The sequence below is a fragment of the Lemur catta genome, chromosome 5 (assembly GCF_020740605.2).
Source record: "Lemur catta isolate mLemCat1 chromosome 5, mLemCat1.pri, whole genome shotgun sequence".
NCBI lineage: Eukaryota > Metazoa > Chordata > Mammalia > Primates > Lemuridae > Lemur > Lemur catta.
The window spans coordinates 82,705,657-82,777,145 of record NC_059132.1 but is presented as its reverse complement, the minus strand read 5'-3'; positions in this window follow the sequence as shown (position 1 = coordinate 82,777,145).

The window sequence follows — 71,489 nt, the reverse complement described above, 5'->3', positions numbered from 1 at the left end:
CCTGACACTTTGAAATGACCAGTGTGTTGGTAATTATTTGCCATTTCCATGGCGTTTGGCCCCGTAATAGTCATGAGGTCGCTCTCTGAATCCTGAAGCCTATGATGCTTTTTGCAGAGAAACCTCTGCTGAGGCCCAGGTAACTTGCTGTTTCCCATAGCTGGCACAGGAGCCTTGGAAGATAGGATTGTTTTCAGTATTATTTCACCATTTTTTCACCACTGTTTCAAGAACGGGAGCCCTTTTCAACCGTTAGCGGAAGAATCCTTCTTTGGAGATGAGATATTTTTCTGGGGTGGCAAGTGCAGGGCCTCTGTCAGTCCTGGGTGTGTTGGACTAGCGCCAGACATGAGAAGTGCGCCTTTGTGGGACAGGTGAATAGTGCGGATCCTGTTTCAGTCTAAAGACTGAAACAGGATCCGCACTTTTCACCGTTCCTTTCAGAATCATTTGATTCATCAGCTAGGAATGGCGATTGCTTCTCCAGACCAATCGAAGGCTAGGCCTAAGTAACTCAATCGTTCCAAGAGGTGTGTGGCCCAACTTTTGAAAGAACCGCTAAGTGGAGAACTATTTGGTATTTTTCCTAAGCACTTTTCACCGTAATTGTCCTAAGGTTGGTCTCTGCATCCTTAAGCATACCAGAGTTTTCACAGACGAAACAGGCTGAGCCCCATTAATCTTGGCATTTCCAATAGTTGGTCCTAGAGACTACCAAGAAAGTGTTCTTTTAAGTATTATTTTGTTGTGGTTTCAGCATTATTTTCAGAACCCGAGCAGGGTTCTCGCATTAGCATAAGAATCCTGCCTGGTAGTTGAGATTTCATGGTGGGGTGTAAGTGCGGGGCTTCTGTCAGCCCTGCCTTTGATTTGTTTACCTCCAGAGTTGGAAAGTGCATATTTGCGTGAGATGGGAAAAGTGTGGATCGTGCTTCAGATTTCATCCTGACACTTTGAAATGACCAGTGTGTTGGTAATTATTTGCCATTTGCATGGCGTTTGGCCCCGTAATAGTCATGAGGTCGGTCTCTGCATCCTGAAGCCTATGATGCTTTTTGCAGAGAAACCTCTGCTGAGGCCCAGGTAACTTGCTGTTTCCCATAGCTGGCACAGGAGCCTTGGAAGATAGGATTGTTTTCAGTATTATTTCACCATTTTTTCACCACTGTTTCAAGAACGGGAGCCTTTTTCAACCGTTAGCGGAAGAATCCTTCTTTGGAGATGAGATATTTTTCTGGGGTGGCAAGTGCAGGGCCTCTGTCAGTCCTGGGTTTGTTGGACTAGCGCCAGACATGAGAAGTGCGCCTTTGTGGGACAGGTGAATAGTGCGGATCCTGTTTCAGTCTAAAGACTGAAACAGGATCCGCACTTTTCACCGTTCCTTTCAGAATCATTTGATTCATCAGCTAGGAATGGCGATTGCTTCTCCAGACCAATCGAAGGCTAGGCCAAAGTAACTCGATCTTTCCAAGAGGTGTGTGGCCCAACTTTTCAAAGAACCGCTAAGTGGAGAACTATTTGGTATTTTTCCGAAGCACTTTTCACCGTAATTGTCCTAAGGTTGGTCTCTGCATCCTTAAGCATACCAGAGTTTTCACAGACGAAACAGGCTGAGCCCCATTAATCTTGGCATTTCCAATAGTTGGTCCTAGAGACTACCAAGAAAGTGTTCTTTTAAGTATTATTTTGTTGTGGTTTCAGCATTATTTTCAGAACCCGAGCAGGGTTCTCGCATTAGCATAAGAATCCTGCCTGGTAGTTGAGATTTCATGGTGGGGTGTAAGTGCGGGGCTTCTGTCAGCCCTGCCTTTGATTTGTTTTCCTCCAGAGTTGGAAAGTGCATATTTGCGTGAGGTGGGAAAAGTGTGGATCGTGCTTCAGATTTCATCCTGACACTTTGAAATGACCAGTGTGTTGGTAATTATTTGCCATTTCCATGGCGTTTGGCCCCGTAATAGTCATGAGGTCGCTCTCTGAATCCTGAAGCCTATGATGCTTTTTGCAGAGAAACCTCTGCTGAGGCCCAGGTAACTTGCTGTTTCCCATAGCTGGCACAGGAGCCTTGGAAGATAGGATTGTTTTCAGTATTATTTCACCATTTTTTCACCACTGTTTCAAGAACGGGAGCCCTTTTCAACCGTTAGCGGAAGAATCCTTCTTTGGAGATGAGATATTTTTCTGTGGTGGCAAGTGCAGGGCCTCTGTCAGTCCTGGGTTTGTTGGACTAGCGCCAGACATGAGAAGTGCGCCTTTGTGGGACAGGTGAATAGTGCGGATCCTGTTTCAGTCTAAAGACTGAAACAGGATCCGCACTTTTCACCGTTCCTTTCAGAATCATTTGATTCATCAGCTAGGAATGGCGATTGCTTCTCCAGACCAATCGAAGGCTAGGCCTAAGTAACTCAATCGTTCCAAGAGGTGTGTGGCCCAACTTTTGAAAGAACCGCTAAGTGGAGAACTATTTGGTATTTTTCCTAAGCACTTTTCACCGTAATTGTCCTAAGGTTGGTCTCTGCATCCTTAAGCATACCAGAGTTTTCACAGACGAAACAGGCTGAGCCCCATTAATCTTGGCATTTCCAATAGTTGGTCCTAGAGACTACCAAGAAAGTGTTCTTTTAAGTATTATTTTGTTGTGGTTTCAGCATTATTTTCAGAACCCGAGCAGGGTTCTCGCATTAGCATAAGAATCCTGCCTGGTAGTTGAGATTTCATGGTGGGGTGTAAGTGCGGGGCTTCTGTCAGCCCTGCCTTTGATTTGTTTTACTCCAGAGTTGGAAAGTGCATATTTGCGTGAGATGGGAAAAGTGTGGATCGTGCTTCAGATTTCATCCTGACACTTTGAAATGACCAGTGTGTTGGTAATTATTTGCCATTTCCATGGCGTTTGGCCCCGTAATAGTCATGAGGTCGCTCTCTGCATCCTGAAGCCTATGATGCTTTTTGCAGAGAAACCTCTGCTGAGGCCCAGGTAACTTGCTGTTTCCCATAGCTGGCACAGGAGCCTTGGAAGATAGGATTGTTTTCAGTATTATTTCACCATTTTTTCACCACTGTTTCAAGAACGGGAGCCCTTTTCAACCGTTAGCGGAAGAATCCTTCTTTGGAGATGAGATATTTTTCTGGGGTGGCAAGTGCAGGGCCTCTGTCAGTCCTGGGTTTGTTGGACTAGCGCCAGACATGAGAAGTGCGCCTTTGTGGGACAGGTGAATAGTGCGGATCCTGTTTCAGTCTAAAGACTGAAACAGGATCCGCACTTTTCACCGTTCCTTTCAGAATCATTTGATTCATCAGCTAGGAATGGCGATTGCTTCTCCAGACCAATCGAAGGCTAGGCCAAAGTAACTCGATCTTTCCAAGAGGTGTGTGGCCCAACTTTTGAAAGAACCGCTAAGTGGAGAACTATTTGGTATTTTTCCGAAGCACTTTTCACCGTAATTGTCCTAAGGTTGGTCTCTGCATCCTTAAGCATACCAGAGTTTTCACAGACGAAACAGGCTGAGCCCCATTAATCTTGGCATTTCCAATAGTTGGTCCTAGAGACTACCAAGAAAGTGTTCTTTTAAGTATTATTTTGTTGTGGTTTCAGCATTATTTTCAGAACCCGAGCAGGGTTCTCGCATTAGCATAAGAATCCTGCCTGGTAGTTGAGATTTCATGGTGGGGTGTAAGTGCGGGGCTTCTGTCAGCCCTGCCTTTGATTTGTTTACCTCCAGAGTTGGAAAGTGCATATTTGCGTGAGATGGGAAAAGTGTGGATCGTGCTTCAGATTTCATCCTGACACTTTGAAATCACCAGTGTGTTGGTAATTATTTGCCATTTCCATGGCGTTTGGCCCCTTAATAGTCATGAGGTCGCTCTCTGCATCCTGAAGCCTATGATGCTTTTTGCAGAGAAACCTCTGCTGAGGCCCAGGTAACTTGCTGTTTCCCATAGCTGGCACAGGAGCCTTGGAAGATAGGATTGTTTTCAGTATTATTTCACCATTTTTTCACCACTGTTTCAAGAACGGGAGCCCTTTTCAACCGTTAGCGGAAGAATCCTTCTTTGGAGATGAGATATTTTTCTGGGGTGGCAAGTGCAGGGCCTCTGTCAGTCCTGGGTTTGTTGGACTAGCGCCAGACATGAGAAGTGCGCCTTTGTGGGACAGGTGAATAGTGCGGATCCTGTTTCAGTCTAAAGACTGAAACAGGATCCGCACTTTTCACCGTTCCTTTCAGAATCATTTGATTCATCAGCTAGGAATGGCGATTGCTTCTCCAGACCAATCGAAGGCTAGGCCAAAGTAACTCGATCTTTCCAAGAGGTGTGTGGCCCAACTTTTGAAAGAACCGCTAAGTGGAGAACTATTTGGTATTTTTCCGAAGCACTTTTCACCGTAATTGTCCTAAGGTTGGTCTCTGCATCCTTAAGCATACCAGAGTTTTCACAGACGAAACAGGCTGAGCCCCATTAATCTTGGCATTTCCAATAGTTGGTCCTAGAGACTACCAAGAAAGTGTTCTTTTAAGTATTATTTTGTTGTGGTTTCAGCATTATTTTCAGAACCCGAGCAGGGTTCTCGCATTAGCATAAGAATCCTGCCTGGTAGTTGAGATTTCATGGTGGGGTGTAAGTGCGGGGCTTCTGTCAGCCCTGCCTTTGATTTGTTTTCCTCCAGAGTTGGAAAGTGCATATTTGCGTGAGATGGGAAAAGTGTGGATCGTGCTTCAGATTTCATCCTGACACTTTGAAATGACCAGTGTGTTGGTAATTATTTGCCATTTGCATGGCGTTTGGCCCCGTAATAGTCATGAGGTCGCTCTCTGAATCCTGAAGCCTATGATGCTTTTTGCAGAGAAACCTCTGCTGAGGCCCAGGTAACTTGCTGTTTCCCATAGCTGGCACAGGAGCCTTGGAAGATAGGATTGTTTTCAGTATTATTTCACCATTTTTTCACCACTGTTTCAAGAACGGGAGCCCTTTTCAACCGTTAGCGGAAGAATCCTTCTTTGGAGATGAGATATTTTTCTGGGGTGGCAAGTGCAGGGCCTCTGTCAGTCCTGGGTTTGTTGGACTAGCGCCAGACATGAGAAGTGCGCCTTTGTGGGACAGGTGAATAGTGCGGATCCTGTTTCAGTCTAAAGACTGAAACAGGATCCGCACTTTTCACCGTTCCTTTCAGAATCATTTGATTCATCAGCTAGGAATGGCGATTGCTTCTCCAGACCAATCGAAGGCTAGGCCTAAGTAACTCAATCGTTCCAAGAGGTGTGTGGCCCAACTTTTGAAAGAACCGCTAAGTGGAGAACTATTTGGTATTTTTCCTAAGCACTTTTCACCGTAATTGTCCTAAGGTTGGTCTCTGCATCCTTAAGCATACCAGAGTTTTCACAGACGAAACAGGCTGAGCCCCATTAATCTTGGCATTTCCAATAGTTGGTCCTAGAGACTACCAAGAAAGTGTTCTTTTAAGTATTATTTTGTTGTGGTTTCAGCATTATTTTCAGAACCCGAGCAGGGTTCTCACATTAGCATAAGAATCCTGCCTGGTAGTTGAGATTTCATGGTGGGGTGTAAGTGCGGGGCTTCTGTCAGCCCTGCCTTTGATTTGTTTACCTCCAGAGTTGGAAAGTGCATATTTGCCTGAGATGGGAAAAGTGTGGATCGTGCTTCAGATTTCATCCTGACACTTTGAAATGACCAGTGTGTTGGTAATTATTTGCCATTTCCATGGCGTTTGGCCCCGTAATAGTCATGAGGTCGCTCTCTGCATCCTGAAGACTATGATGCTTTTTGCAGAGAAACCTCTGCTGAGGCCCAGGTAACTTGCTGTTTCCCATAGCTGGCACAGGAGCCTTGGAAGATAGGATTGTTTTCAGTATTATTTCACCATTTTTTCACCACTGTTTCAAGAACGGGAGCCCTTTTCAACCGTTAGCGGAAGAATCCTTCTTTGGAGATGAGATATTTTTCTGGGGTGGCAAGTGCAGGGCCTCTGTCAGTCCTGGGTTTGTTGGACTAGCGCCAGACATGAGAAGTGCGCCTTTGTGGGACAGGTGAATAGTGCGGATCCTGTTTCAGTCTAAAGACTGAAACAGGATCCGCACTTTTCACCGTTCCTTTCAGAATCATTTGATTCATCAGCTAGGAATGGCGATTGCTTCTCCAGACCAATCGAAGGCTAGGCCAAAGTAACTCGATCTTTCCAAGAGGTGTGTGGCCCAACTTTTGAAAGAACCGCTAAGTGGAGAAGTATTTGGTATTTTTCCGAAGCACTTTTCACCGTAATTGTCCTAAGGTTGGTCTCTGCATCCTTAAGCATACCAGAGTTTTCACAGACGAAACAGGCTGAGCCCCATTAATCTTGGCATTTCCAATAGTTGGTCCTAGAGACTACCAAGAAAGTGTTCTTTTAAGTATTATTTTGTTGTGGTTTCAGCATTATTTTCAGAACCCGAGCAGGGTTCTCGCATTAGCATAAGAATCCTGCCTGGTAGTTGAGATTTCATGGTGGGGTGTAAGTGCGGGGCTTCTGTCAGCCCTGCCTTTGATTTGTTTACCTCCAGAGTTGGAAAGTGCATATTTCCGTGAGATGGGGAAAGTGTGGATCGTGCTTCAGATTTCATCCTGACACTTTGAAATGACCATTGTGTTGGTAATTATTTGCCATTTCCATGGCGTTTGGCACCGTAATAGTCATGAGGTCCGTCTCTGCATCCTGAAGCCTATGATGCTTTTTGCAGAGAAACCTCTGCTGAGGCCCAGGTAACTTGCTATTTCCCATAGCTGGCACAGGAACCTTGAAAGATAGGATTGTTTTCAGTATTATTTCACCATTTTTTCACCACTGTTTCAAGAACGGGAGCCCTTTTCAACCGCTAGCGTAAGAATCCTTCTTTGGAGATGAGATATTTTTCTGGGGTGGCAAGTGCAGGGCCTCTGTCAGTCCTGGGTTTGTTGGACTAGCGCCAGACATGAGAAGTGCGCCTTTGTGGGACAGGTGAATAGTGCGGATCCTGTTTCAGTCTAAAGACTGAAACAGGATCCGCACTTTTCACCATTCCTTTCAGAATCATTTGATTCATCAGCTAGGAATGGCGATTGCTTCTCCAGACCAATCGAAGGCTAGGCCAAAGTAACTCGATCTTTCCAAGTGGTGTGTGGCCCAACTTTTGAAAGAACCGCTAAGTGGAGAACTATTTGGTATTTTTCCGAAGCACTTTTCACCGTAATTGTCCTAAGGTTGGTCTCTGCATCCTTAAGGATACCAGAGTTTTCACAGACGAAACAGGCTGAGCCCCATTAATCTTGGCATTTCCAATAGTTGGTCCTAGAGACTACCAAGAAAGTGTTCTTTTAAGTATTATTTAGTTGTGGTTTCAGCATTATTTTCAGAACCCGAGCAGGGTTCTCGCATTAGCATAAGAATCCTGCCTGGTAGTTGAGATTTCATGGTGGGGTGTAAGTGCGGGGCTTCTGTCAGCCCTGCCTTTGATTTGTTTACCTCCAGAGTTGGAAAGTGCATATTTGCGTGAGATGGGAAAAGTGTGGATCGTGCTTCAGATTTCATCCTGACACTTTGAAATCACCAGTGTGTTGGTAATTATTTGCCATTTCCATGGCGTTTGGCCCCTTAATAGTCATGAGGTCGCTCTCTGCATCCTGAAGCCTATGATGCTTTTTGCAGAGAAACCTCTGCTGAGGCCCAGGTAACTTGCTGTTTCCCATAGCTGGCACAGGAGCCTTGGAAGATAGGATTGTTTTCAGTATTATTTCACCATTTTTTCACCACTGTTTCAAGAACGGGAGCCCTTTTCAACCGTTAGCGGAAGAATCCTTCTTTGGAGATGAGATATTTTTCTGGGGTGGCAAGTGCAGGGCCTCTGTCAGTCCTGGGTTTGTTGGACTAGCGCCAGACATGAGAAGTGCGCCTTTGTGGGACAGGTGAATAGTGCGGATCCTGTTTCAGTCTAAAGACTGAAACAGGATCCGCACTTTTCACCGTTCCTTTCAGAATCATTTGATTCATCAGCTAGGAATGGCGATTGCTTCTCCAGACCAATCGAAGGCTAGGCCAAAGTAACTCGATCTTTCCAAGAGGTGTGTGGCCCAACTTTTGAAAGAACCGCTAAGTGGAGAACTATTTGGTATTTTTCCGAAGCACTTTTCACCGTAATTGTCCTAAGGTTGGTCTCTGCATCCTTAAGCATACCAGAGTTTTCACAGACGAAACAGGCTGAGCCCCATTAATCTTGGCATTTCCAATAGTTGGTCCTAGAGACTACCAAGAAAGTGTTCTTTTAAGTATTATTTTGTTGTGGTTTCAGCATTATTTTCAGAACCCGAGCAGGGTTCTCGCATTAGCATAAGAATCCTGCCTGGTAGTTGAGATTTCATGGTGGGGTGTAAGTGCGGGGCTTCTGTCAGCCCTGCCTTTGATTTGTTTACCTCCAGAGTTGGAAAGTGCATATTTGCGTGAGATGGGAAAAGTGTGGATCGTGCTTCAGATTTCATCCTGACACTTTGAAATGACCAGTGTGTTGGTAATTATTTGCCATTTCCATGGCGTTTGGCCCCGTAATAGTCATGAGGTCGGTCTCTGCATCCTGAAGCCTATGATGCTTTTTGCAGAGAAACCTCTGCTGAGGCCCAGGTAACTTGCTGTTTCCCATAGCTGGCACAGGAGCCTTGGAAGATAGGATTGTTTTCAGTATTATTTCACCATTTTTTCACCACTTTTTCAAGAACGGGAGCCCTTTTCAACCGTTAGCGGAAGAATCCTTCTTTGGAGATGAGATATTTTTCTGGGGTGGCAAGTGCAGGGCCTCTGTCAGTCCTGGGTTTGTTGGACTAGCGCCAGACATGAGAAGTGCGCCTTTGTGGGACAGGTGAATAGTGCGGATCCTGTTTCAGTCTAAAGACTGAAACAGGATCCGCACTTTTCACCGTTCCTTTCAGAATCATTTGATTCATCAGCTAGGAATGGCGATTGCTTCTCCAGACCAATCGAAGGCTAGGCCAAAGTAACTCAATCGTTCCAAGAGGTGTGTGGCCCAACTTTTGAAAGAACCGCTAAGTGGAGAACTATTTGGTATTTTTCCTAAGCACTTTTCACCGTAATTGTCCTAAGGTTGGTCTCTGCATCCTTAAGCATACCAGAGTTTTCACAGACGAAACAGGCTGAGCCCCATTAATCTTGGCATTTCCAATAGTTGGTCCTAGAGACTACCAAGAAAGTGTTCTTTTAAGTATTATTTAGTTGTGGTTTCAGCATTATTTTCAGAACCCGAGCAGGGTTCTCACATTAGCATAAGAATCCTGCCTGGTAGTTGAGGTTTCATGGTGGGGTGTAAGTGCGGGGCTTCTGTCAGCCCTGCCTTTGATTTGTTTACCTCCAGAGTTGGAAAGTGCATATTTGCGTGAGATGGGAAAAGTGTGGATCGTGCTTCAGATTTCATCCTGACACTTTGAAATGACCAGTGTGTTGGTAATTATTTGCCATTTCCATGGCGTTTGGCCCCGTAATAGTCATGAGGTCGGTCTCTGCATCCTGAAGCCTATGATGCTTTTTGCAGAGAAACCTCTGCTGAGGCCCAGGTAACTTGCTGTTTCCCATAGCTGGCACAGGAGCCTTGGAAGATAGGATTGTTTTCAGTATTATTTCACCATTTTTTCACCACTGTTTCAAGAACGGGAGCCCTTTTCAACCGTTAGCGGAAGAATCCTTCTTTGGAGATGAGATATTTTTCTGGGGTGGCAAGTGCAGGGCCTCTGTCAGTCCTGGGTTTGTTGGACTAGCGCCAGACATGAGAAGTGCGCCTTTGTGGGACAGGTGAATAGTGCGGATCCTGTTTCAGTCTAAAGACTGAAACAGGATCCGCACTTTTCACCGTTCCTTTCAGAATCATTTGATTCATCAGCTAGGAATGGCGATTGCTTCTCCAGACCAATCGAAGGCTAGGCCAAAGTAACTCGATCTTTCCAAGAGGTCTGTGGCCCAACTTTTGAAAGAACCGCTAAGTGGAGAAGTATTTGGTATTTTTCCGAGGCACTTTTCACCGTAATTGTCCTAAGGTTGGTCTCTGCATCCTTAAGCATACCAGAGTTTTCACAGACGAAACAGGCTGAGGCCCATTAATCTTGGCATTTCCAATAGTTGGTCCTAGAGACTACCAAGAAAGTATTCTTTTAAGTATTATTTTGTTGTGGTTTCAGCATTATTTTCAGAACCCGAGCAGGGTTCTCGCATTAGCATAAGAATCCTGCCTGGTAGTTGAGATTTCATGGTGGGGTGTAAGTGCGGGGCTTCTGTCAGCCCTGCCTTTGATTTGTTTACCTCCAGAGTTGGAAAGTGCATATTTGCGTGAGATGGGAAAAGTGTGGATCGTGCTTCAGATTTCATCCTGACACTTTGAAATGACCAGTGTGTTGGTAATTATTTGCCATTTCCATGGCGTTTGGCACCGTAATAGTCATGAGGTCCGTCTCTGCATCCTGAAGCCTATGATGCTTTTTGCAGAGAAACCTCTGCTGAGGCCCAGGTAACTTGCTATTTCCCATAGCTGGCACAGGAACCTTGAAAGATAGGATTGTTTTCAGTATTATTTCACCATTTTTTCACCACTGTTTCAAGAACGGGAGCCCTTTTCAACCGCTAGCGTAAGAATCCTTCTTTGGAGATGAGATATTTTTCTGGGGTGGCAAGTGCAGGGCCTCTGTCAGTCCTGGGTTTGTTGGACTAGCGCCAGACATGAGAAGTGCGCCTTTGTGGGACAGGTGATAGTGCGGATCCTGTTTCAGTCTAAAGACTGAATCAGGATCCGCACTTTTCACCATTCCTTTCAGAATCATTTGATTCATCAGCTAGGAATGGCGATTGCTTCTCCAGACCAATCGAAGGCTAGGCCAAAGTAACTCGATCTTTCCAAGAGGTGTGTGGCCCAACTTTTGAAAGAACCGCTTAGTGGAGAACTATTTGGTATTTTTCCGAAGCACTTTTCACCGTAATTGTCCTAAGGTTGGTCTCTGCATCCTTAAGGATACCAGAGTTTTCACAGACGAAACAGGCTGAGCCCCGTTAATCTTGGCATTTCCAATAGTTGGTCCTAGAGACTACCAAGAAAGTGTTCTTTTAAGTATTATTTAGTTGTGGTTTCAGCATTATTTTCAGAACCCGAGCAGGGTTCTCGCATTAGCATAAGAATCCTGCCTGGTAGTTGAGATTTCATGGTGGGGTGTAAGTGCGGGGCTTCTGTCAGCCCTGCCTTTGATTTGTTTACCTCCAGAGTTGGAAAGTGCATATTTGCGTGAGATGGGAAAAGTGTGGATCGTGCTTCAGATTTCATCCTGACACTTTGAAATGACCAGTGTGTTGGTAATTATTTGCCATTTCCATGGCGTTTGACCCCGTAATAGTCATGAGGTCGCTCTCTGCATCCTGAAGCCTATGATGCTTTTTGCAGAGAAACCTCTGCTGAGGCCCAGGTAACTTGCTGTTTCCCATAGCTGGCACAGGAGCCTTGGAAGATAGGATTGTTTTCAGTATTATTTCACCATTTTTTGACCACTGTTTCAAGAACGGGAGCCCTTTTCAACCGTTAGCGGAAGAATCCTTCTTTGGAGATGAGATATTTTTCTGGGGTGGCAAGTGCAGGGCCTCTGTCAGTCCTGGGTTTGTTGGACTAGCGCCAGACATGAGAAGTGCGCCTTTGTGGGACAGGTGAATAGTGCGGATCCTGTTTCAGTCTAAAGACTGAAACAGGATCCGCACTTTTCACCGTTCTTTTCAGAATCATTTGATTCATCAGCTAGGAATGGCGATTGCTTCTCCAGACCAATCGAAGGCTAGGCCAAAGTAACTCGATCTTTCCAAGAGGTGTGTGGCCCAACTTTTGAAAGAACCGCTAAGTGGAGAACTATTTGGTATTTTTCCGAAGCACTTTTCACCGTAATTGTCCTAAGGTTGGTCTCTGCATCCTTAAGCATACCAGAGTTTTCACAGACGAAACAGGCTGAGCCCCATTAATCTTGGCATTTCCAATAGTTGTTCCTAGAGACTACCAAGAAAGTGTTCTTTTAAGTATTATTTTGTTGTGGTTTCAGCATTATTTTCAGAACCCGAGCAGGGTTCTCGCATTAGCATAAGAATCCTGCCTGGTAGTTGAGATTTCATGGTGGGGTGTAAGTGCGGGGCTTCTGTCAGCCCTGCCTTTGATTTGTTTACCTCCAGAGTTGGAAAGTGCATATTTGCGTGAGATGGGAAAAGTGTGGATCGTGCTTCAGATTTCATCCTGACACTTTGAAATGACCAGTGTGTTGGTAATTATTTGCCATTTCCATGGCGTTTGGCCCCGTAATAGTCATGAGGTCGGTCTCTGCATCCTGAAGCCTATGATGCTTTTTGCAGAGAAACCTCTGCTGAGGCCCAGGTAACTTGCTGTTTCCCATAGCTCGCACAGGAGCCTTGGAAGATAGGATTGTTTTCAGTATTATTTCACCATTTTTTCACCACTGTTTCAAGAACGGGAGCCCTTTTCAACCGTTAGCGGAAGAATCCTTCTTTGGAGATGAGATATTTTTCTGGGGTGGCAAGTGCAGGGCCTCTGTCAGTCCTGGGTTTGTTGGACTAGCGCCAGACATGAGAAGTGCGCCTTTGTGGGACAGGTGAATAGTGGGGATCCTGTTTCAGTCTAAAGACTGAAACAGGATCCGCACTTTTCACCGTTCCTTTCAGAATCATTTGATTCATCAGCTAGGAATGGCGATTGCTTCTCCAGACCAATCGAAGGCTAGGCCAAAGTAACTCAATCGTTCCAAGAGGTGTGTGGCCCAACTTTTGAAAGAACCGCTAAGTGGAGAACTATTTGGTATTTTTCCTAAGCTCTTTTCACCGTAATTGTCCTAAGGTTGGTCTCTGCATCCTTAAGCATACCAGAGTTTTCACAGACGAAACAGGCTGAGCCCCATTAATCTTGGCATTTCCAATAGTTGGTCCTAGAGACTACCAAGAAAGTGTTCTTTTAAGTATTATTTTGTTGTGGTTTCAGCATTATTTTCAGAACCCGAGCAGGGTTCTCGCATTAGCATAAGAATCCTGCCTGGTAGTTGAGATTTCATGGTGGGGTGTAAGTGCGGGGCTTCTGTCAGCCCTGCCTTTGATTTGTTTACCTCCAGAGTTGGAAAGTGCATATTTGCGTGAGATGGAAAAAGTGTGGATCGTGCTTCAGATTTCATCCTGACACTTTGAAATGACCAGTGTGTTGGTAATTATTTGCCATTTGCATGGCGTTTGGCCCCGTAATAGTCATGAGGTCGGTCTCTGCATCCTGAAGCCTATGATGCTTTTTGCAGAGAAACCTCTGCTGAGGCCCAGGTAACTTGCTGTTTCCCATAGCTGGCACAGGAGCCTTGGAAGATAGGATTGTTTTCAGTATTATTTCACCATTTTTTCACCACTGTTTCAAGAACGGGAGCCCTTTTCAACCGGTAGCGGAAGAATCCTTCTTTGGAGATGAGATATTTTTCTGGGGTGGCAAGTGCAGGGCCTCTGTCAGTCCTGGGTTTGTTGGACTAGCGCCAGACATGAGAAGTGCGCCTTTGTGGGACAGGTGAATAGTGCGGATCCTGTTTCAGTCTAAAGACTGAAACAGGATCCGCACTTTTCACCGTTCCTTTCAGAATCATTTGATTCATCAGCTAGGAATGGCGATTGCTTCTCCAGACCAATCGAAGGCTAGGCCAAAGTAACTCGATCTTTCCAAGAGGTGTGTGGCCCAACTTTTGAAAGAACCGCTAAGTGGAGAACTATTTGGTATTTTTCCGAAGCACTTTTCACCGTAATTGTCCTAAGGTTGGTCTCTGCATCCTTAAGCATACCAGAGTTTTCACAGACGAAACAGGCTGAGCCCCATTAATCTTGGCATTTCCAATAGTTGGTCCTAGAGACTACCAAGAAAGTGTTCTTTTAAGTATTATTTTGTTGTGGTTTCAGCATTATTTTCAGAACCCGAGCAGGGTTCTCGCATTAGCATAAGAATCCTGCCTGGTAGTTGAGATTTCATGGTGGGGTGTAAGTGCGGGGCTTCTGTCAGCCCTGCCTTTGATTTGTTTTCCTCCAGAGTTGGAAAGTGCATATTTGCGTGAGATGGGAAAAGTGTGGATCGTGCTTCAGATTTCATCCTGACACTTTGAAATGACCAGTGTGTTGGTAATTATTTGCCATTTCCATGGCGTTTGGCCCCGTAATAGTCATGAGGTCGGTCTCTGCATCCTGAAGCCTATGATGCTTTTTGCAGAGAAACCTCTGCTGAGGCCCAGGTAACTTGCTGTTTCCCATAGCTGGCACAGGAGCCTTGGAAGATAGGATTGTTTTCAATATTATTTCACCATTTTTTCACCACTGTTTCAAGAACGGGAGCCCTTTTCAACCGTTAGCGGAAGAATCCTTCTTTGGAGATGAGATATTTTTCTGGGGTGGCAAGTGCAGGGCCTCTGTCAGTCCTGGGTTTGTTGGACTAGCGTCAGACATGAGAAGTGCGCCTTTGTGGGACAGGTGAATAGTGCGGATCCTGTTTCAGTCTAAAGACTGAAACAGGATCCGCACTTTTCACCGTTCCTTTCAGAATCATTTGATTCATCAGCTAGGAATGGCGATTGCTTCTCCAGACCAATCGAAGGCTAGGCCAAAGTAACTCGATCTTTCCAAGAGGTGTGTGGCCCAACTTTTGAAAGAACCGCTAAGTGGAGAACTATTTGGTATTTTTCCGAAGCACTTTTCACCGTAATTGTCCTAAGGTTGGTCTCTGCATCCTTAAGCATACCAGAGTTTTCACAGACGAAACAGGCTGCGCCCCATTAATCTTGGCATTTCCAATAGTTGGTCCTAGAGACTACCAAGAAAGTGTTCTTTTAAGTATTATTTTGTTGTGGTTTCAGCATTATTTTCAGAACCCGAGCAGGGTTCTCGCATTAGCATAAGAATCCTGCCTGGTAGTTGAGATTTCATGGTGGGGTGTAAGTGCGGGGCTTCTGTCAGCCCTGCCTTTGATTTGTTTACCTCCAGAGTTGGAAAGTGCATATTTGCGTGAGATGGGAAAAGTGTGGATCGTGCTTCAGATTTCATCCTGACACTTTGAAATGACCAGTGTGTTGGTAATTATTTGCCATTTCCATGGCGTTTGGCCCCGTAATAGTCATGAGGTCGGTCTCTGCATCCTGAAGCCTATGATGCTTTTTGCAGAGAAACCTCTGCTGAGGTCCAGGTAACTTGCTGTTTCCCATAGCTGGCACAGGAGCCTTGGAAGATAGGATTGTTTTCAGTATTATTTCACCATTTTTTGACCACTGTTTCAAGAACGGGAGCCTTTTTCAACCGTTAGCGGAAGAATCCTTCTTTGGAGATGAGATATTTTTCTGGGGTGGCAAGTGCAGGGCCTCTGTCAGTCCTGGGTTTGTTGGACTAGCGCCAGACATGAGAAGTGCGCCTTTGTGGGACAGGTGAATAGTGCGGATCCTGTTTCAGTCTAAAGACTGAAACAGGATCCGCACTTTTCACCGTTCCTTTCAGAATCATTTGATTCATCAGCTAGGAATGGCGATTGCTTCTCCAGACCAATCGAAGGCTAGGCCAAAGTACCTGGATCTTTCCAAGAGGTGTGTGGCCCAACTTTTGAAAGAACCGCTAAGTGGAGAACTATTTGGTATTTTTCCGAAGCACTTTTCACCGTAATTGTCCTAAGGTTGGTCTCTGCATCCTTAAGCATACCAGAGTTTTCACAGACGAAACAGGCTGAGCCCCATTAATCTTGGCATTTCCAATAGTTGGTCCTAGAGACTACCAAGAAAGTGTTCTTTTAAGTATTATTTTGTTGTGGTTTCAGCATTATTTTCAGAACCCGAGCAGGGTTCTCGCATTAGCATAAGAATCCTGCCTGGTAGTTGAGATTTCATGGTGGGGTGTAAGTGCGGGGCTTCTGTCAGCCCTGCCTTTGATTTGTTTACATCCAGAGTTGGAAAGTGCATATTTGCGTGAGATGGGAAAAGTGTGGATCGTGCTTCAGATTTCATCCTGACACTTTGAAATGACCAGTGTGTTGGTAATTATTTGCCATTTCCATGGCGTTTGGCCCCGTAATAGTCATGAGGTCGGTCTCTGCATCCTGAAGCCTATGATGCTTTTTGCAGAGAAACCTCTGCTGAGGCCCAGGTAACTTGCTGTTTCCCATAGCTGGCACAGGAGCCTTGGAAGATAGGATTGTTTTCAGTATTATTTCACCATTTTTTCACCACTGTGTCAAGAACGGGAGCCCTTTTCAACCGTTAGCGGAAGAATCCTTCTTTGGAGATGAGATATTTTTCTGGGGTGGCAAGTGCAGGGCCTCTGTCAGTCCTGGGTTTGTTGGACTAGCGCCAGACATGAGAAGTGCGCCTTTGTGGGACAGGTGAATAGTGCGGATCCTGTTTCAGTCTAAAGACTGAAACAGGATCCGCACTTTTCACCGTTCCTTTCAGAATCATTTGATTCATCAGCTAGGAATGGCGATTGCTTCTCCAGACCAATCGAAGTCTAGGCCAAAGTAACTCGATCTTTCCAAGAGGTGTGTGGCCCAACTTTTGAAAGAACCGCTAAGTGGAGAACTATTTGGTATTTTTCCGAAGCACTTTTCACCGTAATTGTCATAAGGTTGGTCTCTGCATCCTTAAGCATACCAGAGTTTTCACAGACGAAACAGGCTGAGGCCCAGTAATCTTGGCATTTCCAATAGTTGGTCCTAGAGACTACCAAGAAAGTGTTCTTTTAAGTATTATTTTGTTGTGGTTTCAGCATTATTTTCAGAACCCGAGCAGGGTTCTCGCATTAGCATAAGAATCCTGCCTGGTAGTTGAGATTTCATGGTGGGGTGTAAGTGCGGGGCTTCTGTCAGCCCTGCCTTTGATTTGTTTACCTCCAGAGTTGGAAAGTGCATATTTGCGTGAGATGGGAAAAGTGTGGATCGTGCTTCAGATTTCATCCAGACACTTTGAAATGACCAGTGTGTTGGTAATTATTTGCCATTTCTATGGCGTTTGGCACCGTAATAGCCATGAGGTCGGTCTCTGCATCCTGAAGCCTATGATGCTTTTTGCAGAGAAACCTCTGCTGAGGCCCAGGTAACTTGCTATTTCCCATAGCTGGCACAGGAGCCTTGGAAGATAGGATTGTTTTCAGTATTATTTCACCATTTCTTCACCACTGTTTCAAGAACGGGACCCTTTTCAACCGTTAGCAGAAGAATCCTTCTTTGGAGATGAGATATTTTTCTGGGGTGGCAAGTGCAGGGCCTCTGTCAGTCCTGGGTTTATTGGACTAGCGCCAGACATGAGAAGTGCGCCTTTGTTGGACAGGTGAATAGTGCGGATCCTGTTTCAGTCTAAAGACTGAAACAGGATCCGCACTTTTCACCGTTCCTTTCAGAATCATTTGATTCATCAGCGAGGAATGGCGATTGCTTCTCCAGACCAATCGAAGGCTAGGCCAAAGTAACTCGATCTTTCCAAGAGGTGTGTGGCCCAACTTTTGAAAGAACCGCTAAGTGGAGAACTATTTGGTATTTTTCCGAAGCACTTTTCACCGTAATTGTCCTAAGGTTGGTCTCTGCATCCTTAAGTATACCAGAGTTTTCACAGACGAAACAGGCTGAGCCCCATTAATCTTGGCATTTCCAATAGTTGGTCCTAGAGACTACCAAGAAAGTGTTCTTTTAAGTATTATTTAGTTGTGGTTTCAGCATTATTTTCAGAACCCGAGAAGGGTTCTCGCATTAGCATAAGAATCCTGCCTGGTAGTTGAGATTTCATGGTGGGGTGTAAGTGCGGGGCTTCTGTCAGCCCTGCCTTTGATTTGTTTACCTCCAGAGTTGGAAAGTGCATATTTGCGTGAGATGGGAAAAGTGTGGATCGTGCTTCAGATTTCATCCTGACACTTTGAAATGACCAGTGTGTTGGTAATTATTTGCCATTTGCATGGCGTTTGGCCCCGTAATAGTCATGAGGTCGGTCTCTGCATCCTGAAGCCTATGATGCTTTTTGCAGAGAAACCTCTGCTGAGGCCCAGGTAACTTGCTGTTTCCCATAGCTGGCACAGGAGCCTTGGAAGATAGGATTGTTTTCAGTATTATTTCACCATTTTTTCACCACTGTTTCAAGAACGGGAGCCCTTTTCAACCGTTAGCGGAAGAATCCTTCTTTGGAGATGAGATATTTTTCTGGGGTGGCAAGTGCAGGGCCTCTGTCAGTCCTGGGTTTGTTGGACTAGCGCCAGACATGAGAAGTGCGCCTTTGTGGGACAGGTGAATAGTGGGGATCCTGTTTCAGTCTAAAGACTGAAACAGGATCCACACTTTTCACCGTTCCTTTCAGAATCATTTGATTCATCAGCTAGGAATGGCGATTGCTTCTCCAGACCAATCGAAGGCTAGGCCAAAGTAACTCGATCTTTCCAAGAGGTGTGTGGCCCAACTTTTGAAAGAACCGCTAAGTGGAGAACTATTTGGTATTTTTCCGAAGCACTTTTCACTGTAATTGTCCTAAGGTTGGTCTCTGCATCCTTAAGCATACCAGAGTTTTCATAGACGAAACAGGCTGAGCCCCATTAATCTTGGCATTTCCAATAGTTGGTCCTAGAGACTACCAAGAAAGTGTTCTTTTAAGTATTATTTTGTTGTGGTTTCAGCATTATTTTCAGAACCCGAGCAGGGTTCTCGCATTAGCATAAGAATCCTGCCTGGTAGTTGAGATTTCATGGTGGGGTGTAAGTGCGGGGCTTCTGTCAGCCCTGCCTTTGATTTGTTTACCTCCAGAGTTGGAAAGTGCATATTTGCGTGAGATGGGAAAAGTGTGGATCGTGCTTCAGATTTCATCCTGACACTTTGAAATGACCAGTGTGTTGGTAATTATTTGCCATTTCCATGGCGTTTGGCCCCGTAATAGTCCTGAGGTCGGTCTCTGCATCCTGAAGCCTATGATGCTTTTTGCAGAGAAACCTCTGCTGAGGCCCAGGTAACTTGCTGTTTCCCATAGCTGGCACAGGAGCCTTGGAAGATAGGATTGTTTTCAGTATTATTTCACCATTTTTTCACCACTGTTTCAAGATCGGGAGCCCTTTTCAACCATTAGCGGAAGAATCCTTCTTTGGAGATGAGATATTTTTCTGGGGTGGCAAGTGCAGGGCCTCTGTCAGTCCTGGGGTTGTTGGACTAGCGCCAGACATGAGAAGTGTGCCTTTGTGGGACAGGTGAATAGTGCGGATCCTGTTTCAGTCTAAAGACTGAAACAGGATCCGCACTTTTCACCGTTCCTTTCAGAATCATTTGATTCATCAGCTAGGAATGGCGATTGCTTCTCCAGACCAATCGAAGGCTAGGCCAAAGTAACTCGATCTTTCCAAGAGGTGTGTGGCCCAACTTTTGAAAGAACCGCTAAGTGGAGAACTATTTGGTATTTTTCCGAAGCACTTTTCACCGTAATTGTCCTAAGGTTGGTCTCTGCATCCTTAAGCATACCAGAGTTTTCACAGACGAAACAGGCTGAGCCCCATTAATCTTGGCATTTCCAATAGTTGGTCCTAGAGACTACCAAGAAAGTGTTCTTTTAAGTATTATTTTGTTGTGGTTTCAGCATTATTTTCAGAACCCGAGCAGGGTTCTCGCATTAGCATAAGAATCCTGCCTGGTAGTTGAGATTTCATGGTGGGGTGTAAGTGCGGGGCTTCTGTCAGCCCTGCCTTTGATTTGTTTACCTCCAGAGTTGGAAAGTGCATATTTGCCTGAGATGGGAAAAGTGTGGATCGTGCTTCAGATTTCATCCTGACACTTTGAAATGACCAGTGTGTTGGTAATTATTTGCCATTTCCATGGCGTTTGGCCCCGTAATAGTCATGAGGTCGGTCTCTGCATCCTGAAGCCTATGATGCTTTTTGCAGAGAAACCTCTGCTGATGTCCAGGTAACTTGCTGTTTCCCATAGCTGGCACAGGAGCCTTGGAAGATAGGATTGTTTTCAGTATTATTTCACCATTTTTTCACCACTGTTTCAAGAACGGGAGCCCTTTTCAACCGTTAGCGGAAGAATCCTTCTTTGGAGATGAGATATTTTTCTGGGGTGGCAAGTGCAGGGCCTCTGTCAGTCCTGGGTTTGTTGGACTAGCGCCAGACATGAGAAGTGCGCCTTTGTGGGACAGGTGAATAGTGCGGATCCTGTTTCAGTCTAAAGACTGAAACAGGATCCGCACTTTTCACCGTTCCTTTCAGAATCATTTGATTCATCAGCTAGGAATGGCGATTGCTTCTCCAGACCAATCGAAGGCTAGGCCAAAGTAACTCGATCTTTCCAAGAGGTGTGTGGCCCAACTTTTGAAAGAACCGCTAAGTGGAGAACTATTTGGTATTTTTCCGAAGCACTTTTCACCGTAATTGTCCTAAGGTTGGTCTCTGCATCCTTAAGCATACGAGAGTTTTCACAGACGAAACAGGCTGAGCCCCATTAATCTTGGCATTTCCAATAGTTGGTCCTAGAGACTACCAAGAAAGTGTTCTTTTAAGTATTATTTTGTTGTGGTTTCAGCATTATTTTCAGAACGCGAGCAGGGTTCTCGCATTAGCATAAGAATCCTGCCTGGTAGTTGAGATTTCATGGTGGGGTGTAAGTGCGGGGCTTCTGTCAGCCCTGCCTTTGATTTGTTTACCTCCAGAGTTGGAAAGTGCATATTTGCGTGAGATGGGAAAAGTGTGGATCGTGCTTCAGATTTCATCCTGACACTTTGAAATGACCAGTGTGTTGGTAATTATTTGCCATTTCCATGGCGTTTGGCCCCGTAATAGTCCTGAGGTCGGTCTCTGCATCCTGAAGCCTATGATGCTTTTTGCAGAGAAACCTCTGCTGAGGCCCAGGTAACTTGCTGTTTCCCATAGCTGGCACAGGAGCCTTGGAAGATAGGATTGTTTTCAGTATTATTTCACAATTTTTTCACCACTGTTTCAAGAACGGGAGCCCTTTTCAACCGTTAGCGGAAGAATCCTTCTTTGGAGATGAGATATTTTTCTGGGGTGGCAAGTGCAGGGCCTCTGTCAGTCCTGGGTTTGTTGGACTAGTGCCAGACATGAGAAGTGCGCCTTTGTGGGACAGGTGAATAGTGCGGATCCTGTTTCAGTCTAAAGACTGAAACAGGATCCGCACTTTTCACCGTTCCTTTCAGAATCATTTGATTCATCAGCTAGGAATGGCGATTGCTTCTCCAGACCAATCGAAGGCTACGCCAAAGTAACTCGATCGTTCCAAGAGGTGTGTGGCCCAACTTTTGAAAGAACCGCTAAGTGGAGAACTATTTGGTATTTTTCCGAAGCACTTTTCACCGTAATTGTCCTAAGGTTGGTCTCTGCATCCTTAAGCATACCAGTGTCTTCACAGACGAAACAGGCTGAGGCCCAGTAATCTTGGCATTTCCAATAGTTGGTCTTAGAGACTACCAAGAAAGTGGTCCTATAAGTATTATTCCTTTGTGGTTTCAGCATTATTTTCAGTACCGGAGCAGGGTTCTCGCATTAGCATAAGAATCCTGCCTGGTAGTTGAGATTTCATGGTGGGGTGTAAGTGCGGGGCTTCTGTCAGCCCTGCCTTTGATTTGTTTACCTCCAGAGTTGGAAAGTGCATAGTTGCGTGAGATGGGAAAATTGTGGATCGTGCTTCAGATTTCATCCTGACACTTTGAAATGACCAGTGTGTTGGTAATTATTTGCCATTTCCATGGCGTTTGGCACCGTAATAGTCATGAGGTCGGTCTCTGCATCTTGAAGCCTATGATGCTTTTTGCAGAGAAACCTCTGCTGAGGCGCAGGTAACTTGGTATTTCCCATAGCTGGAACAGGAGCCTTGGAAGATAGGATTGTTTTCAGTATTATTTCACCATTTTTTCACCACTGTTTCAAGAACGGGAGCCCTTTTCAACCGTTAGCGGAAGAATCCTTCTTTGGAGATGAGATATTTTTCTGGGGTGGCAAGTGCAGGGCCTCTGTAATTCCTGGGTTTGTTGGACGAGCGCCAGACATGAGAAGTGCGCCTTTGTGGGACAGGTGAATAGTGCGGATCCTGTTTCAGTCTAAAGACTGAAACAGGATCCACACTTTTCACCGTTCCTTTCAGAATCATTTGATTCATCAGTTAGGAATGCCGATTGCTTCTCCAGACCAATCGAAGGCTAGTCCAAAGTACCTCTATCTTTCCAAGAGGTGTGTGGCCCAACTTTTGAAAGAACCGCTAAGTGGAGAAGTATTTGGTATTGTTCCGAAGCACTTTTCACCGTAATTGTCCTAAGGTTGGTCTCTGCATCCTTAAGCATACCAGAGTTTTCACAGACGAAACAGGCTGAGCCCCATTAATCTTGGCATTTCCAATAGTTGGTCCTAGAGACTACCAAGAAAGTGTTCTTTTAAGTATTATTTTGTTGTGGTTTCAGCATTATTTTCAGAACCCGAGCAGGGTTCTCGCATTAGCATAAGAATCCTGCCTGGTAGTTGAGATTTCATGGTGGGGTGTAAGTGCGGGGCTTCTGTCAGCCCTGCCTTTGATTTGTTTACCTCCAGAGTTGGAAAGTGCATATTTGCGTGAGATGGGAAAAGTGTGGATCGTGCTTCAGATTTCATCCTGACACTTTGAAATGACCAGTGTGTTGGTAATTATTTGCCATTTCCATGGCGTTTGGCCCCGTAATAGTCATGAGGTCGGTCTCTGCATCCTGAAGCCTATGATGCTTTTTGCAGAGAAACCTCTGCTGAGGCCCAGGTAACTTGCTGTTTCCCATAGCTGGCACAGGAGCCTTGGAAGATAGGATTGTTTTCAGTATTATTTCACCATTTTTTCACCACTGTTTCAAGAACGGGAGCCCTTTTCAACCGTTAGCGGAAGAATCCTTCTTTGGAGATGAGATATTTTTCTGGGGTGGCAAGTGCAGGGCCTCTGTGAGTCCTGGGTTTGTTGGACTAGCGCCAGACATGAGAAGTGCGCCTTTGTGGGACAGGTGAATAGTGCGGATCCTGTTTCAGTCTAAAGACTGAAACAGGATCCGCACTTTTCACCGTTCCTTTCAGAATCATTTGATTCATCAGCTAGGAATGGCGATTGCTTCTCCAGACCAATCGAAGGCTACGCCAAAGTAACTCGATCGTTCCAAGAGGTGTGTGGCCCAACTTTTGAAAGAACCGCTAAGTGGAGAACTATTTGGTATTTTTCCGAAGCACTTTTCACCGTAATTGTCCTAAGGTTGGTCTCTGCATCCTTAAGCATACCAGAGTTTTCACAGACGAAACAGGCTGAGCCCCATTAATCTTGGCATTTCCAATAGTTGGTCCTAGAGACTACCAAGAAAGTGTTCTTTTAAGTATTATTTTGTTGTGGTTTCAGCATTATTTTCAGAACCCGAGCAGGGTTCTCGCATTAGCATAAGAATCCTGCCTGGTAGTTGAGATTTCATGGTGGGGTGTAAGTGCGGGGCTTCTGTCAGCCCTGCCTTTGATTTGTTTACCTCCAGAGTTGGAAAGTGCATATTTGCGTGAGATGGGAAAAGTGTGGATTGTGCTTCAGATTTCATCCTGACACTTTGAAATGACCAGTGTGTTGGTAATTATTTGCCATTTCCATGGCGTTTGGCCCCGTAATAGTCATGAGGTCGGTCTCTGCATCCTGAAGCCTATGATGCTTTTTGCAGAGAAACCTCTGCTGAGGCCCAGGTAACTTGCTATTTCCTATAGCTGGCACAGGAGCCTTGGAAGATACTATTGTTTTCAGTATTATTTCACCATTTTTTCACCACTGTTTCAAGAACGGGAGCCCTTTTCAACCGTTAGCGGAAGAATCCTTCTTTGGAGATGAGATATTTTTCTGGGGTGGCAAGTGCAGGGCCTCTGTCAGTCCTGGGTTTGTTGGACTAGCGCCAGACATGAGAAGTGCGCCTTTGTGGGACAGGTGAATAGTGCGGATCCTGTTTCAGTCTAAAGACTGAAACAGGATCCGCACTTTTCACCGTTCCTTTCAGAGTCATTTGATTCATCAGCTAGGAATGGCGATTGCTTCTGCAGACCAATCGAAGGCTAGGCCAAAGTAACTCGATCTTTCCAAGAGGTGTGTGGCCCAACTTTTGAAAGAACCGCTAAGTGGAGAACTATTTGGTATTTTTCCTAAGCACTTTTCACCGTAATTGTCCTAAGGTTGGTCTCTGCATCCTTAAGCATACCAGAGTCTTCACAGACAAAACAGGCTGAGGCCCATTAATCTTGGCATTTCCAAAAGTTGGTCCTAGAGACTACCAAGAAAGTGTTCTTTTAAGTATTATTCTGTTGTGGTTTCAGCATTATTTTCAGAACCCGAGCAGGGTTCTCGCATTAGCATAAGAATCCTGCCTGGTAGTTGAGATTTCATGGTGGGGTGTAAGTGCGGGGCTTCTGTCAGCCCTGCCTTTGATTTGTTTACCTCCAGAGTAGGAAAGTGCATATTTGCGTTAGTTGGGAAAAGTGTGGATCGTGCTTCAGATTTCATCCTGACACTTTGAAATGACCAGTGTGTTGGTAGTTATTTGCCATTTCCATGGCGTTTGGCACCGTAATAGTCATGAGGTCGGTCTCTGCATCCTGAAGCCTATGATGCTTTTTGCAGAGAAACCTGTGCTGAGGCCCAGGTAACTTGCTGTTTCCCATAGCTGGCACAGGAGCCTTGGAAGATAGGATTGTTTTCAGTATTATTTCACCATTTTTTCACCACTGTTTCAAGAACGGGAGCCCTTTTCAACCGTTAGCGGAAGAATCCTTCCTTGGAGATGAGATATTTTTCTGGGGTGGCAAGTGCAGGGCCTCTGTCAGTCCTGGGTTTGTTGGACTAACGCCAGACATGAGAAGTGCGCCTTTGTGGGACAGGTGAATAGTGCGGATCCTGTTTCAGTCTAAAGACTGAAACAGGATCCGCACTTTTCACCGTTCCTTTCAGAATCATTTGCTTCATCAGCTAGGAATGGCGATTGCTTCTCCAGACCAATCGAAGGCTAGGCCAAAGTAACTCGATCTTTCCAAGAGGTGTGTGGCCCAACATTTGAAAGAACCGCTAAGTGGAGAACTATTTGATATTTTTCCGAAGCACTTTTCACCGTAATTGTCCTAAGGTTTTTCTCTGCATCCTTAAGCATACCAGAGTTTTCACAGACGAAACAGGCTGAGGCCCATTAATCTTGGCATTTCCAATAGTTGGTCCTAGAGACTAGCAAGAAAGTGTTCTTTTAAGTATTATTCCGTTGTGGTTTCAGCATTATTTTCAGAACCCGAGCAGGGTTCTCGCATTAGCATAAGAATCCTGCCTGGTAGTTGAGATTTCATGGTGGGGTGTAAGTGCGGGGCTTCTGTCAGCCCTGCCTTTGATTTGTTTACCTCCAGAGTTGGAAAGTGCATATTTGCGTGAGATGGGAAAAGTGTGGATCGTGCTTCAGATTTCATCCTGACACTTTGAAATGACCAGTGTGTTGGTAATTATTTGCCATTTCCATGGCGTTTGGCACCGTAATAGTCATGAGGTCGGTCTCTGCATCCTGAAGCCTATGATGCTTTTTGCAGAGAAACCTCTGCTTAGGCCCAGGTAACTTGCTGTTTCCCATAGCTGGCACAGGAGCCTTGGAAGATAGGATTGTTTTCAGTATTATTTCACCATTTTTTCACCACTGTTTCAAGAACGGGAGCCCTTTTCAACCGTTAGCGGAAGAATCCTTCTTTGGAGATGAGATATTTTTCTGGGGTGGCAAGTGCAGGGCCTCTGTCAGTCCTGGGTTTGTTGGACTAACGCCAGACATGAGAAGTGCGCCTTTGTGGGACAGGTGAATAGTGCGGATCCTGTTTCAGTCTAAAGACTGAAACAGGATCCGCACTTTTCACCGTTCCTTTCAGAATCATTTGATTCATCAGCTAGGAATGGCGATTGCTTCTCCAGAACAATCGAAGGCTAGGCCAAAGTAACTCGATCTTTCCAAGAGGTGTGTGGCCCAACTTTTGAAAGAACCGCTAAGTGGAGAACTATTTGGTATTTTTCCGAAGCACTTTTCACCGTAATTGTCCTAAGGTTGGTCTCTGCATCCTTAAGCATACCAGAGTTTTCACAGACGAAACAGGCTGAGCCCCATTAATCTTGGCATTTCCAATAGTTGGTCCTAGAGACTACCAAGAAAGTGTTCTTTTAAGTATTATTCCTTTGTGGTTTCAGCATTATTTTCAGAACCCGAGCAGGGTTCTCACATTAGCATAAGAATCCTGCCTGGTAGTTGAGATTTCTGGGTGGGGTATAAGTTGGGGGATTCTGTCAGCCCTGCCTTTGATTTGTTTACCTCCAGAGTTGTAAAGTGCATAGTTGCGTGAGATGGGAAAAGTGTGGATCGTGCTTCAGATTTCATCCTGACACTTTGAAATGATCAGTGTGTTGGTAATTATTTGCCATTTCCATGGCGTTTGGCACCGTAATAGTCATGAGGTCGGTCTCTGCATCCTGAAGCCTATGATGCTTTTTGCAGAGAAACCTCTGCTGAGGCCCAGGTAACTTGCTATTTCCCATAGCTGGCACAGGAGCCTTGGAAGATAGGATTGTTTTCAGTATTATTTCACCATTTTTTCACCACTGTTTCAAGAACGGGAGCCCTTTTCAACCGTTAGTGGAAGAATCCTTGTTTGGAGATGAGATATTTTTCTGGGGTGACAAGTGCAGTGCCTCTGTCAGTCCTGGGTTTGTTGGACTAGCGCCAGACATGAGAAGTGCGCCTTTGTGGGACAGGAGAATAGTGCGGATCCTGTTTCAGTCTAAAGACTGAAACAGGATCCGCACTTTTCACCGTTCCTTTCAGAATCATTTGATTCATCAGCTAGGAATGGCGATTGCTTCTCCAGACCAATCGAAGGCTAGGCCTAAGTACCTCGATCTTTCCAAGAGGTGTGTGGCCCAACCTTTGAAAGAACCGCTAATTGGAGAACTATTTGGTATTTTTCCGAAGCACTTTTCAACTTAGTTGTCATAAGGTTGGTCTCTGCATCCTTAAGCATACGAGAATTTTCACAGACGAAACAGACTGAGGTCCAGTAATCTTGGCATTTCCAATAGTTGGTCCTAGAGACTACCAAGAAAGTGTTCTTTTAAGTATTATTCCGTTGTGGTTTCAGCATTATTTTCAGAACCCGAGCAGGGTTCTCGCATTAGCATAAGAATCCTGCCTGGCAGTTGAGATTTCATGGTGGGGTGTAAGTGCGAGGCTTCTGTCAGCCCTGCCTTTGATTTGTTTACCTCCAGAGTTGGAAAGTGCATATTTGCGTGAGATGGGAAAAGTGTGGATCGTGCTTCAGATTTCATCCTGACACTTTGAAATGACCAGTGTGTTGGTAATTATTTGCCATTTCCATGGCATTTGGCACCGTAATAGTCATGAGGTCGGTCTCTGCATCATGAAGCCTATGATGCTTTTTGCAGAGAAACCTCTGCTGAGGCCCAGGTAACTTGCTATTTCCCAAAGCTGGCACAGGAGCCTTGGAAGATAGGATTGTTTTCAGTATTATTTCACCATTTTTTCACCACTGTTTGAAGAACGGGAGCCCTTTTCAACCGTTAGCGGAAGAATCCTTCTTTGGAGATGAGATATTTTTCTGGGGTGGGAAGTGCAGGGCCTCTGTCAGTCCTGGGTTTGTTGGACTAGCGCCAGACATGAGAAGTGCGCCTTTGTGGGACAGGTGAATAGTGCGGATCCTGTTTCAGTCTAAAGACTGAAACAGGATCCGCACTTTTCACCGTTCCTTTCAGAATCATTTGATTCATCAGCTAGGAATGGCGATTGCTTCTCCAGACCAATCTAAGGCTAGGACAAAGTAACTCGATCTTTCCAAGAGGTGTGTGGCCCAACTTTTGAAAGAACCGCTAAGTGGAGAACTATTTGGTATTTTTCCTAAGCACTTTTCACCGTAATTGTCCTAAGGTTGGTCTCTGCATCCTTAAGCATACCAGAGTCTTCACAGACGAAACAGGCTGAGGCCCATTAATCTTGGCATTTCAAAAAGTTGGTCCTAGAGACAGCCTAGAAAGTGTTCTTTTAAGTATTATTCTGTTGAGGTTTCAGCATTATTTTCAGAACCCGAGCAGGGTTCTCGCATTAGCATAAGAATCCTGCCTGGTAGTTGAGATTTCATGGTGGGGTGTAAGTTCGGGGATTCTGTCAGCCCTGCCTTTGATTTGTTTACCTCCAGTGTTGGAAAGTGCATATTTGCGTGAGATGGGAAAAGTGTGGATCGTGCTTCAGATTTCATCCTGACACTTTGAAATGACCAGTGTGTTGGTAATTATTTGCCATTTCCATGGCGTTTGGCACCGTAATAGTCATGAGGTCGGTCTCTGCATCCTGAAGCCTATGATGCTTTTTGCAGAGAAACCTCTGCTGAGGCCCAGGGAACTTGCTACTTCCCATAGGTGGCACAGGAGCCTTGGAAGATAGGATTGTTTTCAGTATTATTTCACCATTTTTTCACCACTGTTTCAAGAACGGGAGCCCTTTTCAACCGTTATCGGAAGAATCCTTCTTTGGAGATGAGATATTTTTCTGGGGTGGCAAGTGCAGGGCCTCTGTCAGTCCTGGGTTTGTGGGACTAGCGCCAGACATGAGAAGTGCGCCTTTGTGGGACAGGAGAATAGTGCGGATCCTGTTTCAGTCTAAAGACTGAAACAGGATCCGCACTTTTCACCGTTCCTTTCAGAATCATTTGATTCATCAGCTAGGAATGGCGATTGCTTCTCCAGACCAATCAAAGGCTAGACCAAAGAAACTCGATCTTTCCAAGAGGTGTGTGGCCCAACTTTTGAAAGAACCGCTAAGTGGAGAACTATTTGGTATTTTTCCTAAGCACTTTTCACCGTAATTGTCCTAAGGTTGGTCTCTGCATCCTTAAGCATACCAGAGTTTTCACAGAATAAACAGGCTGAGGCCCATTAATCTTGGCATTTCCAATAGTTGGTCCTAGAGGCTACCAAGAAAGTGTTCTTTTAAGTATTATTCTGTTGTGGTTTCAGCATTATTTTCAGAACACGAGCAGGGTTCTCGCATTAGCATAAGATTCCTGCCTGGTAGTTGAGATTTCATGGTGGGGTGTAAGTGCGGGGCTTCTGTCAGCCCTGCCTTTGATTTGTTTACCTCCAGAGTTGGAAAGTGCATATTTGCGTGAGATGGGAAAAGTGTGGATCGTGCTTCAGATTTCATCCTGCCACTTTGAAATGACCAGTGTGTTGGTAATTATTGGCCATTCCGATGGCGTTTGGCACCGTAATAGTCATGAGGTCGGTCTCTGCATCCTGAAGCCTATGATGCTTTTTGCAGAGAAACCTCTGCTGAGGCCCAGGTAACTTGCTATTTCCCATAGCTGGCACTGGAGCCTTGGAAGATAGGATTGTTTTCAGTATTATTTCACCATTTTTTCACCACTGTTTCAAGAACGGGAGCCCTTTTCAACCGTTATCGGAAGAATCCTTCTTTGGAGATGAGATATTTTTCTGGGGTGGCAAGTGCAGGGCCTCTGTCAGTCCTGGGTTTGTTGGACTAGCGCCACACATGAGAAGTACGCCTTTGTGGGACAGGTGAATAGTGCGGATCCTTTCAGAATCATTTGATTCATCAGCTAGGAATGGCGATTGCTTCACCAGACCAATCGAAGGCTAGGCCAAAGTAACTCGATCTTTCCAAGAGGTGTGTGGCCCAACTTTTGAAAGAACCGCTAAGTGGAGAACTATTTGGTATTTTTCCGAGGCACTTTTCACCGTAATTGTCATAAGGTTGGTCTCTGCATCCTTAAGCATACCAGTGTCTTCACAGACGAAACAGGCTGAGGCCCAGTAATCTTGGCATTTCCAATAGTTGGTCTTAGAGACTACCAAGAAAGTGTTCTTTTAAGTATTATACCTTTTTGGTTTCACCATTATTTTCAGTACCCGAGCAGGGTTCTCGCATTAGCATAAGAATCCTGCCTGGTAGTTGAGATTTCATGGTGGTGTGTAAGTGCGGGGCTTCTGTCAACCCTGCCTTTGATTTGTTTACCTCCAGTGTTGGAAAGTGCATAGTTGCGTGAGATGGGAAAAGTGTGGATCGTGCTTCAGATTTCATCCTGACACTTTGAAATGACCAGTGTGTTGGTAATTATTTGCCATTTCCATGGCGTTTGGCACCGTAATAGTCATGAGGTCGGTCTCTGCATCCTGAAGCCTATGATGCTTTTTGCAGAGAAACCTCTGCTGAGGCCCAGGTAACTTGCTATTTCCCTTAGCTGGCACAGGAGCCTTGGAAGATAGGATTGTTTTCAGTATTATTTCACCATATTTTCACCACTGTTTCAAGAACGGGAGCCCTTTTCAACCGTTAGAGGAAGAATCCTTCTTTGGAGATGAGATATTTTTCTGGGGTGGCAAGTGCAGGGCCTCTGTCAGTCCTGGGTTTGTTGGACTAGCGCCAGACATGAGAAGTGCGCCTTTGCGGGACAGGTGAATAGTGCGGATCCTGTTTCAGTCTGAAGACTGAAACAGGATCCGCACTTTTCACCGTTCCTTTCAGAATCATTTGATTCATCAGCTAGGAATGGCGATTGCTTCTCCAGACCAATCGAAGGATATGCCAAAGTAACTCGATCTTTCCAAGAGTTGTGTGTCCCAACTTTTGAAAGAACCGCTACGTGGAGAACTATTTGGTATTTTTCCTAAGCACTTTTCACCGTAATTGTCCTAAGGTTGGTCTCTGCATCCTTAAGCATACCAGAGTTTTCACAGACGAAACAGGCTGAGGCCCATTAATCTTGGCATTTCCAATAGTTGGTCCTAGAGACTAGCAAGAAAGTGTTCTTTTAAGTATTATTCTGTTGTGGTTTCAGCATTATTTTCAGAACCCGAGCAGGGTTCTCGCATTAGCATAAGAAGCCTGCCTGGTAGTTGAGATTTCATGGTGGGGTGTAAGTGCGGGGCTTCTGTCAGCCCTGCCTTTGATTTGTTTACCTCCAGAGTTGGAAAGTGCATATTTGCGTGAGATGGGTAATTTAGTGGATCGTGCTTCAGATTTCATCCTGACACTTTGAAATGACCAGTGTGTTGGTAGTTATTTGCCCTTTCCATGGCGTTTGGCACCGTAATAGTCATGAGGTCGGTCTCTGCATCTTGAAGCCTATGATGCTTTTTGCAGAGAAACCTCTGCTGAGGCCCAGGTAACTTGCTATTTCCCATAGCTGGCACAGGAGCCTTGGAAGATAGGATTGTTTTCAGTATTATTTCACCATATTTTCACCACTGTTTCAAGAACGGGAGCCCTTTTCAACCGTTATCGGAAGAATCCTTCTTTGGAGATGAGATATTTTTCTGGGGTGGCAAGTGCAGGGCCTCTGTCAGTCCTGGGTTTGTTGCACTAGCGCCAGACATGAGAAGTGCGCCTTTGTGGGACAGGTGAATAGTGCGGATCCTGTGTCAGTCTAAAGACTGAAACAGGATCCGCACTTTTCACCGTTCCTTTCAGAATCATTTGATTCATCAGCTAGGAATGGCGATTGCTTCTCCAGACCAATCGAAGGCTAGACCAAAGTAACTCGATCTTTCCAAGAGGTGTGTGGCCCAACTTTTGAAAGAACCGCTAAGTGGAGAACTATTTGGTATTTTTCCTAAGCACTTTTCACCGTAATTGTCCTAAGGTTGGTCTCTGCATCCTTAAGCATACCAGAGTTTTCACAGAAGAAACAGGCTGAGGCCCATTAATCTTGGCATTTCCAATAGTTGGTCCTAGAGACTACCAAGAAAGTGTTCTTTTAAGTATTATTCTGTTGTGGTTTCAGCATTATTTTCAGAACCCGAGCAGGGTTCTCGCATTAGCATAAGAATCCTGCCTGGTAGTTGAGATTTCATGGTGGGGTGTAAGTGCGGGGCTTCTGTCAGCCCTGCCTTTGATTTGTTTACCTCCAGAGTTGGAAAGTGCATATTTGCGTGAGATGGGAAAAGTGTGGATCGTGCTTCAGATTTCATCCTGACACTTTGAAATGACCAGTGTGTTGGTAATTATTTGCCATTCCGATGGCGTTTGGCCCCGTAATAGTCATGAGGTCGGTCTCTGCATCCTGAAGCCTATGATGCTTTTTGCAGAGAAACCTCTGCTGAGGCCCAGGTAACTTGCTATTTCCCATAGCTGGCACAGGAGCCTTGGAAGATAGGATTGTTTTCAGTATTATTTCACCATTTTTTCACCACTGTTTCAAGAACGGGTGCCCTTTTCAACCGTTATCGGAAGAATCCTTCTTTGGAGATGAGATATTTTCCTGGGGTGGCAAGTGCAGGGCCTCTGTCCGTCCTGGGTTTGTTGGACTAGCGCCAGACATGAGAAGTACGCCTTTGTGGGACAGGTGAATAGTGCGGATCCTGTTTCAGTCTAAGGACTGAAACAGGATCCGCACTTTTCACCGTTCATTTCAGAATCATTTGATTCATCAGTTAGGAATGGCGATTGCTTCACCAGACCAATCGAAGGCTAGGCCAAAGTAACTCGATCTTTGAAGAGGTTTGTGTCCCAACTTTTGAAAGAACCGCTAAGTGGAGAACTATTTGGTATTTTTCCGAGGCACTTTTCACCGTAATTGTCCTAAGGTTGGTCTCTGCATCCTTAAGCATACCAGAGTTTTCACAGACGAAACAGGCTGAGGCCCATTAATGTTGGCATTTCCAATAGTTGGTCCTAGAGACTAGCAAGAAAGTGTTCTTTTAAGTATTATTCCGTTGTGGTTTCAGCATTATTTTCAGAACCTGAGCAGGGTTCTCGCATTAGCATAAGAATCCTGCCTGGTAGTTCAGATTTCATGGTGGGGTGTAAGTGCGGGGCTTCTGTCAGCCCTGCCTTTGATTTGTTTACCTCCAGAGTTGGAAAGTGCATATTTGCGTCAGATGGGTAATTTAGTGGATCGTGCTTCAGATTTCATCCTGGCACTTAGAAATGACCAGTGTGTTGGTAATTATTTGCCATTTCCATGGCGTTTGGCCCCGTAATAGTCATGAGGTCGGTCTCTGCATCCTGAAGCCTATGATGCTTTTTGCAGAGAAACCTCTACTGAAGCCCAGGTAACTTGCTATTTCCCATAGCTGGCACAGGAGCCTTGGAAGATAGGATTGTTTTCAGTATTATTTCATCATTTTTTCACCACTGTTTCAAGAACGTGAGCCCTTTTCAACCGGTAGCGGAAGAATCCTTCTTTGGAGATGAGATATTTTTCTGGGGTGGCAAGTGCAGGGCCTCTGTCAGTCCTGGGTTTGTTGGACTAGCGCCAGACATGAGAAGTGCGCCTTTGTGGGACAGGTGAATAGTGCGGATCCTGTTTCAGTCTAAAGACTGAAACAGGATCCGCACTTTTCACTGTTCCTTTCAGAATCATTTGATTCATCAGCTAGGAATGGCGATTGCTTCTCCAGACCAATCGAAGGCTACGCCAAAGTAACTCGATCTTTCCAAGAGGTGTGTGGCCCAACTTTTGAAAGAACTGCTAAGTGGAGAACTATTTGGTATTTTTCCGAAGCACTTTTCACCGCAATTGTCATAAGGTTGGTCTCTGCATCCTTAAGCATACGAGAGTTTTCACAGACGAAACAGGCTGAGGCCCAGTAATCTTGGCATTTCCAATAGTTGGTCCTAGAGACTACCAAGAAAGTGTTTTTTTAAATATTATTCCATTGTGGTTTCAGCATTATTTTCAGAACCCGAGCAGGGTTCTCGCATTAGCATAAGAATCCTGGCTGGTAGTTGAGATTTCTGGGTAGGGTGTATGTGTGGGGCTTCTGTCAGCCCTGCCTTTGATTTGTTTACCTCCAGAGTTGGAAAGTGCATATTTGCGTTAGATGGGAAAAGTGTGGATCGTGCTTCAGATTTCATCCTGACACTTAGAAATGACCAGTGTGTTGGTAATTATTTGCCATTTCCATGGCGTTTGGCACCGTAATAGTCATGAGGTCGGTCTCTGCATCCTGAAGCCTATGATGCTTTTTGCAGAGAAACCTCTGCTGAGGCCCAGGTAACTTGCTATTTCCCATAGCTGGCACAGGAGCCTTGGAAGATAGGATTGTTTTCAGTATTATTTCACCATTTTTTCACCACTGTTTCAAGAACGGGAGCCCTTTTCCACCGTTAGCGGAAGAATCCTTCTTTGGAGATGAGATATTTTTTTGGGGTGGCAAGTGCAGGGCCTCTGTCAGTCCTGGGTTTGTTGGACTAGCGCCAGACATGAGAAGTGCGCCTTTGTGGGACAGGTGAATAGTGCGGATCCTGTTTCAGTCTAAAGACTGAAACAGGATCCGCACTTTTCACCGTTCCTTTCAGAATCATTTGATTCATCAGCTAGGAATGGCGATTGCTTCTCCAGACCAATCGAAGGCTAGGCCAAAGTAACTCGATCTTTCCAAGAGGTGTGTGGCCCAACTTTTGAAAGAACCGCTAAGTGGAGAACTATTTGGTATTTTTCCTAAGCACTTTTCACCGTAATTGTCCTAAGGTTGGTCTCTGCATCCTTAAGCATACCAGAGTCTTCACAGACGAAACAGGCTAAGGCCCAATAATCTTGGCATTTCCAATAGTTGGTCCTAGAGGCTACCAAGAAAGTGTTCTTTTAAGTATTATTCCTTTGTGGTTTCAGCATTATTTTCAGTACCCGAGCAGGGTTCTCGCATTAGCATAAGAATCCTGCCTGGTAGTTGAGATTTCATGGTGGGGTGTAAGTGCAGGGCTTCTGTCAGCCCTGCCTTTGATTTGTTTACCTCCAGAGTTGGAAAGTGCATAGTTGCGTGAGATGGGAAAAGTGTGGATCGTGCTTCCGATTTCATCCAGACACTTTGAAATGAGCAGTGTGTTGGTAATTATTTGCCATTTCCATGGCGTTTGGCACCGTAATAGTCATGAGGTCGGTCTCTGCATCCTGAAGCCTATGATGCTTTTTGCAGAGAAACCTCTGCTGAGGCCCAGGTAACTTGCTATTTCCCATAGCTGGCACAGGAGTCTTGGAAGATAGGATTGTTTTCAGTATTATTTCAAAATTTTTTCACCACTGTTTCAAGAACGGGAGCCCTTTTCCACCGTTAGCGGAAGAATCCTTCTTTGGAGATGAGATATTTTTCTGGGGTGGCAAGTGCAGGGCCTCTGTCAGTCCTGGGTTTGTTGGACTAGCGCCAGACATGAGAAGTGGGCCTTTGTAGGACAGGTGAATAGTGCGGATCCTGTTTCAGTCTAAAGACTGAAACAGGATCCTCACTTTTCACCGTTCCTTTCAGAATCATTTGATTCATCAGCTAGGAATGGCGATTGCTTCACCAGACCAATCGAAGGCTAGGCCAAAGTAACTCGATCTTTCCAAGAGGTGTGTGGCCCAACTTTTCAAAGAACCGCTAAGTGGAGAACTATTTGTTATTTTTCCGAAGCACTTTTCACCGTAATTGTCATAAGGTTCGTCTCTGCATCCTTAAGCATACGAGAGTTTTCACAGACGAAACAGGCTGAGGCCCAGTAATCTTGGCATTTCCAATAGTTGGTCTTAGAGACTACCAAGAAAGTGTTTTTTTAAGTATTATTCCATTGTGGTTTCAGCATTATTTTCAGAACCCGAGAAGGTTTCTCGCATTAGCATAAGAATCCTGCCTGGTAGTTGAGATTTCATGGTGGGGTGTAAGTGCCGGGCTTCTGTCAGCCCTGCCTTTGATTTGTTTACCTCCAGAGTTGGAAAGTGCATATTTGCGTGAGATGGGAAAAGTGTGGATCGTGTTTCAGATTTCATCCTGACACTTTGAAATGACCAGCGTGTTGGTAATTATTTGCCATTTCCATGGCGTTTGGCCCCGTAATAGTCATGAGGTCGGTCTCTGCATCCTGAAGCCTATGATGCTTTTTGCAGAGAAACCTCTGCTGAGGCCCAGGTAACTTGCTATTTCCCATAGCTGGCACAGGAGCCTTGGAAGATAGGATTGTTTTCAGTATTATTTCACCATTTCTCCACCACTGTTTCAAGAACCGGAGCCCTTTTCAACCGGTAGCGGAAGAATCCTTCTTTGGAGATGAGATATTTTTCTGGGGTGGCAAGTGCAGGGCCTCTGTCAGTCCTGGGTTTGTTGGACTAGCGCCAGACATGAGAAGTGCGCCTTTGTGGGACAGGTGAATAGTGCGGATCCTGTTTCAGTCTAAACACTGAAACAGGATCCGCACTTTTCACCGTTCCTTTCAGAATCATTTGATTCATCAGCTAGGAATGGCGATTGCTTCACCAGAAAAATCGAAGGCTAGGCCAAAGTAACTCGATCTTTCCAAGAGGTGTGTGGCCCAACTTTTGAAAGAACCGCTAAGTGGAGAACTATTTGGTATTTTTCCGAAGCACTTTTCACCGTAATTGTCCTAAGGTTGGTCTCTGCATCCTTAAGCATACCAGTGCCTTCACAGACGAAACAGGCTGAGGCCCATTAATCTTGGCATTTCCAATAGTTGGTCCTAGAGACTACCAAGAAAGTGTTCTTTTAAGTATTATTCTGTTGTGGTTTCAGCATTATTTTCAGAACCCGAGCAGGCTTCTCGCATTAGCATAAGAATCCTGCCTGGTAGTTGAGATTTCATGGTGGGGTGTAAGTGCGGGGCTTCTGTCAGCCCTGCCTTTGATTTGTTTACCTCCAGAGTTGGAAAGTGCATAGTTGCGTGAGATGGGAAAAGTGTGGATCGTGCTTCAGATTTCATCCTGACACTTTGAAATGACCAGTGTGTTGGTAATTATTTGCCATTTCCATGGCGTTTGGCCCCGTAATAGTCATGAGGTCGGTCTCTGCATCCTGAAGCCTATGATGCTTTTTGCAGAGAAACCTCTGCTGAGGCCCAGGTAACTTGCTATTTCCCATAGCTGGCACAGGAGCCTTGGAAGATAGGATTGTTTTCAGTATTATTTCACTATTTTTTCACCACTGTTTCAAGAACCGGAGCCCTTTTCAACCGTTAGCGGAAGGATCCTTCTTTGGAGATGAGATATTTTTCTGGGGTGGCAAGTGCAGGGCCTCTGCCAGTCCTGGGTTTGTTGGACTAGTGCCAGACATGAGAAGTGCGCCTTTGTGGAACAGGTGAATAGTGCGGATCCTGTTTCAGTCTAAAGACTGAAACAGGATCCGCGCTTTTCACCGTTCCTTTCAGAATCATTTGATTCATCAGCTAGGAATGGCGATTGCTTCTCCAGACCAATCGAAGGCTAGGCCAAAGTACCTCGATCTTTCCAAGAGGTGTGTGGCCCAACTTTTGAAAGAACCGCTAAGTGGAGAACTATTTGGTATTTTTCTGAAGCACTTTTCACCGTAGTTGTCATAAGGTTGGTCTCTGCATCCTTAAGCATACGAGAGTTTTCACAGAACGAAACAGGATGAGGCCCAGTAATCTTGGCATTTCCAATAGTTTGTCCTAGAGACTAGCAAGACTGTGTTCTTTTAAGTATTATTCTGTTGTGGTTTCAGCATTATTTTCAGAACATGAGCAGGGTTCTCACATTAGCATAAGAATCCTGCCTGGTAGTTGAGATTTCTGGGTGGGGTGTAAGTGCGGGGCTTCTGTCAGCCCTGCCTTTGATTTGTTTACCTCCAGAGTTGCAAAGTGCATAATTGCGTGAGATGGGACAAGTGTGGATCGTGTTTCAGATTTCATACTGACATTTGAAATGATCAGTGTGTTGGTAATTATTTGCCATTTCCATGGCGTTTGGCACCGTAATAGTCATGAGGTCGGTCTCTGCATCCTGAAGCCTATGATGCTTTTTGCAGAGAAACCTCTGCTGAGGCCCAGGTAACTTGCTATTTCCCATAGCTGGCACAGGAGCCTTGGAAGATAGGATTGTTTTCAGTATTATTTCACCATTTTTTCACCACTGTTTCAAGAACCGGAGCCCTTTTCAACCGTTAGCGGAAGAATCCTTCTTTGGAGATGAGATATTTTTCTGGGGTGGCAAGTGCAGGGCCTCTGTCAGTCCTGGGTTTGTTGCACTAGCGCCAGACATGAGAAGTGCGCCTTTGTGGGACAGGTGAATAGTGCGGATCCTGTTTCAGTCTAAAGACTGAAACAGGATCCGCACTTTTCACCGTTCCTTTCAGAATCATTTGATTCATCAGCTAGGAATGGCGATTGCTTCTCCAGACCAATCGAAGGCTAGACCAAAGTAACTCGATCTTTCCAAGAGGTGTGTGGCCCAACTTTTGAAAGAACCGCTAAGTGGAGAACTATTTGGTATTTTTCCTAAGCACTTTTCACCGTAATTGTCCTAAGGTTGGTCTCTGCATCCTTAAGCATACCAGAGTTTTCACAGAAGAAACAGGCTGAGGCCCATTAATCTTGGCATTTCCAATAGTTGGTCCTAGAGACTACCAAGAAAGTGTTCTTTTAAGTATTATTCTGTTGTGGTTTCAGCATTATTTTCAGAACCCGAGCAGGGTTCTCGCATTAGCATAAGAATCCTGCCTGGTAGTTGAGATTTCATGGTGGGGTGTAAGTGCGGGGCTTCTGTCAGCCCTGCCTTTGATTTGTTTACCTCCAGAGTAGGAAAGTGCATATTTGCGTGAGATGGGAAAAGTGTGGATCGTGCTTCAGATTTCATACTGACACTTTGAAATGACCAGTGTGTTGGTAATTATTTGCCATTCCGATGGCGTTTGGCACCGTAATAGTCATGAGGTCGGTCTCTGCATCCTGAAGCCTATGATGCTTTTTGCAGAGAAACCTCTGCTGAGGCCCAGGTAACTTGCTATTTCCCATAGCTGGCACAGGAGCCTTGGAAGATAGGATTGTTTTCAGTATTATTTCACCATTTTTTCACCACTGTTTCAAGAACGGGAGCCCTTTTCAACCGTTATCGGAAGAATCCTTCTTTGGAGATGAGATATTTTTCTGGGGTGGCAAGTGCAGGGCCTCTGTCCGTCCTGGGTTTGTTGGACTAGCGCCAGACATGAGAAGTACGCCTTTGTGGGACAGGTGAATAGTGCGGATCCTGTTTCAGTCTAAGGACTGAAACAGGATCCGCACTTTTCACCGTTCCTTTCAGAATCATTTGATTCATCAGTTAGGAATGGCGATTGCTTCACCAGACCAATCGAAGGCTAGGCCAAAGTAACTCGATCTTTGAAGAGGTTTGTGTCCCAACTTTTGAAAGAACCGCTAAGTGGAGAACTATTTGGTATTTTTCCGAGGCACTTTTCACCGTAATTGTCCTAAGGTTGGTCTCTGCATCCTTAAGCATACCAGAGTTTTCACAGACGAAACAGGCTGAGGCCCATTAATGTTGGCATTTCCAATAGTTGGTCCTAGAGACTAGCAAGAAAGTGTTCTTTTAAGTATTATTCCGTTGTGGTTTCAGCATTATTTTCAGAACCTGAGCAGGGTTCTCGCATTAGCATAAGAATCCTGCCTGGTAGTTCAGATTTCATGGTGGGGTGTAAGTGCGGGGCTTCTGTCAGCCCTGCCTTTGATTTGTTTACCTCCAGAGTTGGAAAGTGCATATTTGCGTCAGATGGGTAATTTAGTGGATCGTGCTTCAGATTTCATCCTGACACTTTGAAATGACCAGTGTGTTGGTAATTATTTGCCATTTCCATGGCGTTTGGCCCCGTAATAGTCATGAGGTCGGTCTCTGCATCCTGAAGCCTATGATGCTTTTTGCAGAGAAACCTCTACTGAGGCCCAGGTAACTTGCTATTTCCCATAGCTGGCACAGGAGCCTTGGAAGATAGGATTGTTTTCAGTATTATTTCATCATTTTTTCACCACTGTTTCAAGAACGTGAGCCCTTTTCCACCGGTAGCGGAAGAATCCTTCTTTGGAGATGAGATATTTTTCTGGGGTGGCAAGTGTAGGGCCTCTGTCAGTCCTGGGTTTGTTGGACTAGCGCCAGACATGAGAAGTGCGCCTTTGTGGGACAGGTGAATAGTGCGGATCCTGTTTCAGTCTAAAGACTGAAACAGGATCCGCACTTTTCACCGTTCCTTTCAGAATCATTTGATTCATCAGCTAGGAATGGCGATTGCTTCTCCAGACCAATCGAAGGCTACGCCAAAGTAACTCGATCTTTCCAAGAGGTGTGTGGCCCAACTTTTGAAAGAACCGCTAAGTGGAGAACTATTTGGTATTTTTCCTAAGCACTTTTCACCGTAATTGTCCTAAGGTTGGTCTCTGCATCCTTAAGCATACCAGAGTTTTCACAGAAGAAACAGGCTGAGGCCCATTAATCTTGGCATTTCCAATAGTTGGTCCTAGAGACTACCAAGAAAGTGTTCTTTTAAGTATTATTCTGTTGTGGTTTCAGCATTATTTTCAGAACCCGAGCAGGGTTCTCGCATTAGCATAAGAATCCTGCCTGGTAGTTGAGATTTCATGGTGGGGTGTAAGTGCGGGGCTTCTGTCAGCCCTGCCTTTGATTTGTTTACCTCCAGAGTTGGAAAGTGCATAGTTGCGTGAGATGGGAAAAGTGTGGATCGTGCTTCCGATTTCATCCAGACACTTTGAAATGAGCAGTGTGTTGGTAATTATTTGCCATTTCCATGGCGTTTGGCACCGTAATAGTCATGAGGTCGGTCTCTGCATCCTGAAGCCTATGATGCTTTTTGCAGAGAAACCTCTGCTGAGGCCCAGGTAACTTGCTATTTCCCATAGCTGGCACAGGAGTCTTGGAAGATAGGATTGTTTTCAGTATTATTTCAAAATTTTTTCACCACTGTTTCAAGAACGGGAGCCCTTTTCCACCGTTAGCGGAAGAATCCTTCTTTGGAGATGAGATATTTTTCTGGGGTGGCAAGTGCAGGGCCTCTGTCAGTCCTGGGTTTGTTGGACTAGCGCCAGACATGAGAAGTGGGCCTTTGTAGGACAGGTGAATAGTGCGGATCCTGTTTCAGTCTAAAGACTGAAACAGGATCCTCACTTTTCACCGTTCCTTTCAGAATCATTTGATTCATCAGCTAGGAATGGCGATTGCTTCACCAGACCAATCGAAGGCTAGGCCAAAGTAACTCGATCTTTCCAAGAGGTGTGTGGCCCAACTTTTGAAAGAACCGCTAAGTGGAGAACTATTTGTTATTTTTCCGAAGCACTTTTCACCGTAATTGTCATAAGGTTCGTCTCTGCATCCTTAAGCATACGAGAGTTTTCACAGACGAAACAGGCTGAGGCCCAGTAATCTTGGCATTTCCAATAGTTGGTCTTAGAGACTACCAAGAAAGTGTTTTTTTAAGTATTATTCCATTGTGGTTTCAGCATTATTTTCAGAACCCGAGAAGGTTTCTCGCATTAGCATAAGAATCCTGCCTGGTAGTTGAGATTTCATGGTGGGGTGTAAGTGCCGGGCTTCTGTCAGCCCTGCCTTTGATTTGTTTACCTCCAGAGTTGGAAAGTGCATATTTGCGTGAGATGGGAAAAGTGTGGATCGTGTTTCAGATTTCATCCTGACACTTTGAAATGACCAGCGTGTTGGTAATTATTTGCCATTTCCATGGCGTTTGGCCCCGTAATAGTCATGAGGTCGGTCTCTGCATCCTGAAGCCTATGATGCTTTTTGCAGAGAAACCTCTGCTGAGGCCCAGGTAACTTGCTATTTCCCATAGCTGGCACAGGAGCCTTGGAAGGTAGGATTGTTTTCAGTATTATTTCACCATTTCTCCACCACTGTTTCAAGAACCGGAGCCCTTTTCAACCGGTAGCGGAAGAATCCTTCTTTGGAGATGAGATATTTTTCTGGGGTGGCAAGTGCAGGGCCTCTGTCAGTCCTGGGTTTGTTGGACTAGCGCCAGACATGAGAAGTGCGCCTTTGTGGGACAGGTGAATAGTGCGGATCCTGTTTCAGTCTAAACACTGAAACAGGATCCGCACTTTTCACCGTTCCTTTCAGAATCATTTGATTCATCAGCTAGGAATGGCGATTGCTTCACCAGAAAAATCGAAGGCTAGGCCAAAGTAACTCGATCTTTCCAAGAGGTGTGTGGCCCAACTTTTGAAAGAACCGCTAAGTGGAGAACTATTTGGTATTTTTCCGAAGCACTTTTCACCGTAATTGTCCTAAGGTTGGTCTCTGCATCCTTAAGCATACCAGTGTCTTCACAGACGAAACAGGCTGAGGCCCATTAATCTTGGCATTTCCAATAGTTGGTCCTAGAGACTACCAAGAAAGTGTTCTTTTAAGTATTATTCTGTTGTGGTTTCAGCATTATTTTCAGAACCCGAGCAGGCTTCTCGCATTAGCATAAGAATCCTGCCTGGTAGTTGAGATTTCATGGTGGGGTGTAAGTGCGGGGCTTCTGTCAGCCCTGCCTTTGATTTGTTTACCTCCAGAGTTGGAAAGTGCATAGTTGCGTGAGATGGGAAAAGTGTGGATCGTGCTTCAGATTTCATCCTGACACTTTGAAATGACCAGTGTGTTGGTAATTATTTGCCATTTCCATGGCGTTTGGCCCCGTAATAGTCATGAGGTCGGTCTCTGCATCCTGAAGCCTATGATGCTTTTTGCAGAGAAACCTCTGCTGAGGCCCAGGTAACTTGCTATTTCCCATAGCTGGCACAGGAGCCTTGGAAGATAGGATTGTTTTCAGTATTATTTCACTATTTTTTCACCACTGTTTCAAGAACCGGAGCCCTTTTCAACCGTTAGCGGAAGGATCCTTCTTTGGAGATGAGATATTTTTCTGGGGTGGCAAGTGCAGGGCCTCTGCCAGTCCTGGGTTTGTTGGACTAGTGCCAGACATGAGAAGTGCGCCTTTGTGGAACAGGTGAATAGTGCGGATCCTGTTTCAGTCTAAAGACTGAAACAGGATCCGCGCTTTTCACCGTTCCTTTCAGAATCATTTGATTCATCAGCTAGGAATGGCGATTGCTTCTCCAGACCAATCGAAGGCTAGGCCAAAGTACCTCGATCTTTCCAAGAGGTGTGTGGCCCAACTTTTGAAAGAACCGCTAAGTGGAGAACTATTTGGTATTTTTCTGAAGCACTTTTCACCGTAGTTGTCATAAGGTTGGTCTCTGCATCCTTAAGCATACGAGAGTTTTCACAGAACGAAACAGGATGAGGCCCAGTAATCTTGGCATTTCCAATAGTTTGTCCTAGAGACTAGCAAGACTGTGTTCTTTTAAGTATTATTCTGTTGTGGTTTCAGCATTATTTTCAGAACATGAGCAGGGTTCTCACATTAGCATAAGAATCCTGCCTGGTAGTTGAGATTTCTGGGTGGGGTGTAAGTGCGGGGCTTCTGTCAGCCCTGCCTTTGATTTGTTTACCTCCAGAGTTGCAAAGTGCATAATTGCGTGAGATGGGACAAGTGTGGATCGTGTTTCAGATTTCATACTGACATTTGAAATGATCAGTGTGTTGGTAATTATTTGCCATTTCCATGGCGTTTGGCACCGTAATAGTCATGAGGTCGGTCTCTGCATCCTGAAGCCTATGATGCTTTTTGCAGAGAAACCTCTGCTGAGGCCCAGGTAACTTGCTATTTCCCCTAGCTGGCACAGGAGCCTTGGAAGATAGGATTGTTTTCAGTATTATTTCACCATTTTTTCACCACTGTTTCAAGAACCGGAGCCCTTTTCAACCGTTAGCGGAAGAATCCTTCTTTGGAGATGAGATATTTTTCTGGGGTGGCAAGTGCAGGGCCTCTGTCAGTCCTGGGTTTGTTGCACTAGCGCCAGACATGAGAAGTGCGCCTTTGTGGGACAGGTGAATAGTGCGGATCCTGTTTCAGTCTAAAGACTGAAACAGGATCCGCACTTTTCACCGTTCCTTTCAGAATCATTTGATTCATCAGCTAGGAATGGCGATTGCTTCTCCAGACCAATCGAAGGCTAGACCAAAGTAACTCGATCTTTCCAAGAGGTGTGTGGCCCAACTTTTGAAAGAACCGCTAAGTGGAGAACTATTTGGTATTTTTCCTAAGCACTTTTCACCGTAATTGTCCTAAGGTTGGTCTCTGCATCCTTAAGCATACCAGAGTTTTCACAGAAGAAACAGGCTGAGGCCCATTAATCTTGGCATTTCCAATAGTTGGTCCTAGAGACTAGCAAGAAAGTGTTCTTTTAAGTATTATTCTGTTGTGGTTTCAGCATTATTTTCAGAACCCGAGCAGGGTTCTCGCATTAGCATAAGAATCCTGCCTGGTAGTTGAGATTTCATGGTGGGGTGTAAGTGCGGGGCTTCTGTCAGCCCTGCCTTTGATTTGTTTACCTCCAGAGTAGGAAAGTGCATATTTGCGTGAGATGGGAAAAGTGTGGATCGTGCTTCAGATTTCATACTGACACTTTGAAATGACCAGTGTGTTGGTAATTATTTGCCATTCCGATGGCGTTTGGCACCGTAATAGTCATGAGGTCGGTCTCTGCATCCTGAAGCCTATGATGCTTTTTGCAGAGAAACCTCTGCTGAGGCCCAGGTAACTTGCTATTTCCCATAGCTGGCACAGGAGCCTTGGAAGATAGGATTGTTTTCAGTATTATTTCACCATTTTTTCACCACTGTTTCAAGAACGGGAGCCCTTTTCAACCGTTATCGGAAGAATCCTTCTTTGGAGATGAGATATTTTTCTGGGGTGGCAAGTGCAGGGCCTCTGTCCGTCCTGGGTTTGTTGGACTAGCGCCAGACATGAGAAGTACGCCTTTGTGGGACAGGTGAATAGTGCGGATCCTGTTTCAGTCTAAGGACTGAAACAGGATCCGCACTTTTCACCGTTCCTTTCAGAATCATTTGATTCATCAGTTAGGAATGGCGATTGCTTCACCAGACCAATCGAAGGCTAGGCCAAAGTAACTCGATCTTTGAAGAGGTTTGTGTCCCAACTTTTGAAAGAACCGCTAAGTGGAGAACTATTTGGTATTTTTCCGAGGCACTTTTCACCGTAATTGTCCTAAGGTTGGTCTCTGCATCCTTAAGCATACCAGAGTTTTCACAGACGAAACAGGCTGAGGCCCATTAATGTTGGCATTTCCAATAGTTGGTCCTAGAGACTAGCAAGAAAGTGTTCTTTTAAGTATTATTCCGTTGTGGTTTCAGCATTATTTTCAGAACCTGAGCAGGGTTCTCGCATTAGCATAAGAATCCTGCCTGGTAGTTCAGATTTCATGGTGGGGTGTAAGTGCGGGGCTTCTGTCAGCCCTGCCTTTGATTTGTTTACCTCCAGAGTTGGAAAGTGCATATTTGCGTCAGATGGGTAATTTAGTGGATCGTGCTTCAGATTTCATCCTGACACTTTGAAATGACCAGTGTGTTGGTAATTATTTGCCATTTCCATGGCGTTTGGCCCCGTAATAGTCATGAGGTCGGTCTCTGCATCCTGAAGCCTATGATGCTTTTTGCAGAGAAACCTCTACTGAGGCCCAGGTAACTTGCTATTTCCCATAGCTGGCACAGGAGCCTTGGAAGATAGGATTGTTTTCAGTATTATTTCATCATTTTTTCACCACTGTTTCAAGAACGTGAGCCCTTTTCCACCGGTAGCGGAAGAATCCTTCTTTGGAGATGAGATATTTTTCTGGGGTGGCAAGTGTAGGGCCTCTGTCAGTCCTGGGTTTGTTGGACTAGCGCCAGACATGAGAAGTGCGCCTTTGTGGGACAGGTGAATAGTGCGGATCCTGTTTCAGTCTAAAGACTGAAACAGGATCCGCACTTTTCACCGTTCCTTTCAGAATCATTTGATTCATCAGCTAGGAATGGCGATTGCTTCTCCAGACCAATCGAAGGCTACGCCAAAGTAACTCGATCTTTCCAAGAGGTGTGTGGCCCAACTTTTGAAAGAACTGCTAAGTGGAGAACTATTTGTTATTTTTCCGAAGCACTTTTCACCGCTATTGTCATAAGGTTGGTCTCTGCATCCTTAAGCATACGAGAGTTTTCACAGACGAAACAGGCTGAGGCCCAGTAATCTTGGCATTTCCAATAGTTGGTCCTAGAGACTACCAAGAAAGTGTTTTTTTAAATATTATTCCATTGTGGTTTCAGCATTATTTTCAGAACCCGAGCAGGGTTCTCGCATTAGCATAAGAATCCTGGCTGGTAGTTGAGATTTCTGGGTAGGGTGTAGGTGCGGGGCTTCTGTCAGCCCTGCCTTTGATTTGTTTACCTCCAGAGTTGGAAAGTGCATATTTGCGTGAGATGGGAAAAGTGTGGATCGTGCTTCAGATTTCATCCTGACACTTAGAAATGACCAGTGTGTTGGTAATTATTTGCCATTTCCATGGCGTTTGGCACCGTAATAGTCATGAGGTCGGTCTCTGCATCCTGAAGCCTATGATGCTTTTTGCAGAGAAACCTCTGCTGAGGCCCAGGTAACTTGCTATTTCCCATAGCTGGCACAGGAGCCTTGGAAGATAGGATTGTTTTCAGTATTATTTCACCATTTTTTCACCACTGTTTCAAGAATGGGAGCCCTTTTCCACCGTTAGCGGAAGAATCCTTCTTTGGAGATGAGATATTTTTTTGGGGTGGCAAGTGCAGGGCCTCTGTCAGTCCTGGGTTTGTTGGACTAGCGCCAGACATGAGAAGTGCGCCTTTGTGGGACAGGTGAATAGTGCGGATCCTGTTTCAGTCTAAAGACTGAAACAGGATCCGCACTTTTCACCGTTCCTTTCAGAATCATTTGATTCATCAGCTAGGAATGTCGATTGCTTCTCCAGACCAATCGAAGGCTAGGCCAAAGTAACTCGATCTTTCCAAGAGGTGTGTGGCCCAACTTTTGAAAGAACCGCTAAGTGGAGAACTATTTGGTATTTTTCCTAAGCACTTTTCACCGTAATTGTCCTAAGGTTGGTCTCTGCATCCTTAAGCATACCAGAGTCTTCACAGACGAAACAGGCTAAGGCCCAATAATCTTGGCATTTCCAATAGTTGGTCCTAGAGGCTACCAAGAAAGTGTTCTTTTAAGTATTATTCCTTTGTGGTTTCAGCATTATTTTCAGTACCCGAGCAGGGTTCTCGCATTAGCATAAGAATTCTGCCTGGTAGTTGAGATTTCATGGTGGGGTGTAAGTGCGGGGCTTCTGTCAGCCCTGCCTTTGGTTTGTTTACCTCCAGAGTTGGAAAGTGCATAGTTGCGTGAGATGGGAAAAGTGTGGATCGTGCTTCCGATTTCATCCAGACACTTTGAAATGAGCAGTGTGTTGGTAATTATTTGCCATTTCCATGGCGTTTGGCACCGTAATAGTCATGAGGTCGGTCTCTGCATCCTGAAGCCTATGATGCTTTTTGCAGAGAAAGCTCTGCTGAGGCCCAGGTAACTTGCTATTTCCCATAGCTGGCACAGGAGTCTTGGAAGATAGGATTGTTTTCAGTATTATTTCACCATTTTTTCACCACTGTTTCAAGAACGGGAGCCCTTTTCCACCGTTAGCGGAAGAATCCTTCTTTGGAGATGAGATATTTTTCTGGGGTGGCAAGTGCAGGGCCTCTGTCAGTCCTGGGTTTGTTGGACTAGCGCCAGACATGAGAAGTGGGCCTTTGTAGGACAGGTGAATAGTGCGGATCCTGTTTCAGTCTAAAGACTGAAACAGGATCCTCACTTTTCACCGTTCCTTTCAGAATCATTTGATTCATCAGCTAGGAATGGCGATTGCTTCACCAGACCAATCGAAGGCTAGGCCAAAGTAACTCGATCTTTCCAAGAGGTGTGTGGCCCAACTTTTGAAAGAACCGCTAAGTGGAGAACTATTTGTTATTTTTCCGAAGCACTTTTCACCGTAATTGTCATAAGGTTCGTCTCTGCATCCTTAAGCATACGAGAGTTTTCACAGACGAAACAGGCTGAGGCCCAGTAATCTTGGCATTTCCAATAGTTGGTCTTAGAGACTACCAAGAAAGTGTTTTTTTAAGTATTATTCCATTGTGGTTTCAGCATTATTTTCAGAACCCGAGCAGGTTTCTCGCATTAGCATAAGAATCCTGCCTGGTAGTTGAGATTTCATGGTGGGGTGTAAGTGCTGGGCTTCTGTCAGCCCTGCCTTTGATTTGTTTACCTCCAGAGTTGGAAAGTGCATATTTGCGTGAGTTGGGAAAAGTGTGGATCGTGTTTCAGATTTCATCCTGACACTTTGAAATGACCAGCGTGTTGGTAATTATTTGCCATTTCCATGGCGTTTGGCCCCGTAATAGTCATGAGGTCGGTCTCTGCATCCTGAAGCCTATGATGCTTTTTGCAGAGAAACCTCTGCTGAGGCCCAGGTAACTTGCTATTTCCCATAGCTGGCACAGGAGCCTTGGAAGATAGGATTGTTTTCAGTATTATTTCACCATTTCTCCACCACTGTTTCAAGAACCGGAGCCCTTTTCAACCGGTAGCGGAAGAATCCTTCTTTGGAGATGAGATATTTTTCTGGGGTGGCAAGTGCAGGGCCTCTGCCAGTCCTGGGTTTGTTGGACTAGCGCCAGACATGAGAAGTGCGCCTTTGTGGGACAGGTGAATAGTGCGGATCCTGTTTCAGTCTAAACACTGAAACAGGATCCGCACTTTTCACCGTTCCTTTCAGAATCATTTGATTCATCAGCTAGGAATGGCGATTGCTTCACCAGAAAAATCGAAGGCTAGGCCAAAGTAACTCGATCTTTCCAAGAGGTGTGTGGCCCAACTTTTGAAAGAACCGCTAAGTGGAGAACTATTTGGTATTTTTCCGAAGCACTTTTCACCGTAATTGTCCTAAGGTTGGTCTCTGCATCCTTAAGCATACCAGTGTCTTCACAGACGAAACAGGCTGAGGCCCATTAATCTTGGCATTTCCAATAGTTGATCCTAGAGACTACCAAGAAAGTGTTCTTTTAAGTATTATTCTGTTGTGGTTTCAGCATTATTTTCAGAACATGAGCAGGGTTCTCGCATTAGCATAAGAATCCTGCCTGGTAGTTGAGATTTCTGGGTGGGGTGTAAGTGCGGGGCTTCTGTCAGCCCTGCCTTTGATTTGTTTACCTCCAGAGTTGCAAAGTGCATAATTGCGTGAGATGGGACAAGTGTGGATCGTGTTTCAGATTTCATACTGACATTTGAAATGATCAGTGTGTTGGTAATTATTTGCCATTTCCATGGCGTTTGGCACCGTAATAGTCATGAGGTCGGTCTCTGCATTCTGAAGCCTATGATGCTTTTTGCAGAGAAACCTCTGCTGAGGCCCAGGTAACTTGCTATTTCCCATAGCTGGCACAGGAGCCTTGGAAGATAGGATTGTTTTCAGTATTATTTCACCATTTTTTCACCACTGTTTCAAGAACCGGAGCCCTTTTCAACCGTTAGCGGAAGAATCCTTCTTTGGAGAGGAGATATTTTTCTGGGGTGGCAAGTGCAGGGCCTCTGTCAGTCCTGGGTTTGTTGCACTAGCGCCAGACATGAGAAGTGCGCCTTTGTGGGACTGGTGAATAGTGCGTATCCTGTTTCAGTCTAAAGACTGAAACAGGATCCGCACTTTTCACCGTTCCTTTCAGAATCATTTGATTCATCAGCTAGGAATGGCGATTGCTTCTCCAGACCAATCGAAGGCTAGGCCAAAGTAACTCGATCTTTCCAAGAGGTGTGTGTCCCAACTTTTGAAAGAACCGCTAAGTGGAGAACTATTTGGTATTTTTCCTAAGCACTTTTCACCGTAATTGTCCTAAGGTTGGTCTCTGCATCCTTAAGCATACGAGAGTTTTCACAGATGAAACAGGCTGAGGCCCTGTAATCTTGGCATTTGCAATAGTTGGTCTTAGAGACTACCAAGAAAGTGTTCTTTTAAGTATTATTCCTTTGTGGTTTCAGCATTATTTTCAGTACCCGAGCTGGGTTCTCGCATTAGCATAAGAATCCTGCCTGGTAGTTGAGATTTCATGGTGGGGTGTAAGTGCGGGGCTTCTGTCAGTCCTGCCTTTGATTTGTTTACCTCCAGAGTTGGAAAGTGCATAGTTGCGTGAGATGGGAAAAGTGTGGTTCGTGCTTCAGATTTCATCCTGACACTTAGAAATGACCAGTGTGTTGGTAATTATTTGCCATTTCCATGGGGTTTGGCACCGTAATAGTCATGAGGTCGGTCTCTGCATCCTGAAGCCTATGATGGTTTTTGCAGAGAAACCTCTGCTGAGGCCCAGGTAACTTGCTATTTCCCATAGCTGGCACAGGAGCCTTGGAAGATAGGATTGTTTTCAGTATTATTTCATCATTTTTTCACCACTGTTTCAAGAACGGGAGCCCTTTTCAACCGGTAGCGGAAGAATCCTTCTTTGGAGATGAGATATTTTTCTGGGGTGGCAAGTGCAGGGCCTCTGTCAGTCCTGGGTTTGTTGGACTAGAGTCAGACATGAGAAGTGCGCCTTTGTGGGACAGGTGAATAGTGCGGATCCTGTTTGAGTCTAAAGACTGAAACAGGATCCGCACTTTTCACCGTTCCTTTCAGAATCATTTGATTCATCAGCTAGGAATGGCGATTGCTTCTCCAGACCAATCGAAGGCTAGGCCAAAGTAACTCGATCTTTCCAAGAGGTGTGTGGCCCAACCTTTGAAAGAACCGCTAAGTGGAGAACTATTTGGTATTTTTCCTAAGCACTTTTCACAATAATTGTCCTAAGGTTGGTCTCTGCATCCTTAAGCATACCAGAGTTTTCACAGACGAAACATTCTGAGGCCCATTAATCTTGGCATTTCCAATAGTTGGTCCTAGAGACTACCAAGAAAGTGTTCTTTTAAGTATTATTCTGTTGTGGTTTCAGCATTATTTTCAGAACCCGAGCAGGGTTCTCGCATTAGCATAAGAATCCTGCCTGGTAGTTGAGATTTCATGGTGGGGTGTAAGTGCGGGGCTTCTGTCAGCCCTGCCTTTGATTTGTTTACCTCCAGAGTTGGAAAGTGCATAGTTGCGTGAGATGGGAAAAGTGTGGATCGTGCTTCAGATTTCATCCTGACACTTTGAAATGACCAGTGTGTTGGTAATTATTTGCCATTTCCATGGCGTTTGGCCCCGTAATAGTCATGAGGTCGGTCTCTGCATCCTGAAGCCTATGATGCTTTTTTGCAGAGAAACCTCTGCTGAGGCCCAGGTAACTTGCTATTTCCCATAGCTGGCACAGGAGCCTTGGAAGATAGGATTGTTTTCAGTATTATTTCATCATTTTTTCACCACTGTTTCAAGAACGGGAGCCCTTTTCAACCAGTAGCGGAAGAATCCTTCTTTGGAGATGAGATATTTTTCTGGGGTGGCAAGTGCAGGGCCTCTGTCAGTCCTGGGTTTGTTGGTCTAGCGCCAGACATGAGAAGTGCGCCTTTGTGGGACAGGTGAATAGTGCGGATCCTGTTTCAGTCTAAAGACTGAAACAGGATCCGCACTTTTCACCGTTCCTTTCAGAATCATTTGATTCATCAGCTAGGAATGGCGATTGCTTCTCCAGACCAATCGAAGGCTAGGCCAAAGTACCTCGATCTTTCCAAGAGGTGTGTGGCCCAACTTTTGATAGAACCGCTAAGTGGAGAACTATTTGGTATTTTTCCGAAGCGCTTTTCACCGTAGTTGTCATAAGGTTGGTCTCTGCATCCTTAAGGATACGAGAGTTTTCACAGACGAAACAGGCTGAGGCCCAGTAATCTTGGCATTTCCAATAGTTTGTCCAAGAGACTAGCAAGAAAGTGTTCTTTTAAGTATCATTCCGTTGTGGTTTCAGCATTATTTTCAGAACCCGAGCAGGTTTCTCGCATTACCATAAGAATCCTGCCTGGTAGTTGAGTTTTCTGGGTGGGGTATAAGTTGTGGGATTCTGTCAGCCCTGCCTTTGATTTGTTTACCTCCAGAGTAGGAAAGTGCATAATTGCGTGAGATGGGAAAAGTGTGGATCGTGTTTCAGATTTCATCCTGACACTTTGAAATGACCAGTGTGTTGGTAATTATTTGCCATTTCCATGGCGTTTGGCCCCGTAATAGTCATGAGGTCGGTCTCTGCATCCTGAAGGCTATGATGCTTTTTGCAGAGAAACCTCTGCTGAGGCCCAGGTAACTTGCTATTTCCCATAGCTGGCACAGGAGCCTTGGAAGATAGGATTGTTTTCAGTATTATTTCACCATTTTTTCACCACTGTTTCAAGAACGGGAGCCCTTTTCAACCAGTAGCGGAAGAATCCTTCTTTGGAGATGAGATATTTTTCTGGGGTGGCAAGTGCAGGGCCTCTGTCAGTCCTGGGTTTGTTGGTCTAGCGCCAGACATGAGAAGTGCGCCTTTGTGGGACAGGTGAATAGTGCGGATCCTGTTTCAGTCTAAAGACTGAAACAGGATCCGCACTTTTCACCGTTCCTTTCAGAATCATTTGATTCATCAGCTAGGAATGGCGATTGCTTCTCCAGACCAATCGAAGGCTAGGCCAAAGTACCTCGATCTTTCCAAGAGGTGTGTGGCCAACTTTTGATAGAACCGCTAAGTGGAGAACTATTTGGTATTTTTCCGAAGCGCTTTTCACCGTAGTTGTCATAAGGTTGGTCTCTGCATCCTTAAGGATACGAGAGTTTTCACAGACGAAACAGGCTGAGGCCCAGTAATCTTGGCATTTCCAATAGTTTGTCCAAGAGACTAGCAAGAAAGTGTTCTTTTAAGTATCATTCCGTTGTGGTTTCAGCATTATTTTCAGAACCCGAGCAGGTTTCTCGCATTACCATAAGAATCCTGCCTGGTAGTTGAGTTTTCTGGGTGGGGTATAAGTTGTGGGATTCTGTCAGCCCTGCCTTTGATTTGTTTACCTCCAGAGTAGGAAAGTGCATAATTGCGTGAGATGGGAAAAGTGTGGATCGTGTTTCAGATTTCATCCTGACACTTTGAAATGACCAGTGTGTTGGTAATTATTTGCCATTTCCATGGCGTTTGGCCCCGTAATAGTCATGAGGTCGGTCTCTGCATCCTGAAGGCTATGATGCTTTTTGCAGAGAAACCTCTGCTGAGGCCCAGGTAACTTGCTATTTCCCATAGCTGGCACAGGAGCCTTGGAAGATAGGATTGTTTTCAGTATTATTTCACCATTTTTTCACCACTGTTTCAAGAACGGGAGCCCTTTTCAACCGTTAGCGGAAGAATCGTTCTTTGGAGATTAGATATTTTTCTGGGGTGGCAAGTGCAGGGCCTCTGTCAGTCCTGGGTTTGTTGCACTAGCGCCAGACATGAGAAGTGCGCCTTTGTGGGACAGATGAATAGTGCGGATCCTGTTTCAGTCTAAAGACTGAAACAGGATCCGCACTTTTCACCGTTCCTTTCAGAATCATTTGATTCATCAGCTAGGAATGGCGATTGCTTCTCCAGACCAATCGAAGGCTAGGCCAAAGTAACTCGATCTTTCCAAGAGGTGTGTGGCCCAACTTTTGAAAGAACCGCTAAGTGGAGAACTATTTGGTATTTTTCCTAAGCACTTTTCACCGTAATTGTCCTAAGGTTGGTCTCTGCATCCTTAAGCATACCAGAGTCTTCACAGACGAAACAGGCTGAGGCCCAGTAATCTTGGCATTTCCAATAGTTGGTCATAGAGACTACCAAGAAAGTGTTCTTTTAAGTATTATTCCTTTGTGGTTTCAGCATTATTTTCAGTACCCGAGCAGGGTTCTCGCATTAGCATAAGAATCCTGCCTGGTAGTTGAGATTTCTGTGTGGGGTGTAAGTGCGGGGCTTCTATCAGCCCTGCCTTTGATTTGTTTACCTCCAGAGTTGGAAAGTGCATAGTTGCGTGAGATGGGAAATGTGTGGATCGTGCTTCCGATTTCATCCAGACACTTTGAAATGAGCAGTGTGTTGGTAATTATTTGCCATTTCCATGGCGTTTGGCACCGTAATAGTCATGAGGTCGGTCTCTGCATCCTGAAGCCTATGATGCTTTTTGCAGAGAAACCTCTGCTGAGGCCCAGGTAACTTGCTATTTCCCATAGCTGGCACAGGAGCCTTGGAAGATAGGATTGTTTTCAGTATTATTTCATCAATTTTTCACCACTGTTTCAAGAACGGGAGCCCTTTTCAACCGTTAGCGGAAGAATCCTTCTTTGGAGATGAGATATTTTTCTGGGGTGGCAAGTGCAGGGCCTCTGTCAGTCCTGGGTTTGTTGGACTAGCGCCAGACATGAGAAGTGCGCCTTTGTGGGACAGGTGAATAGTGCGGATCCTGTTTCAGTCTAAAGACTGACACAGGATCCGCACTTTTCACCGTTCCTTTCAGAATCATTTGATTCATCAGCTAGGAATGGCGATTGCTTCTCCAGACCAATCGAAGGCTAGGCCAAAGTAACTCGATCTTTCCAAGAGGTGTGTGGCCCAACCTTTGAAAGAACCGCTAAGTGGAGAACTATTTGGTATTTTTCCTAAGCACTTTTCACCGTAATTGTCCTAAGGTTGGTCTCTGCATCCTTAAGCATACGAGAGTTTTCACAGACGAAACAGGCTGAGGCCCATTAATCTTGGCATTTCCAATAGTTGGTCCTAGAGACTACCAAGAAAGTGTTCTTTTAAGTATTATTCTGTTGTGGTTTCAGCATTATTTTCAGTACCCGAGCAGGGTTCTCGCATTAGCATAAGAATCCTGCCTGGTAGTTGAGATTTCTGGGTGGGGTGTAAGTGCGGGGTTTCTGTCAGCCCTGCCTTTGATTTGTTTACCTCCAGAGTTGGAAAGTGCATATTTGCGTGAGATGGGAAAAGTGTGGATCGTGTTTCAGATTTCATCCAGACACTTTGAAATGACCAGTGTGTTGGTAATTATTTGCCATTTCCATGGCGTTTGGCACCGTAATAGTCATGAGGTCGGTCTCTGCATCCTGAAGCCTATGATGCTTTTTGCAGAGAAACCTCTGCTGAGGCCCAGGGAACTTGCTATTTCCCATAGCTGGCACAGTAGCCTTGGAAGATAGGATTGTTTTCAGTATTATTTCACCATTTTTTCACCACTGTTTCAAGAACGGGAGCACTTTTCAACCGTTAGTGGAAGAATCCTTCTTTGGAGATGAGATATTTTTCTGGGGTGGCAAGTGCAGGGCCTCTGTCAGTCCTGGTTTTGTTGGACTAGCGCCAGACATGAGAAGTGCGCCTTTGTGGGACAGGTGAATAGTGCGGATCCTGTTTCAGTCTAAAGACTGAAACAGGATCCGCACTTTTCACCGTTCCTTTCAGAATCATTTGATTCATCAGCTAGGAATGGCGATTGCTTCACCAGACCAATCGAAGGCTAGGCCAAAGTAACTCGATCTTTCCAAGAGGTGTGTGGCCCAACTTTTGAAAGAACCGCTAAGTGGAGAACTATTTGGTATTTTTCCGAAGCACTTTTCACCGTAATTGTCCTAAGGCTGGTCTCTGCATCCTTAAGTATACCAGAGTTTTCACAGACGAAACAGGCTGAGGCCCATTAATCTTGGCATTTCCAATAGTTGGTCCTAGAGACTACCAAGAAACTGTTCTTTTAAGTATTATTCCGTTGTGGTTTCAGCATTATTTTCAGAACCCGAGCAGGGTTCTCGCATTAGCATAAGAATCCTGCCTGGTAGTTGAGATTTCATGGTGGGGTGTAAGTGCGGGGCTTCTGTAGGCCCTGCCTTTGATTTGTTTACCTCCAGAGTTGGAAAGTTCATATTTGCGTGAGATGGGAAAAGTGTGGATCGTGCTTCAGATTTCATCCTGACACTTTGAAATGACCAGTGTGTTGGTAATTATTTGCCATTTCCATGGCGTTTGGCACCGTAATAGTCATGAGGTCGGTCTCTGCATCCTGAAGCCTATGATGCTTTTTGCAGAGAAACCTCTGCTGAGGCCCAGGTAACTTGCTATTTCCCATAGCTGGCACAGGAGCCTTGGAAGATAGGATTGTTTTCAGTATTATTTCACCATTTTTTCACCACTGTTTCAAGAACGGGAGCCCTTTTCAACCGTTAGCGGAAGAATCCTTCTTTGGAGATGAGATATTTTTCTGGGGTGGCAAGTGCAGGGCCTCTGTCAGTCCTGGGTTTGTTGGACTAGCGCCAGACATGAGAAGTGCGCCTTTGTGGGACAGGTGAATAGTGCTGATCCTGTTTCAGTCTAAAGACTGAAACAGGATCCGCACTTTTCACCGTTCCTTACAGAATCATTTGATTCATCAGCTAGGAATGGCGATTGCTTCTCCAGACCAATCGAAGGCTAGGCCAAAGTAACTCGATCTTTCCAAGAGGTGTGTGGCCCAACTTTTGAAAGAACCGCTAAGTGGAGAACTATTTGGTATTTTTCCGAAGCACTTTTCACTGTAATTGTCCTAAGGTTGGTCTCTGCATCCTTAAGCATACCAGAGTTTTCACAGACGAAACAGGCTGAGGCCCATTAATCTTCGCATTTCCAATAGTTGGTCCTAGAGACTATCAAGAGAGTGTTTTTTTAAGTATTATTCCATTGTGGTTTCAGCATTATTTTCAGAACCCGAGCAGGGTTCTCGCATTAGCATAAGAATCCTGCCTGGTAGTTGAGATTTCTGGGTGAGGTGGAAGTGCGGGGCTTCTGTCAGCCCTGCCTTTGATTTGTTTACCTCCAGAGTTGGAAAGTGCATATTTGCGTGAGTTGGGAAAAGTGTGGATCGTGCTTCACATTCCATCCTGACATTTGAAATGACCAGTGTGTTGGTAATTATTTGCCATTTCCATGGCGTTTGGCACCGTAATAGTCATGAGGTCGGTCTCTGCATCCTGAAGGCTATGATGATTTTTGCCGAGAAACCTCTGCTGCGGCCCAGGTAACTTGCTATTTCCCATAGCTGGCACAGGAGCCTTGGAAGATAGGATTCTTTTCAGTATTATTTCACCATTTTTTCACCACTGTTTCAAGAACGGTAGCCCTTTTCAACCGTTAGCGGAAGAATCCTTCTTTGGAGATGAGATATTTTTCTGGGGTGGCAAGTGCAGGGCCTCTGTCAGTCCTAGGTTTGTTGGACTAGCGCCAGACATGAGAAGTGCACCTTTGTGGGACAGGTGAATAGTGCGGATCCTGTTTCAGTCTAAAGACTGAAACAGGATCCGCACTTTTCACCGTTCCTTTCAGAATCATTTGATTCATCAGCTAGGAATGGCGATTGCTTCTCCAGACCAATCGAAGGCTAGGCCTAAGTAACTCGATCTTTCCAAGAGGTGTGTGGCCCAACTTTTGAAAGAACCGCTAAGTGGAGAAATATTTGGTATTTTTCCGAAGCACTTGTCACACTAATTGTCATTAGGTTGGTCTCTGCATCCTTCAGCATACGAGAGTTTTCACAGACGAAACAGGTTGAGGCCCAGTAATCTTGGCATTTCTAATAGTTGGTCCTAGACCCTACCAAGAAAGTGTTTTTTTAAGTATTATTCCGTTGTGGTTTCAGCATTATTTTCAGAACCCGAGCAGGGTTCTCGCATTAGCATAAGAATCCTGCCTGGTAGTTGAGATTTCATGGTGGGGTGTAAGTGCGGGGCTTCTGTCAGCCCTGCCTTTGAATTGTTTACCTCCAGAGTTGGAAAGTGCATAGTTGCGTGAGATGGGAAAATTGTGGATCGTGCTTCAGATTTCATCCTGACACTTTGAAATGACCAGTGCCTTCGTAATTATTTACCATTTCCATGGCGTTTGGCACCGTAATAGTCATGAGGTCGGTCTCTGCATCCTGAAGCCTATGATCCTTTTTGCAGAGAAACTTCTGCTGAGGCCCAGGTAACTTGCTGTTTCCCATAGCTGGCACAGGAGCCTTGGAAGATAGGATTGTTTTCAGTATTATTTCACCATTTTGTCACCACTGTTTCAAGAACGGGAGCCCTTATCAACCGTTAGCGGAAGAATCCTTCTTTGGAGATGAGATATTTTTCTGGGGTGGCAAGTGCAGGGCCTCTGTCAGTCCTGGGTTTGTTGGACTAGCGCCAGACATGAGAAGTGTGCTTTTGTGGGACAGGTGAATAGTGCGGATCCTGTTTCAGTCTAAAGACTGAAACAGGATCCGCACTTTTCACCGTTCCTTTCAGAATCATTTGATTCATCAGCTAGGAATGGCGATTGCTTCTCCAGACCAATCGAAGGCTAGGCCAAAGTAACTCGATCTTTCCAAGAGGTGTGTGGCCCAACTTTTGAAAGAACCGCTAAGTGGAGAACTATTTGGTATTTTTCCTAAGCACTTTTCACCGTAATTGTCCTAAGGTTGGTCTCTGCATCCTTAAGCATACGAGAGTTTTCACAGACGAAACAGGCTGAGGCCCATTAATCTTGGCATTTCCAATAGTTGGTCCTAGAGACTACCAAGAAACTGTTCTTTTAAGTATTATTCCGTTGTGGTTTCAGCATTATTTTCAGAACCCGAGCAGGGTTCTCGCATTAGCATAAGAATCCTGCCTGGTAGTTGAGATTTCATGGTGGGGTGTAAGTGCGGGGCTTCTGTAGGCCCTGCCTTTGATTTGTTTACCTCCAGAGTTGGAAAGTGCATATTTGCGTGAGATGGAAAAAGTGTGGATCGTGCTTCAGATTTCATCCTGACACTTTGAAATTACCAGTGTGTTGGTAATTATTTGCCATTTGCATGGCGTTTGGCACCGTAATAGTCATGAGGTCGGTCTCTGCTTCCTGAAGCCTATGATGCTTTTTGCAGAGAAACCTCTGCTGAGGCCCAAGTAACTTGCTATTTCCCATAGCTGGCACAGGAGCCTTGGAAGATAGGATTTTTTTCAGTATTATTTCACCATTTTTTCACCACTGTTTGAAGAACGGGAGCCCTTTTCAACCGTTAGCGGAAGAATCCTTCTTTGGAGATGAGATATTTTTCTGGGGTGACAAGTGCAGGGCCTCTGTCAGTCCTGGGTTTGTTGGACTAGCGCCAGATATGAGAAGTGCCCCTTTGTGGGACAGGTGAATAGTGCGCATCCTGTTTCAGTCTAAAGACTGAAACAGGATCCGCACTTTTCACCGTTCCTTTCAGAATCATTTGATTCATCAGCTAGGAATGGCGATTGCTTCTCCAGACAAATCGAAGGCTAGGCCAAAGTAACTCGATCTTTCCAAGAGGTGTGTGGCCCAACTTTTGAAAGAACCGCTAAGTGGAGAACTATTTGGTATTTTTCCTAAGCACTTTTGACCGTAATTGTCCTAAGGTTGGTCTCTGCATCCTTAAGCATACCAGAGTTTTCACAGACGAAACAGGCTGAGGCCCAGTAAACTTGGCATTTCCAATAGTTGGTCCTAGAGACTACCAAGAAAGTGTTTTTTTAGGTATTATTCTGTTGTGGTTTCAGCATTATTTTCAGAACCCGAGCAGGGTTCTCGCATTAGCATAAGAATGCTGCCTGGTAGTTAAGTTTTCTGGGTGGGGTGTAAGTGGGGGGCTTCTGTCCGCCCTGCCTTTGATTTGTTTACCTCCAGAGTTGGAAAGTGCATATTTGCGTGAGATGGGAAAAGTGTGGATCGTGCTTCAGATTTCATCCAGACACTTTGAAATGACCAGTGTGTTGGTAATTATTTGCCATTTCCATGGCGTTTGGCACCGTAATAGTCATGAGGTCGGTCTCTGCATCCTGAAGCCTATGATGCTTTTTGCACAGAAACCTCTGCTGAGGCCCAGGTAACTTGCTATTTCCCATAGCTGGCACAGGAGCCTTGGAAGATAGGATTGTTTTCAGTATTATTTCACCATTTTTTCCCCACTGTTTCAAGAACGGGAGCCCTTTTCAAACGTTAGTGGAATAATCCTTCTTTGGAGATGAGATATTTTTCTGGGGTGGCAAGTGCAGGGCCTCTGTCAGTCCTGGGTTTGTTGGACTAGCGCCAGACATGAGAAGTGCGCCTTTGTGGGACAGGTGAATAGTGCGGATCCTGTTTCAGTCTAAAGACTGAAACAGGATCCGCACTTTTCACCATTGCTTTCAGAATCATTTGATTCATCAGCTAGGAATGGCGATTGCTTCACCAGACCAATCGAAGGCTAGGCCAAAGTAACTCGATCTTTCCAAGAGGTGTGTGGCCCAACTTTTGAAAGAACCGCTAAGTGGAGAACGATTTGTTATTTTTCTGAAGCACTTTTCACCGTAATTGTCATAAGGTTGGTCTCTGCATCCTTAAGCATACCAGTGTCTTCACAGACGAAACAGGCTGAGGCCCAGTAATCTTGGCATTTCCAATAGTTGGTCTTAGAGACTACCAAGAAAGGGTTCTTTGAAGTATTATTCCTTTGTGGTTTCAGCATTATTTTCAGTACCCGAGCAGGGTTCTCGCATTAGCATAAGAATCCTGCCTAGTTGTTGAGATTTCTTGGTGGGGTGTAAGTGCGGGGCTTCTGTCAGCCCTGCCTTTGATTTGTTTACCTCCAGAGTTGGAAAGTGCATAGTTGCGTGAGATGGGAAAAGTGTGGATCGTGCTTCCGATTTCATCCTGACACTTTGAAATGACCAGTGTGTTGGTAATTATTTGCCATTTCCATGGCGTTCGGCCCCGTAATAGTCATGAGGTCAGTCTCTGCATCCTGAAGCCTATGATGCTTTTTGCAGAGAAACCTCTGCTGAGGCCCAGGTAACTTGCTATTTCCCATAGCTGGCACAGGAGCCTTGGAAGATAGGATTGTTTTCGGTATTATTTCACCATTTTTTCACCACTGTTTCAAGAACGGGATCACTTTTCAACCGTTAGCGGAAGAATCCTTCTTTGGAGATGAGATATTTTTCTGGGGTGGCAAGTGCAGGGCCTCTGTCAGTCCTGGGTTTGTTGGACTAGCGCCAGACATGAGAAGTGCGCCTTTGTGGGACAGGTGAATAGTGCGGATCCTGTTTCAGTCTAAAGACTGAAACAGGATCCGCACTTTTCACCGTTCCTTTCAGAATCATTTGATTCATCAGCTAGGAATGGCGATTGCTTCACCAGACCAATCGAAGGCTAGGCCAAAGTAACTCGATCTTTCCAAGAGGTGTGTGGCCCAACTTTTGAAAGAACCGCTAAGTGGAGAACTATTTGGTATTTTTCCTAAGCACTTTTCACCGTAATTGTCCTAAGGTTGGTCTCTGCATCCTTAAGCATACCAGTGTCTTCACAGACGAAACAGGCTGAGGCCCATTAATCTTGACATTTCCAATAGTTGGTCCTAGAGACTACCAAGAAAGGGTTCTTTTAAGTATTATTCCTTTGTGGTTTCAGCATTATTTTCAGTACCCGAGCAGGGTTCTCGCATTAGCATAAGAATCCTGCCTGGTAGTTGAGATTTCATGGTGGGGTGTAAGTGCGGGGCTTCTGTCAGCCCTGTCTTTGATTTGTTTACCTCCAGAGTTGGAAAGTGCATAGTTGCGTGAGATGGGAAAAGTGTGGATCGTGCTTCAGATTTCATCCTGACACTTTGAAATGACCAGTGTGTTGGTAATTATTTGCCATTTCCATGGCGTTTGGCACCGTAATAGTCATGAGGTCGGTCTCTGCATCCTGAAGCCTATGATGCTTTTTGCAGAGAAACCTCTGCTGAGGCCCAGGTAACTTGCTATTTCCCATAGCTGGCACAGGAGCCTTGGAAGATAGGATTGTTTTCAGTATTATTTCACCATTTTTTCACCACTGTTTCAAGAACGGGAGCCCTTTTCAACCGTTAGTGGAAGAATCCTTCTTTGGAGATGAGATATTTTTCTGGGGTGGCAAGTGCAGGGCCTCTGTCAGTCCTGGGTTTGTTGGACTAGCGCCAGACATGAGAAGTGCGCCTTTGTGGGACAGGTGAATAGTGCTGATCCTGTTTCAGTCTAAAGACGGAAACAGGATCCGCACTTTTCACCGTTCCTTTCAGAATCATTTGATTCATCAGCTAGGAATGGCGATTGCTTCTCCAGACCAATCGAAGGGTAGGCCAAAGTAACTCGATCTTTCCAAGAGGTGTGTGGCCCAACTTTTGAAAGAACCACTAAGTGGAGAACTATTTGGTATTTTTCCGAAGCACTTTTCACTGTAATTGTCCTAAGGTTGGTCTCTGCATCCTTAAGCATACCAGTGTCTTCACAGACGAAACAGGCTGAGGCCCAGTAATCTTGGCATTTCCAATAGTTGGTCTTAGAGACTACCAAGAAAGGGTTCTTTGAAGTATTATTCCTTTGTGGTTTCAGCATTATTTTCAGTACCCGAGCAGGGTTCTCGCATTAGCATAAGAATCCTGCCTAGTTGTTGAGATTTCTTGGTGGGGTGTAAGTGCGGGGCTTCTGTCAGCCCTGCCTTTGATTTGTTTACCTCCAGAGTTGGAAAGTGCATAGTTGCGTGAGATGGGAAAAGTGTGGATCGTGCTTCCGATTTCATCCTGACACTTTGAAATGACCAGTGTGTTGGTAATTATTTGCCATTTCCATGGCGTTCGGCCCCGTAATAGTCATGAGGTCAGTCTCTGCATCCTGAAGCCTATGATGCTTTTTGCAGAGAAACCTCTGCTGAGGCCCAGGTAACTTGCTATTTCCCATAGCTGGCACAGGAGCCTTGGAAGATAGGATTGTTTTCGGTATTATTTCACCATTTTTTCACCACTGTTTCAAGAACGGGATCACTTTTCAACCGTTAGCGGAAGAATCCTTCTTTGGAGATGAGATATTTTTCTGGGGTGGCAAGTGCAGGGCCTCTGTCAGTCCTGGGTTTGTTGGACTAGCGCCAGACATGAGAAGTGCGCCTTTGTGGGACAGGTGAATAGTGCGGATCCTGTTTCAGTCTAAAGACTGAAACAGGATCCGCACTTTTCACCGTTCCTTTCAGAATCATTTGATTCATCAGCTAGGAATGGCGATTGCTTCACCAGACCAATCGAAGGCTAGGCCAAAGTAACTCGATCTTTCCAAGAGGTGTGTGGCCCAACTTTTGAAAGAACCGCTAAGTGGAGAACTATTTGGTATTTTTCCTAAGCACTTTTCACCGTAATTGTCCTAAGGTTGGTCTCTGCATCCTTAAGCATACCAGTGTCTTCACAGACGAAACAGGCTGAGGCCCATTAATCTTGGCATTTCCAATAGTTGGTCCTAGAGACTACCAAGAAAGGGTTCTTTTAAGTATTATTCCTTTGTGGTTTCAGCATTATTTTCAGTACCCGAGCAGGGTTCTCGCATTAGCATAAGAATCCTGCCTGGTAGTTGAGATTTCATGGTGGGGTGTAAGTGCGGGGCTTCTGTCAGCCCTGTCTTTGATTTGTTTACCTCCAGAGTTGGAAAGTGCATAGTTGCGTGAGATGGGAAAAGTGTGGATCGTGCTTCAGATTTCATCCTGACACTTTGAAATGACCAGTGTGTTGGTAATTATTTGCCATTTCCATGGCGTTTGGCACCGTAATAGTCATGAGGTCGGTCTCTGCATCCTGAAGCCTATGATGCTTTTTGCAGAGAAACCTCTGCTGAGGCCCAGGTAACTTGCTATTTCCCATAGCTGGCACAGGAGCCTTGGAAGATAGGATTGTTTTCAGTATTATTTCACCATTTTTTCACCACTGTTTCAAGAACGGGAGCCCTTTTCAACCGTTAGTGGAAGAATCCTTCTTTGGAGATGAGATATTTTTCTGGGGTGGCAAGTGCAGGGCCTCTGTCAGTCCTGGGTTTGTTGGACTAGCGCCAGACATGAGAAGTGCGCCTTTGTGGGACAGGTGAATAGTGCTGATCCTGTTTCAGTCTAAAGACGGAAACAGGATCCGCACTTTTCACCGTTCCTTTCAGAATCATTTGATTCATCAGCTAGGAATGGCGATTGCTTCTCCAGACCAATCGAAGGCTAGGCCAAAGTAACTCGATCTTTCCAAGAGGTGTGTGGCCCAACTTTTGAAAGAACCACTAAGTGGAGAACTATTTGGTATTTTTCCGAAGCACTTTTCACTGTAATTGTCCTAAGGTTGGTCTCTGCATCCTTAAGCATACCAGAGTTTTCACAGACGAAACAGGCTGAGGCCCATTAATCTTCGCATTTCCAATAGTTGGTCCTAGAGACTATCAAGAAAGTGTTTTTTTAAGTATTATTCCATTGTGGTTTCAGCATTATTTTCAGAACCCGAGGAGGGTTCTCGCATTAGCATAAGAATCCTGCCTGGTAGTTGAGATTTCTGGGTGAGGTGGAAGTGCGGGGCTTCTGTCAGCCCTGCCTTTGATTTGTTTACCTCCAGAGTTGGAAAGTGCATATTTGCGTGAGTTGGGAAAAGTGTGGATCGTGCTTCACATTCCATCCTGACATTTGAAATGACCAGTGTGTTGGTAATTATTTGCCATTTCCATGGCGTTTGGCACCGTAATAGTCATGAGGTCGGTCTCTGCATCCTGAAGGCTATGATTATTTTTGCCGAGAAACCTCTGCTGCGGCCCAGGTAACTTGCTATTTCCCATAGCTGGCACAGGAGCCTTGGAAGATAGGATTGTTTTCAGTATTATTTCACCATTTTTTCACCACTGTTTCAAGAACGGGAGCCCTTTTCAACCCTTAGCGGAAGAATCCTTCTTTGGAGATGAGATATTTTTCTGGGGTGGCAAGTGCAGGGCCTCTGTCAGTCCTAGGTTTGTTGGACTAGCGCCAGACATGAGAAGTGCACCTTTGTGGGACAGGTGAATAGTGCGGATCCTGTTTCAGTCTAAAGACTGAAACAGGATCCGCACTTTTCACCGTTCCTTTCAGAATCATTTGATTCATCAGCTAGGAATGGCGATTGCTTCTCCAGACCAATCGAAGGCTAGGCCTAAGTAACTCGATCTTTCCAAGAGGTGTGTGGCCCAACTTTTGAAAGAACCGCTAAGTGGAGAAATATTTGGTATTTTTCCGAAGCACTTGTCACACTAATTGTCATTAGGTTGGTCTCTGCATCCTTCAGCATACGAGAGTTTTCACAGACGAAACAGGTTGAGGCCCAGTAATCTTGGCATTTCTAATAGTTGGTCCTAGAGCCTACCAAGAAAGTGTTTTTTTAAGTATTATTCCGTTGTGGTTTCAGCATTATTTTCAGAACGCGAGCAGGGTTCTCGCATTAGCATAAGAATCCTGCCTGGTAGTTTAGATTTCATGGTGGGGTGTAATTGCGGGGCTTCTGTCAGCCCTGCCTTTGATTTGTTTACCTCCAGAGTTGGAAAGTGCATATTTGCGTGAGATGGGAAAAGTGTGGATCGTGCTTCAGATTTCATCCTGACACTTTGAAATTACCAGTGTGTTGGTAATTATTTGCCATTTGCATGGCGTTTGGCACCGTAATAGTCATGAGGTCGGTCTCTGCATCCTGAAGCCTATGATGCTTTTTGCAGAGAAACCTCTGCTGAGGCACAAGTAACTTGCTATTTCCCATAGATGGCACAGGAGCCTTGGAAGATAGGATTTTTTTCAGTATTATTTCACCATTTTTTCACCACTGTTTGAAGAACGGGAGCCCTTTTCAACCGTTAGCGGAAGAATCCTTCTTTGGAGATGAGATATTTTTCTGGGGTGACAAGTGCAGGGCCTCTGTCAGTCCTGGGTTTGTTGGACTAGCGCCAGATATGAGAAGTGCGCCTTTGTGGGACAGGTGAATAGTGCGGATCCTGTTTCAGTCTAAAGACTGTAACAGGATCCGCACTTTTCACCGTTCCTTTCAGAATCATTTGATTCATCAGCTAGGAATGGCGATTGCTTCTCCAGACCAATCGAAGGCTAGGCCAAAGTAACTCGATCTTTCCAAGAGGTGTGTGGCCAAACTTTTGAAAGAACCGCTAAGTGGAGAACTATTTGGTATTTTTCCTAAGCACTTTTCACCGTAATTGTCCTAAGGTTGGTCTCTGCATCCTTAAGCATACGAGAGTTTTCACAGACGAAACAGGCTGAGGCCCAGTAATGTTGGCATTTCCAATAGTTGGTCCTAGAGACTACCAAGAATGTCTTTTTTTAAGTATTATTCCATTGTGGTTTCAGCATTATTTTCAGAACCCGAGCAGGGTTCTCGCATTAGCATAAGAATCCTGCCTGGTAGTTGAGATTTCATGGTGGGGTGTAAGTGCGGGGCTTCTGTCAGCCCTGCCTTTGATTTGTTTACCTCCAGAGTTGGAAAGTGCATATTTGCGTGAGATGGGAAAAGTCTGGATCGTGCTTCAGATTTCATCCTGACACTTTGAAATGACCAGTGTGTTGGTAATTATTTGCCATTTCCATGGCGTTTGGCCCCGTAATAGTCATGAGGTCGGTCTCTGCATCCTGAAGCCTATGATGCTTTTTGCAGAGAAACCTCTGCTGAGGCCCAGGTAACTTGCTATTTCCCATAGCTGGCACAGAAGCCTGGGAAGATAGGATTGTTTTCAGTATTATTTCACCATATTTTCACCACTGTTTCAAGAACGGGAGCCCTTTTCAACCGTTAGCGGAAGAATCCTTCTTTGGAGATGAGATATTTTTCTGGGGTGGCAAGTGCAGGGCCTCTGTCAGTCCTGGGATTGTTGGACTAGCGCCAGACATGAGAAGTGCGCCTTTGTGGGACAGGTGAATAGTGCGGATCCTGTTTCAGTCTAAAGACTGAAACAGGATCCGCACTTTTCACCGTTCCTTTCAGAATCATTTGATTCATCAGCTAGGAATGGCGATTGCTTCACCAGACCAATCGAAGGCTAGGCCAAAGTAACTCGATCTTTCCAAGAGGTGTGTGGCCCAACTTTTGAAAGAACCGCTAAGTGGAGAACTATTTGGTATTTTTCCTAAGCACTTTTCACCGTAATTGTCCTAAGGTTGGTCTCTGCATCCTTAAGCATACCAGTGTCTTCACAGACGAAACAGGCTGAGGCCCATTAATCTTGGCATTTCCAATAGTTGGTCCTAGAGACTACCAAGAAAGGGTTCTTTTAAGTATTATTCCTTTGTGGTTTCAGCATTATTTTCAGTACCCGAGCAGGGTTCTCGCATTAGCATAAGAATCCTGCCTGGTAGTTGAGATTTCATGGTGGGGTGTAAGTGCGGGGCTTCTGTCAGCCCTGTCTTTGATTTGTTTACCTCCAGAGTTGGAAAGTGCATAGTTGCGTGAGATGGGAAAAGTGTGGATCGTGCTTCAGATTTCATCCTGACACTTTGAAATGACCAGTGTGTTGGTAATTATTTGCCATTTCCATGGCGTTTGGCACCGTAATAGTCATGAGGTCGGTCTCTGCATCCTGAAGCCTATGATGCTTTTTGCAGAGAAACCTCTGCTGAGGCCCAGGTAACTTGCTATTTCCCATAGCTGGCACAGGAGCCTTGGAAGATAGGATTGTTTTCAGTATTATTTCACCATTTTTTCACCACTGTTTCAAGAACGGGAGCCCTTTTCAACCGTTAGTGGAAGAATCCTTCTTTGGAGATGAGATATTTTTCTGGGGTGGCAAGTGCAGGGCCTCTGTCAGTCCTGGGTTTGTTGGACTAGCGCCAGACATGAGAAGTGCGCCTTTGTGGGACAGGTGAATAGTGCTGATCCTGTTTCAGTCTAAAGACGGAAACAGGATCCGCACTTTTCACCGTTCCTTTCAGAATCATTTGATTCATCAGCTAGGAATGGCGATTGCTTCTCCAGACCAATCGAAGGGTAGGCCAAAGTAACTCGATCTTTCCAAGAGGTGTGTGGCCCAACTTTTGAAAGAACCACTAAGTGGAGAACTATTTGGTATTTTTCCGAAGCACTTTTCACTGTAATTGTCCTAAGGTTGGTCTCTGCATCCTTAAGCATACCAGTGTCTTCACAGACGAAACAGGCTGAGGCCCAGTAATCTTGGCATTTCCAATAGTTGGTCTTAGAGACTACCAAGAAAGGGTTCTTTGAAGTATTATTCCTTTGTGGTTTCAGCATTATTTTCAGTACCCGAGCAGGGTTCTCGCATTAGCATAAGAATCCTGCCTAGTTGTTGAGATTTCTTGGTGGGGTGTAAGTGCGGGGCTTCTGTCAGCCCTGCCTTTGATTTGTTTACCTCCAGAGTTGGAAAGTGCATAGTTGCGTGAGATGGGAAAAGTGTGGATCGTGCTTCCGATTTCATCCTGACACTTTGAAATGACCAGTGTGTTGGTAATTATTTGCCATTTCCATGGCGTTCGGCCCCGTAATAGTCATGAGGTCAGTCTCTGCATCCTGAAGCCTATGATGCTTTTTGCAGAGAAACCTCTGCTGAGGCCCAGGTAACTTGCTATTTCCCATAGCTGGCACAGGAGCCTTGGAAGATAGGATTGTTTTCGGTATTATTTCACCATTTTTTCACCACTGTTTCAAGAACGGGATCACTTTTCAACCGTTAGCGGAAGAATCCTTCTTTGGAGATGAGATATTTTTCTGGGGTGGCAAGTGCAGGGCCTCTGTCAGTCCTGGGTTTGTTGGACTAGCGCCAGACATGAGAAGTGCGCCTTTGTGGGACAGGTGAATAGTGCGGATCCTGTTTCAGTCTAAAGACTGAAACAGGATCCGCACTTTTCACCGTTCCTTTCAGAATCATTTGATTCATCAGCTAGGAATGGCGATTGCTTCACCAGACCAATCGAAGGCTAGGCCAAAGTAACTCGATCTTTCCAAGAGGTGTGTGGCCCAACTTTTGAAAGAACCGCTAAGTGGAGAACTATTTGGTATTTTTCCTAAGCACTTTTCACCGTAATTGTCCTAAGGTTGGTCTCTGCATCCTTAAGCATACCAGTGTCTTCACAGACGAAACAGGCTGAGGCCCATTAATCTTGGCATTTCCAATAGTTGGTCCTAGAGACTACCAAGAAAGGGTTCTTTTAAGTATTATTCCTTTGTGGTTTCAGCATTATTTTCAGTACCCGAGCAGGGTTCTCGCATTAGCATAAGAATCCTGCCTGGTAGTTGAGATTTCATGGTGGGGTGTAAGTGCGGGGCTTCTGTCAGCCCTGTCTTTGATTTGTTTACCTCCAGAGTTGGAAAGTGCATAGTTGCGTGAGATGGGAAAAGTGTGGATCGTGCTTCAGATTTCATCCTGACACTTTGAAATGACCAGTGTGTTGGTAATTATTTGCCATTTCCATGGCGTTTGGCACCGTAATAGTCATGAGGTCGGTCTCTGCATCCTGAAGCCTATGATGCTTTTTGCAGAGAAACCTCTGCTGAGGCCCAGGTAACTTGCTATTTCCCATAGCTGGCACAGGAGCCTTGGAAGATAGGATTGTTTTCAGTATTATTTCACCATTTTTTCACCACTGTTTCAAGAACGGGAGCCCTTTTCAACCGTTAGTGGAAGAATCCTTCTTTGGAGATGAGATATTTTTCTGGGGTGGCAAGTGCAGGGCCTCTGTCAGTCCTGGGTTTGTTGGACTAGCGCCAGACATGAGAAGTGCGCCTTTGTGGGACAGGTGAATAGTGCTGATCCTGTTTCAGTCTAAAGACGGAAACAGGATCCGCACTTTTCACCGTTCCTTTCAGAATCATTTGATTCATCAGCTAGGAATGGCGATTGCTTCTCCAGACCAATCGAAGGCTAGGCCAAAGTAACTCGATCTTTCCAAGAGGTGTGTGGCCCAACTTTTGAAAGAACCACTAAGTGGAGAACTATTTGGTATTTTTCCGAAGCACTTTTCACTGTAATTGTCCTAAGGTTGGTCTCTGCATCCTTAAGCATACCAGAGTTTTCACAGACGAAACAGGCTGAGGCCCATTAATCTTCGCATTTCCAATAGTTGGTCCTAGAGACTATCAAGAAAGTGTTTTTTTAAGTATTATTCCATTGTGGTTTCAGCATTATTTTCAGAACCCGAGGAGGGTTCTCGCATTAGCATAAGAATCCTGCCTGGTAGTTGAGATTTCTGGGTGAGGTGGAAGTGCGGGGCTTCTGTCAGCCCTGCCTTTGATTTGTTTACCTCCAGAGTTGGAAAGTGCATATTTGCGTGAGTTGGGAAAAGTGTGGATCGTGCTTCACATTCCATCCTGACATTTGAAATGACCAGTGTGTTGGTAATTATTTGCCATTTCCATGGCGTTTGGCACCGTAATAGTCATGAGGTCGGTCTCTGCATCCTGAAGGCTATGATTATTTTTGCCGAGAAACCTCTGCTGCGGCCCAGGTAACTTGCTATTTCCCATAGCTGGCACAGGAGCCTTGGAAGATAGGATTGTTTTCAGTATTATTTCACCATTTTTTCACCACTGTTTCAAGAACGGGAGCCCTTTTCAACCCTTAGCGGAAGAATCCTTCTTTGGAGATGAGATATTTTTCTGGGGTGGCAAGTGCAGGGCCTCTGTCAGTCCTAGGTTTGTTGGACTAGCGCCAGACATGAGAAGTGCACCTTTGTGGGACAGGTGAATAGTGCGGATCCTGTTTCAGTCTAAAGACTGAAACAGGATCCGCACTTTTCACCGTTCCTTTCAGAATCATTTGATTCATCAGCTAGGAATGGCGATTGCTTCTCCAGACCAATCGAAGGCTAGGCCTAAGTAACTCGATCTTTCCAAGAGGTGTGTGGCCCAACTTTTGAAAGAACCGCTAAGTGGAGAAATATTTGGTATTTTTCCGAAGCACTTGTCACACTAATTGTCATTAGGTTGGTCTCTGCATCCTTCAGCATACGAGAGTTTTCACAGACGAAACAGGTTGAGGCCCAGTAATCTTGGCATTTCTAATAGTTGGTCCTAGAGCCTACCAAGAAAGTGTTTTTTTAAGTATTATTCCGTTGTGGTTTCAGCATTATTTTCAGAACGCGAGCAGGGTTCTCGCATTAGCATAAGAATCCTGCCTGGTAGTTTAGATTTCATGGTGGGGTGTAATTGCGGGGCTTCTGTCAGCCCTGCCTTTGATTTGTTTACCTCCAGAGTTGGAAAGTGCATATTTGCGTGAGATGGGAAAAGTGTGGATCGTGCTTCAGATTTCATCCTGACACTTTGAAATTACCAGTGTGTTGGTAATTATTTGCCATTTGCATGGCGTTTGGCACCGTAATAGTCATGAGGTCGGTCTCTGCATCCTGAAGCCTATGATGCTTTTTGCAGAGAAACCTCTGCTGAGGCACAAGTAACTTGCTATTTCCCATAGATGGCACAGGAGCCTTGGAAGATAGGATTTTTTTCAGTATTATTTCACCATTTTTTCACCACTGTTTGAAGAACGGGAGCCCTTTTCAACCGTTAGCGGAAGAATCCTTCTTTGGAGATGAGATATTTTTCTGGGGTGACAAGTGCAGGGCCTCTGTCAGTCCTGGGTTTGTTGGACTAGCGCCAGATATGAGAAGTGCGCCTTTGTGGGACAGGTGAATAGTGCGGATCCTGTTTCAGTCTAAAGACTGTAACAGGATCCGCACTTTTCACCGTTCCTTTCAGAATCATTTGATTCATCAGCTAGGAATGGCGATTGCTTCTCCAGACCAATCGAAGGCTAGGCCAAAGTAACTCGATCTTTCCAAGAGGTGTGTGGCCAAACTTTTGAAAGAACCGCTAAGTGGAGAACTATTTGGTATTTTTCCTAAGCACTTTTCACCGTAATTGTCCTAAGGTTGGTCTCTGCATCCTTAAGCATACGAGAGTTTTCACAGACGAAACAGGCTGAGGCCCAGTAATGTTGGCATTTCCAATAGTTGGTCCTAGAGACTACCAAGAATGTCTTTTTTTAAGTATTAT